The sequence below is a fragment of the Zea mays genome, chromosome 4 (assembly GCF_902167145.1).
Source record: "Zea mays cultivar B73 chromosome 4, Zm-B73-REFERENCE-NAM-5.0, whole genome shotgun sequence".
Classification (NCBI taxonomy): Eukaryota; Viridiplantae; Streptophyta; class Magnoliopsida; order Poales; family Poaceae; genus Zea; species Zea mays.
In genome coordinates this window covers 18,971,193-19,043,281 of record NC_050099.1, presented here as the reverse complement: position 1 = coordinate 19,043,281, position 72,089 = coordinate 18,971,193, and the positions used below count along the sequence as shown (strand labels likewise).

The 72,089-nt window shown below is 43.9% G+C and overlaps 3 protein-coding genes across 3 annotated transcripts; 1 reads left to right on the top strand and 2 right to left on the bottom strand.

Moving 5' to 3' along the window:
• The first annotated feature begins 15,215 nt into the window (after positions 1–15,215).
• Positions 15,216–22,424, top strand: LOC100273792 (cis-2,3-dihydrobiphenyl-2,3-diol dehydrogenase). Its single transcript, XM_023302335.2, has 6 exons — positions 15,216–15,676; positions 16,563–16,755; positions 20,509–20,594; positions 21,030–21,161; positions 21,463–21,627; positions 21,739–22,424. The coding sequence occupies exons 1-6, from the start codon at positions 15,479–15,481 to the stop codon at positions 22,036–22,038; spliced, it is 1,074 nt and encodes a 357-aa protein (XP_023158103.1). The 5' UTR covers positions 15,216–15,478; the 3' UTR covers positions 22,039–22,424.
• Positions 22,425–23,270: 846 nt separating this feature from the next.
• On the bottom strand, positions 23,271–27,628 carry LOC541716 (sigma factor SIG2A). Its single transcript, NM_001111453.1, is given in 6 exon segments — positions 23,271–23,733; positions 23,825–24,022; positions 24,288–24,428; positions 24,520–24,750; positions 26,018–26,575; positions 27,328–27,628. Coding segments are annotated over 6 exon segments (1,620 nt in total). The 5' UTR covers positions 27,526–27,628; the 3' UTR covers positions 23,271–23,439.
• A 28,071-nt stretch (positions 27,629–55,699) lies between these two features.
• LOC103652907 (receptor protein kinase TMK1) lies at positions 55,700–67,485 on the bottom strand. Its single transcript, XM_008679900.3, has 2 exons — positions 64,981–67,485; positions 55,700–56,700 (listed from the first exon to the last, which is right to left on the bottom strand). Exons 1-2 carry the CDS (start codon positions 67,253–67,255, stop codon positions 56,231–56,233), a joined length of 2,745 nt encoding a protein of 914 aa, XP_008678122.1. The 5' UTR covers positions 67,256–67,485; the 3' UTR covers positions 55,700–56,230.
• Between the last annotated feature and the right edge of the window lie 4,604 nt (positions 67,486–72,089).

Sequence of the window (72,089 nt, the reverse complement as noted above, 5' to 3'; positions counted from 1 at the left end):
CTCATGTGAAATCTTGAGGGTGTCCCAGATCTGCTTGGTGTTATCCAAGCCGCTCACTTTGTGGTATTCATCCCTGCACAATGAAGCTAGAAGAACAGTAGTAGCTTGTGCATTCTTATGAATTTGCTCATTAATGAACATGGGACTATCTGAACTATCAAAGTGCATTCCACTCTCTACAATCTCCCATATACTAGGATGGAGAGAGAACAAGTGACTACGCATTTTGTGACTCCAAAATTCGTAGTCCTCTCCATCAAAATGAGGAGGTTTACCAAGTGGAATAGATAATAAATGAGCATTTGTACTTTGAGGAATACGAGAGTAATCAAAAGAAAAGTTCGAATTGACTGGTTTCCTTCTCTCGTAGTCGTTGTGGTCGTCGTCTTTTTGGGAAGAAGTAGACTCATCGCTGTCGTCGTAGTAGACAATTTCCTTGATGTGCCTTGTCTTCTTCTTCTTCCCATCTCTCCGTCTATGGCCCGAGCCGGAGTCGGTAGGTTTGTCATCCTTCAGCTCGTTGACGAAGGATTCCTTCTCTTTGTCGTTGATCACGATTCCCTTCCCCTTAGGATCCATCTCTTCGGGCGGTTAGTCCCTTTGTGAAGAGAACTGCTTTGATACCAATTGAGAGCACCTAGAGGGGGTGAATAGGTGATCCTGTAACACTTAAAACTTAGGCCACAAAAACTTGGTTAAGTGTTAGCACAATAACCGCCAAGTGGCTAGAGAGGAATCTTCAACAAAACACAATAACCAACAAGATCAATCACAGAGATGGCACGGTGGTTATCCCGTGGTTCGGCCAAGACCAACGCTTGCCTACTCCACGTTGTGGCGTCCCAACGGACGAGGGTTGCAATCAACCCCTCTCAAGCGGTCCAAAGACCAACTTGAATACCACGGTGTTTTGCTTGCTTTTCTCAATCCCGTTTGCGAGGAATCTCCACAACTTGGAGCCTCTCGCCCTTACACTTGAAATTCACAAAGAAGCACGGAGCAAGGGAGGGATTAGCAACACACTCAAGACAAGAAATCACAGCAACACCACGCACACAAGTCGCAACGAGAGCTCACAACACAACTCAATGAGTTCACTACTCAACTAGAGCTCTAATTGCTATCGCAAAGAATCAAAGGCGCGGAATTGATGTCTTGGTGCTTAGGAATGTTGTAGGAATGCTTGGTGTGCTCCTCCATGCGCCTAGGGGTCCCTTTTATAGCCCCAAGGTAGCTAGGAGCCGTTGAGAGCAATCTAGGAAGGCTGATCTTGCCTTCTGTCGACTGGCGCACCGGACAGTCCGGTGCACACCGGACATTGTCCGGTGCCTGATTTCTTTCCAAAAATGGCGCAGGCGACCGTTGGCAGCCTGAGAGCCGTTGGCGCACCGGACATGTCCGGTGCACATCGGACAGTCTGGTGCCCCCTTCTAGCCGTTGGCTCGGCCACGTGTCCCGCGCAGATTGTGCGGCCGACCGTTGGCCCGGCCGACCGTTGGCTCACCGGACAGTCCGGTGAATTATAGCCGTACGTCGCCGGTGAATTCCCGAGAGCGGCCACTTCGCTCGACCCAGCCTGGCGCACCGGACACTGTCCGGTGCACCACCGGACACTGTCCGGTGCACCCAGACTGAGTATACTTTGGTTGCTCGGGCCAAGGCATTTTCAATTGGATTTTTCCTGTTTCCAGCACTTAGACACAATACATTAGTCCATAAAACAATGTACTAAGTCTGAGAAACATACCTTTATTCTTGATTTGTACTTTGTCCACCATTTTACACTTAGGCACTTGTGTTGGTCACTAAATCACCAAAATACTTAGAAATGGCCCAAGGGCACATTTCTCTTTCACTACCTACTACAGCTGTGGATGTGGGCACACATACCCGTCGGGCGACCCAGAGAGTTAGCTCCTCGTGAGTGGTTCGTGGTAGCCGGACATCGGCTTAAGCCCACGGCTGCTTACCGCTGGGACCAGGTCGAGGAGCCATTTGCACGACACCAGCGTGCTTACGTGGAGTACTCAAACGAGATCGACGCACTTACTCCTTCGATGGTGAGTTGTCTACTTTTATCTTTTTCCATAAACAGTTGGTAAAATGACTTAGATGTGCTTTCTAAAACTTTTCTAGGTGACCTGGCAACCGTATCTTGATCCATATTTCGCTAGCATACAGTTGAGCAGCATGTGCTCAATAGACGAGGACATCTACCTAATGAGGTGTCCCCTCATCTGTTTTTATGCTGTTGAGTACCACTTGCCCCACAGAGTTGCTCGACAGTTCGGATTGCGACAGGAGTTTCCGGTGGAGCCCTTCTCGACTTCAATAGAACTTCATAAGTGAGTGACTACATGCACTTGTTATTCTAACTAATAATTCAAATATTGAATGAGTTACTAATATATGTTTCTAACTTTTGCAGGTTCGACAGACAGACACAGAAGAAGGTCACGGACTTCGAGACCCACCACCGTGATTACATTGATGAATGGGAACAGCAGGGGGATCTTAACTATGACAACGAACAGGCGCACACAAACTACCACTTCCGGAGGTATTTGATTTGGTATGCTGGTGTGAGTAGGTGCAAGCTTAAGGGACAGTGGACAGCTGTAGACTATGCCGAGCAAGAATCGTCAGGCGACGAAGACACTGCTTTCGACATAGCTGCTCGGCACGGGTCCCAAATTGAGGCTGCTCCAATCCTTGACAGAGTGGTAACTATTTCTTTACTAAAATTAGAGATTTCAATTCAATGCTTTATGTCTAGTTTTGAGCATCCTAATGTTTTAACTTGTGAATAGGGAAACTCTATGCTCGTATCTGTTGTTGAACTTGAGCGTATCTCACAGAGAACTTCAGATAGTACTACGCTTTCGTTACTATCAGTGAGTATCAATGTTTAAAAGAAAACTTGTTTATTTGTATGTTGTAACATATATCTGTAACTAATATTTCGATTATAGAGGGTATCACGTCGTCTTCGTCGTGCAGCGGCTCATTGTGGATGCCGGTCTCTAGTGAGCGTTGACGTGCAGCTGCCTGTGCCTCCTATGCAGCAGGACGTTCAACCTCCCATTTGTGCAGTTGGACCATCTACAGCTGGACTGAGCTCCTCGCGATCGACGCGGGACACATTTGAGGACGTGGCCCATGATGACGAGGACGAGGACGACGACGACGACACTGGCGCTGGCGCCGCAGGTCAGGAGGAGATTGGGCCATCACAGTTGCAGGATGCTCCTACAACTCAGCCATCACAGCTGACACCACGTAGAAGGCGTCCACGTGACTCTTACACTCCAGGCACCGACGCTCTTGGGGCCAAGGGAAAGGGTAAGACTAGGAGGAAATGAATACTTTGTGATGTTGGTCTTATGCTGAAAACTTTGTGATTTGGACTCATGCTGGAGACGTTGTAATGTGAACTATGTTATGTGTTTTGGACTATGTTTTGTGGACATTGTATTTTGACTTTGTTTGTGGACATTGTATGAAGAACTATGTTATGTGGATGTTTTTATATTCGATGTTATTTTGTGATGTATTATATGTTGAAATGTGGTCATGTCTTATAATATGTGATTATTTGAACTGTGGTTGTTAATAAAACAAGGGGAACTCTTGCAATTTTTTTTGTGAATTGTAAAAAACATGACAAGTAATAAGTAACGCATCTTTAGAGTTCTAAACTATTTTAGATATTCAAGTAGAGTTCTAAATTATTTTGGATACGAAAATACTACATAACAGGCTACAAGTTTCTTCAATCCGAATCACAATCTATAAGTAACTCATCTTCGGAGTCATCCGTCGCGCAATCCTCAACGACAACCTCATTCTACTTGCTGCATTGTCCTACATCACACTTGTCAACAGTTCTCTTGTAATAATTGGCTTCTGCTTCATCTGCAGCTTGGGAGAATAGCTCATCCTCAGCCTCAGCCTCATCAGATTTCTTCTTGTAATAAGCCGCCTCTACCTCTTTGGCGGCCTGAGACATAAACTCATCCTCTTCCTCTTGAGCACGTAATCCTGCCTCAGCTAGTGTGATGAGCTCACTCAACCTTGATGTGTCGTCCTCCTCTTCTTCATGTAATCCTGCCTCTGCGAGAGCGATAAGCTCACTCAATCTAGATGTGTCATCCTCCTCCTCCTCCATCAGCTCAACCGTCGCCATTTTATCCTGAACATATCTTGCATGCGCCTCATCGGCCAAATAGTTTACGCCACATCCAATCTCTGCAAATATAATGAGCAAAATAAGTTAGCAAAGTCAAGATAAATAAATTGTACTAACATAATTATAGTATCATTTTTCTCACTCACTTCCCTTGAGGCGATCAGCAAGATTATCCAACATCTGTTTCTCGGCTTGAGCCGCTTCCCATTCCCTTGCATTCTGTGCTCTCTTCTCATCTGCCGCCTTCAACCTCCTATACTCTGCACGTTTCGGGCTATCATAAAAGGCAGATTTTGCGTCCCTACGCATGTCGCGTATACAATCGTTAATGTACGAATCGACGAGCTGAGATCCACAACGCATCTTCTGTCCCATTAGTCTCTTGGACTCTATTGTGCGCATCACCTCTCCTTTGTCGTCGTAACTCTCCCAACTGCATTTCCTCGTCTCCTACAAAAAAATAGTAAGTACCGCTATAACATTATAGCTGGTGCAAAAAAATAAATAAATACCAACCTCATCGTAATCGACCATATGTCCACAAAAATATCCAACACCAAGCTCGGAAGGAACTAATCCATACTTAGCTTCAATACCACATTTGCAGAGTACTGGATCAAATTTCAACTCTTCCGCCCACTGATTTTTTTTCTTTTCCTTTACCTCTGGCTCTGGCCAATGGGACAAAGGACCATACAACCACTCTCTGAAACGACACTTACGCCACCCGTATGGCTGCAGGAGAAAAAATTAGTAATTTATTGTAAAAAATAACTAGTTCATACATTTAGTTTATCGATATTTAGCGTATCGATGGGCTCACATAATCAATGTTCGGACAACAGAACTGCTTCTCATGGTCTTCGTCGATGACAACACGGTCTCCACAATCGCATCGAGGCGGTGAGTCCATCCGTCTTTCTGTTGCTACCTCCTTCTCCACATCCATCATTGGTGGAGGATTCGAATGAGGAGGTACCCAACGCTTAAAACGCTCATGACTAGTCCTTCCACTCAACCAATTAACGAAAAGAAGATATCGAGGGTCAAATTTATCAGGACCGTCGATCCACTGGAAAAAGAAACACCTCTGGTGCCCCAAAAACAATGGAACGAAGCACTATTACACATCTACAAAATAATAAATGCGAACAAAATTAAGTGACAAGTCATAAGCTACGTACGTCAAAACCGCCACAAAGGTAGAAGCAGCGAGCAGTCGTGTCTGGATGTTGGGATTGACATACCCAAGCCAGTCTGCCACAGTCACAGTTAGGCACGGGGAGTTCAGGAGGAACAGGAGCATCCTTACTAGATACGTCCGGATATAACTCCCGAGGATGACCTCTCTTCTGCCACAACGCCTCTCGGTACATGTCTTTCATCTAATAAACTATTATAATTATCACTTGTATCTAATATGCTTTATAACAGGTTTACACAAACTATCAAATAAAATATACTCATCATATTAATGATACTATATATATTATGAGCAACTATGAAACTAATAATCAAAATAATAATATAATAGGTTTACACAAACTATCAAACTATGAGCAACTATGAAACTAACAACCCAATATACAAAACAAATCAGTTGAGCACCATACCTTGGTCTACGAAGTGAACCAACTCAAATCTTTGAATCCAACAAATTTTGACGAAGTTTTGAAATGAGAGGAAATGTGCTGCTCTCGGCCAGCAGCGTGACTGTTTTTATAGGCCTCCGTAGCTTGGAGCCAAGATCTGTGGCGCCGAGCTACGAGGCCGCATCGACGCCGCGTCAATGCCATGTCAGCCCTAGGTGCAGGTAGCCGTTGCTACTACGTCATACCTCAGCGCCATAGGCTGTGTGGCGCCGAGCTATGTTACCTCGGCGCCACAGCCTATGACGCCGAGTATCGGGTCCAAACTTGCATATAAAATTTCTGGAGGTCCAAACGTAAATATTTTTCAAAAGTAGGGCTGAAAAAGAAAAAATTCGGCTGCCGCGCGCTCTCCCGTACGTGGAGTGGAGGCGTGGACTGTGTGTGGTATCACTACCGGAATCCGAGGCTTTGCCGAGTGTTGTATTCTTTGCCGAGTGCCTTTTGTCGGGCACTCGGCAAAGAAGGCTTTGCCGAATGCTGCACTCGGTAAAGTTAGGATCTCGGCAAAGAGCCCCTTTACCGAGTGCTGAACACTCGGCACAGGACGGCACTCGGCAAAGACAAGTTTGCCGAGTGTCAAACACTCGGCAAAGGGGGCTCTCGGCAAAGGGCCGTCAACGGCCATCCCAAAGCTGACGGCCGTCAGTCTTTGCCGAGAGCCAACGGTTGGCACTCGGCAAAGAGGCTTCTTTGCCGAGTGCCACATAGTAGGCACTCGGCAAGCCTCTTTGCCGAGTGCCACATAGTAGGCACTCGGCAAAGGAGGCTTTGCCGAGTGTCATCTCTATCGGCAAAGTATATTTTTATTTTTTTTAATTTTGTCTCAAACTTTTTGTGGTATGTTCCTACACTATGTAGACCTACATGTATCATTTGTGGATAATTATAACATAGTTTCAATCGTTAGTAGATTTAATTCGTTTATTTGAATTTCTTCGGAAAATTCAAATTTGAACTGCAGGTCACTCGAAACTTGGAAAACCGTGCATGAAAAAATGATATTCATGTTACTTAGCATAAGTTACGACCGATTGCAGAAGCATACCGGAAACTTCGAGCAACATGCTCACTAAACATGGTCGTGAACTTGGCATCCACATGTTTAAAAATTGTATAAAACACAAACAAAGTCAGAAAATCATGAAACTTGTCCACGTGTCATGATATCATATGTACAGGCTGTGATAAAAATTTTAGAATGTTTGGAAAAAGTTGTGAGACACTATGTGTAGAAACCTAAGAGATCCACATTGAAACTCTTTGATTTCATGTGTAGTCCTCTAGGTTTCTACACATAGTGTCTCACAACTTTCTCCAAACATTCTAAAAATTTTATCACAGCCTGTACATATGATATCATGACACGTGGACAAGTTTCATGATTTTCTGACTTTGTTTGTGTTTTATACAATTTTTAAACATGTGGATGCCAAGTTCACGACCATGTTTAGTGAGCATGTTGCTCGAAGTTTCCGGTACGCTTCTGCAATCGGTCGTAACTTATGCTAAGTAACATGAATACATTTTTTCATGCACGGTTTTCCAAGTTTCGAGTGACCTGCAGTTCAAATTTGAATTTTTCGAAGAAATTCAAATAAACGAACTAAATCTACTAACGATTGAAACTATGTTATAATTGTCCACAAATGATACATGTAGGTCTACATAGTGTAGGAACATACCACAAAAAGTTTGGGAGACAAAATAAAAAAAATGAAAATATACTTTGCCGAGTGTCTAGAGATGACACTCGGCAAAGAGTGCTTTGCCGAGTGTCAAAAGGATGACACTCGGTCAAGTGTAATGACAGAATCTTTGCTGAGTGTCCCCCGGATGACACTCGACAAAGACGCCTTTGCCGAGTGCCACATCTAGGGCACTCGGCAAAGTGTATTTTAAAATTAAAAAAAATCTTTGCCGAGTGCCAGATCGCGGGCACTCGGCAAAGACCGTTTACATACCGCCAGTTAACCCTTTCTTCCTCACTCTTCACTCTCTTTCACACTGTCGCCGCCGCCGCGCCCTCGCCGTCCGGTTCGCCGCCGCCGCGCCCTGCCCGGCCGCGCCACGCCGCCGAGCGCGCGCTCGTCGCCGCGCCGCCGAGCGCGCTGCTCCGGGGCCGCGCCCCTTGCCCTCGCCCTCGCCGCGCCGGGGCCGCCCGCCGCGCCCGCGCCCCTCGCCGCGCCCGCCCGGTTCGCCGCCGTCGCGCCCTCCACGCCCTCGCAAGCCCGTCGTCGCGCCTTCCACGCCGTCGTGACCTCCACGCCGTCACGCCCGTTCGCCGTCGTGCACCGTCCACGCCGAGCAACTAGGTATAAAGTCATTTTGAGATTTTAGTTGCTAAATTTTGTCAAATAAATGTTTGATTGTTGTGAAATAGAGTTAGTTTTTTTGTGTGTGATTATGTATTGTGAAATAGAGTTAGGTTTTTAGTGGTCACTTTGCTTGCATTAGGTAAGTCTTTTAATTGCACAAAAGATGTTTATGTGGTTATTTAGGCATTAATGTATATGTGTGGATATGTATATGTGTGGATGTCAGCCATCGTGTTGCTACTTATATTTACAGGCTTTGAAAACCTCCCCGTGCAGGGGAGGTGCTGCCGGATTTTTTTGTTGATAGGCTTTGGTTAAATATGTTATAGGATGGAGGACCGTGAGTGGATGTACACGGGCCGTAGAGGAAGGAACGATGTCACCACTGAATGGATTAGAAAGACCGATGATTTCGTGGAACGGGCATATGGCGAAGCTGCTAAAGGAGCGAGTCTAGTCCCATGCCCGTGCAGCAAATGTGACAACCGGAAAAGAAAACCAAAGAAGATCATGGTAGAACATATTTGGAAGAATGGATTTACGTCGGGCTATACTCGGTGGATATTTCATGGTGAAGCGCATCGTACGAGAGAGGAGGTGCTGAGACAACGTGTCGAGGATTATGACACGGATGCGGGGGTAGCGGATATGTTGAACGACTATCAGGATGCACAGTACACGGGAGAATGTATGGATGACGAGCCAGAGCCGACTGCAAAGGCGTTCTACGACATGTTCGACGCGGCACAGAAGCCCCTTCACGGCCAGACAAAGGTTTCTCAACTGGATGCCATTGGGCGTGTAATGGCGTTCAAGTCGCAGTACAGCATGAGTAGAGACGCATTCGATGGCTTGTTGACGGTTATTGGGAGTCTGCTTCCGGATGATCACGTTCTGCCAAAGAGCATGTACGAGGCACAGAAACTACTTCGTGCACTCAAGATGACGTATGAGCAGATTCATGCTTGTCCGAAGGGCTGCGTGCTATTTAGGAAAGAATACGCGGAGGCAAAGTACTGTCCCAAGTGTAATTCGTCTAGGTTTATGGAGGTAGACTCTGGTGATGGACAGAAGAGGCAGCTCGACATCCCCTTGACAATCCTACGACACCTTCCGTTCATACCGAGGATCCAGCGTCTGTACATGACAGAGGAATCCGCGAAACAGATGACATGGCACAAAAATGGAAAACGATACAATCCTGACAAGATGGTGCACGCATCAGATGGTGAAGCATGGAAACACTTTGATGACATTCACCGTGAGAAAGCCGAAGAGGCTCGTAATGTACGTGTTGCGCTGGCCACAGATGGGTTCAATCCCTATGGAATGAGCGCTGCCCCGTACACATGTTGGCCCGTGTTTGTTATCCCAATCAATCTCCCCCCCTGGTGTGTGCTTTCAAAGGCAGAATATATTCGTGTCGTTGATAATTCCCGGACACCCGAGGAACAAAATGGGCGTGTACATGGAGCCTTTGATCGATGAATTGGTACGTGCCTGGGAGGAAGGGGTATGGACATATGACCGAGCTACGAAGACAAACTTCAGAATGCATGTTTGGTACCAGTACTCCATGCATGACTTACCGGCCTATGGGCTATTCTGTGCCTGGTGTGTTCACGGTAAGTTCCCATGCCCAGTTTGCAAGGAAGCTCTCAGGTTCATTTGGTTGAAAAAGGGTGGCAAATATTCGTCCTTCGATAAACATCGACAATTTCTTCCTGCTGACCATCCATTCCGCCTAGACATCAAGAACTTTACGAAAGGTGTCGTAGTGACAGACCGCCCACCTGCAACGATGACTGGTGCCGAAATTCGTCAACAGATAGATGGGCTCGTGGCCAATACAGAAGATGGTTTTGTGGGATATGGTGAGCAGCATATGTGGACACATAAGTCTGGCTTGACTCGGCTCCCCTATTATGACGACCTGCTCCTTCCACACAACATTGACGTGATGCACACTGAAAAGAATGTTGTCGAGGCACTGTGGGCAACAATTATGGACATTCCTGATAAGTCAAAGGATAATGTGAAGGCAAGAGTGGATCTGGCAGCGTTATGTGATAGACCAAAACTAGAGATGAAGTCGCCAAGTGGCGGAAAGACGTGGAGAAGGCCTAAGGCCGATTTCGTCCTAAGCAGGGCCCAGAGGAAGGAAGTATTTCAGTGGATCAAGATGTTGATGTTCCCTGATGGGTATGCATCTAACCTGAGTAGGGGGGTGAACTTATCTACTATGCGAGTCTTAGGGATGAAGAGTCATGACTTCCACATATGGATTGAACGGATTCTTCCTGCGATGGTTCGAGGCTATGTCCCTGAGCATGTCTGGCTAGCACTTTCAGAGTTGAGCTATTTCTTTCGTCAGCTTTGTGCAAAAGAGTTATCTCGGACCGTTGTTGCAGACTTGGAAAGATTGGCCCCCGTGTTACTGTGTAAGCTTGAGAAGATATTTCCACCCGGCTTCTTCAATCCAATGCAGCATTTGATTCTTCATCTCCCCTATGAGGCACGAATGGGGGGCCCCGTGCAGGGACGTTGGTGCTATCCAATCGAGAGATGTCTAAAGACTATTCGAAAGAAATGTAGAAATAAATGCAAAATCGAGGCTTCCATTGCAGAGGCATACATTCTAGAGGAGGTCTCAAACTTCACAACAACTTATTATGGTGACAAACTGTCGAGCGTGCATAATCCACCCCCTCGTTACATGATGGCGACAATGAATCGAACCTTAGCATATTTCGAGGCCAACTCGGAAGCGCAAGTGGCTCGACCACCAAGACCCTGACACATGAAGAGTGGCGGCATATCATGCTATACGTATTGACCAACCTTGAAGAGGTGACGCCATACATGGAACAATTTCTTCATGAATTCTGGCGTCGATCAAGGGATCCCACTCCATAGGAATATGACGCTCTTCTTAGAAAGGGTGCGAGAAATGGGTTGCCCGATTTCATTTCCTGGTTCAAACGTAAGGTACGTGCTTAGTTTGTAAAAGAGATACGTCTTTGAACTCAATTTAGCGTCTTTTAACTTGCGAATACTTGCAGGGCCAAAGAGATCCGTATATGAGTGCCGAGTTGAGACAAGTAGCCAACGACTTTGCTTATAGGGTCAAGAAATATTCTGGGTATGACGTCAATGGATACCGTTTTCGCACAACACACTACGACAAAAGTCGGCCCAATCGGAAAACAACGTGTTCTGGAGTCTTTACGCCGGGCCTTGACAATGTCGATTATTTTGGACGAATTGAAGAAATATATGAGCTCAATTTTTATGGTTCCAGACCTCTTACTCCAGTGATATTCAAATGTCATTGGTTTGACCCTCAAGTGACGAGACGGACACATTCTAATCTTGGGATAGTCGAAATTCGACAAGATTCCACCTTAGCAGGAGACGATGTCTATATCGTGGCCCAACAGGCCACACAAGTGTATTATCTCCCATATGCGTGTCAAACGAAAGAACATCTTAAGGGTTGGGATGTTGTGTATAAGGTATCGCCGCACGGGAGGTTACCTATTCCTAACGATGAAGATTACAACTTAGACCCGGACACATATGATGGAGAGTTCTTCCAAGAAGATGGGCTAGAAGGGCGATTTGAGATAGACTTAACTGAAGCTATCGGAATGGACGTAGATATTGAAATGGTTGTTGATGAGGAGGATGATGAGGTGCAAAATGATAATGACTTAGTAATCCTTGAAGGCAATGATGAGGTTGCGTCTTCCGATGGTGTTGAGATTGAAATGCTTCATAGTGATGATGAGAGTTATGATCCGGCTAACCCCGACACATATGAAGATTATTTTTAATCGATGTAATGCTATATGACTTTTTATTTCGCACCTGTTTTTAAATACATCTTTTTATATGTGCTTATTTGTTTACTCTTAATTGCAGGTTGTTGGACAAATATGGTGGGCGGTTTCCTGAGGAGGAGGAGGGGGAGGAGGAGTAGGACGGCGGACGATGCAGAGCAGGCAGCGCAGCAGGACGAGGCAGAGCAGGCAGCGCAGCATCAGGCGGCGCCTCAGGACGACGACGACCAGCAGCAGGACGCCTTAGGTTCAAGCGGCTCTAGTTCGAGGAGCATCTACCTGCGAGGCCCCGCGAGTCTCCCGTCGCGTCCCATACTTCGGGACAGACGGCCGCTGATTCGGCCGGAAGGGGAGAGGTATGTAACTTTATGTTCTTTATTCTTGTTCATATTATGTGTTCAAAATCATAATATAAACTAATACTTTTTATTTATCACTTGGATAGGTCTTGGATGGTTTTGGATTGTGCTGGGGGTCATCGTCGCCCCCAACAACATCCTCGGCCTGCTGTGCAGGGAACACTTCCCTGGACTTGTGGAGTACGCCGGAGTGACGGGCCCAGCCTTCACCTTCGACCACTACGTCGTTGCCCCCGATGCAGTAGACCGGGACGGCAGGGAATTCAATAACAAGGCGGAGCGGGTGAAGCAAGAGCTGTGGGTAAGTCTTAGTATAATGTAAAATATGTCGCATTCTACAAATTCTTGAAATAATGTATGGATACATCGTTTTTGTATGCAGGATTTCTTCAGATGCGATGCTGGATACAAGGCTAGGGCGGATGTGGTGGCCACCACGAGCTGTAAGAAGCTCGTCGTGGACATGCACTATGAGGCCCGCATCCAGGCCATCATCACCTACCACGGCTCCGTCCTTGGGGAGAAGGTGACCAAACCTCAAGCCCGAACCATGTCGTTGACCAGGGAGCAGTACCTGCAGGTAAAGTCATGCATGTTTGGTACCAGTACTCCATGCATGAATTTTATTTTATCTTCTGATATGCACTTTATGTGTTTACTTTGCAGGTGGTTCCACATTGGTGCGCCGCACATCCTCTGTGCTGGGAGCAGATGGTGGATAGGTGGTGTTCGGCTGAGTGGGACGAGGCGCACACAGCTAGCCAGGAACGGCGTTTGATGATGCAAGGCCCCTCCCACCACCAAGGCAGCCGGAGCCTGGGCCAATATGCCGAAGCATGGGTACGCCACCTTTTTTATTTAGATATATAGCACTAAGTTAGATATTATTTCTAACTATCTCGTTGGTTTTCGTTGCAGTCGGCGTCACATGGTGGCAGGCCTTGCTCCACCTTCTCGGCCTATGCTATGGCCCATAAGGGTAAGGTGACGTCCGACATCACCTACAACCCGGATGACGGGCCCGAGGCCTACACCAACCCCGCCGTCTACAGCCGCCTCCATGACTACACCGCCATGGCGCAGGAGGTCCATGGCCCAGACTATGTTCCGAGCACCGAGCCGATCGACCCCGATGTGCTCATGAGGGTCGAAGGAGGCAAGAGACATGGGCGGTACTAGATTGCCGACGGGGCAATTGATTCGTCCTCCACTCCCACTCTGTCTCAGGTGAGAGCAAGGAGCACGGGCTCGAGTCCAGCCATTCGACCTCGGCACGACACCTCACAACATTGCATACAACAACTCGAGGTTAGTGCTTCTGTAACTCGTCCTTCCTTGAGTTATATACCTACTCTTTGAGTTACTATAACGTTGGCTTGTAATATTACAGACCCAACTAGAAGAAGAGAGGAGGGAACGTCACGAGATGGAGGCGAGGATGATGGCGGAGCGGGAGGCAGAGCGCCGGGCAAATCATCAGAGGATGGCAGAGATGTTCCAGTACATGCAGAGCCTTGGCGCCGCACAGGGCATCGCTCCACCACCTCCATTGTTCCCTCCAGTTGACCCTGCTCTCTTCCACACTCCTGTGAGTATCAAAATTGTAGTTAGATTTTTGTAATACATCTGGTATAACACATGCAATCTCTTCTCTGTGCAGGGCCAATCTGGAGCGGCATCCAACAACCCTCCGGAAGGGTTCAGCCTAACGCAGCCCCGGTCAAACCGCCCACCTCCATGAGTGTTGTGTTTTCATTGTTTTAGACTTCAGAACTTATGTATAATACTTATGTCTGTGTTTGATACTTATGTGAGACCTTGCGACGTTTGAGACTTATGTTTGTGTTTGATACTTGTGTTGAACACTTATGTTTGTGATGGATATTTATGTTTGTGGTGACAGTTTTATGTTTGTGTTGGCTATTTATGTCTGAGATGATATCTGTGATGTATATATGTGATATATATGTGATATCTTCCGTTTGTGTGGATGGAATACAAAAAACAAATAAAAAAGGTATATACTGGTCACTTTGCCGAGTGTTACACTCGGCAAAGAGGCGCTTTGCCGAGTGTCAGGGTCATAACACTCGGCAAAGAGCACAGACCTGGGCACCGGCTTAGGTTCTTTGCCGAGTGTTATGTCGCTGGCACTCGGCAAAGCGTCTCTTTGCCGAGTGTAAAGAGCCTGACATGGGGACCCTCTCTGGCGGGCTCTTTGCCGAGTGTCCCAATTGGCACTCGGCAAAGACGACGGCTTTGCCGAGTGCTGCCTGGAAGACACTCGGCAAATATATCTTCTTTGCCGAGTGTCACCAGGGACACTCGGCAAAGCCACCGTCTCCGTCACCCGGCACCGTAACGGCCGCTTTTCTTTGCCGAGTGCTCTCTGGCACTCGGCCGAGTGCCCGAGAAAAAGCACTCGGCAAAGAAGGCTTTGCCGATGTACTGTTTGCCGAGCCTTCTTTGCCGAGTGTAACACTCGGCAAAGCCTTTGCCGAGTGTTTTTAAGGCTTCGCCGAGTGCTTCAGACACTCGGCAAAGCGATTGATTCCGGTAGTGTATCCCTGGCAATGTATGCTGCCGGTTTCGTCAGTACGTACTAGTAGTTTGCTGCTATACGTAGGGATACACTTGTAGCAGTATGTATATATATACGCGCACCATGCGATACACGCAAATATATATATAGTACACATATGATACATGCATGCATGCATCTTGGGTGACTATTTACTTGCTCTTGCTCTCATGGTAGTACAGGATCTGATGGGTTTATACAAATAATGCCGCACCCGCATGTGCAGGGAAGGGAAGGGAAGCGAAATGAATGTGACGATGATGATGGGTGGGTGGCTGGGTGTTGCTTGCTGCACCAAACCTCTCCGGGCACCCATAAATACCACGTCTCTCCCTCGTCCGTCTCCGCCGCCTCTCCGATCTACTCTGCAGCTAGCTATAGCTAGCTAGCTCTGTACGCCACCGGCCGGCCCGGTAGCAGCATTGTCGGAGGGGCTGGGCTGGTGGTGGCGCAGGCAGGCAGGCAGGTAGAAGAAGGAGATCCAACCAAGGGATCGGATAGGATAGGATAGGAGCTGGGATCGTCGTCGTCGGAACGAAGATGAGCAGCAAGGACGCTGTGTTGAACGCGTTCCTGAGCTGCTTCATGCACGTGGGCCTGGCGCTGGTGCTCCTCGTCTACCTCCCCGCCGCCTCCGTCCTCCGCCTCCTCGTCCGCCCCTTGTTGGCCAACAAGCAGGCCGAGGACCTCCGCGGCAAGGTCGTCCTCGTCACCGGCGCGTCATCCGGCATCGGCGAGGTCAGTCTGCTGCGCTGCAGTGCATGCATGCATGCATGCATATCTATGCATGTAGTACTATATGAATTAGACAAGTTAGTAGTTAAACAATATAATAATAGCACTGCTATCCGGATACGAATGGGGACGTATGTGGTGCAAAACCAGACAAACCATGCATGCAACTAAGACAAAAAAAAATAATTATAGAGGTAGATGAGAGGGTTGTTTTGAAAAAAAAAACGATATTTTTAAAAACACCAGATACGCATACTACAGTTCCTAGCTAGTACTCTGTCTCTGCATGACACGCACGATACCTAGCACAGTAAATAAATCTAATTATTATTTGCATCTGTGGCGACTGCGACGCGCACGCACACGCACCCAACTAATACTGCGGATCAAAATTAATGACGCGCCACAAGAGTACGAGTGGATGGATCCAACGCGTGTCGCTACCATCTCAGCATACGCACTAATCATGTTTTAGTTGGCTTCTCAACTCGTGATTCATCCGTGTTTGCATACTCTTTATTTATTTATTTTTAAAAAACCCACATTATTATCGTCCGCGCGCCTCGTATAGTTTTCTAGGCAAAGAATTGGAGATAGCACAGGCTCCTCCGATATATTAATTTCTTGCGGTTCCTCCGATATATTAATCCCCGGAAACCGATCGACGTCTCGAAACATACACTATTTCAGTACTGTACGTAGCTGGGATCCGCCTCCGACGCTTGAAAATTCTGCTCCTGTCCATTCACACATGTACACCAACTCATACTGTGTACTCATCCAAAATGGTTGCCTCAATTGATCGACTCCTATATCTTCGATAGATCTCCAGAAATAAAGTAAAGGCTACTAGCTGCTAGGGTTCACGATTGCCTCCTGTCCATTTCAGCACCTGGTGTACGAGTACGCGAGGAACGGCGCGTGCGTGGCGCTGGTGGCGCGGACGGAGGTGGCGCTGCGCGCCGTGGCCAAGGCGGCGCGCGACCTCGGCTCCCCCGACGTGCTGGTCGTGCCGGCCGACGTCACCAAGGTGGACGACGCCAAGCGCGCCGTCGACGAGACCCTCGCGCACTTCGGCAAACGTCGGTACACCGTACACATATATATAGAGCTCTACCATGCATATAATAATATATACCATGCAATATATACGCTTCTTTTTTATTTTTATTTGTAACCCAACAACTTCTAATCTAGATTTCAATGCTTATGATCTCTTATCATCGGAGTGATATTTCTCTTAGGATACTGTTTTATTCTCTTTTGGTCTTTTCTCTTTATTCATGTGTCACATCAACTTTTCTATCCTATATGATCTCTTAAGGTATTTAATTCCGATCCTTTTGATCTCCGATTCTAGTATAACCGAACATGCATTAAAGCTAGTATTTAGAAGCAAAATAAATAGTAAGAGCACCTCAGCATCTTCTCCAAACACGCCGTTTAGGGCTAGTTTCGAAGCCACAAATCCCGAAGGGATTGGAGAGATAGAATCCTCTTCTTATTCAATTTTGAATAAGAAGAGAATTTTAGTCACTCTCGGATTTGTGATTTCCAAACTAGCCCATACGTAAACAGTAATATATACGCGCTGGCCCGGAAGCATCGCGCCTGCGCTTTATTGCTGGCAGACCTGTTCGGCAGTATTTTATATGTGAGACAAGAAACAGCAGCTGCGCCTTTTCTCTACTGATAGTTTACTGTACAAAAACCGGCTTGTGGACATCCTCATACATTCTGTTGTTTTTTAAAGTAAACGATTGGTTCACTATTAGGGTGCTTGGTTTCAGGATGATTTCCTCCATTATCTATCTATTCCTTTGTAAAATATAATAGATTAATATATTGTAACCATCTTCCTCACACGCTTAATAGTTATTACTGCATACCCGCTGCAAGGAATATAATTATTCCATTAAATTTGAGAAATAAACTTATGAACCTCAGCTAGGATGGAGTGATTCCTTGACTCCAAACACACATCGATCCTAAATTATTGAGTTGAACAGAAGCAGCAGGAGACACTAGATGAAGCCTTATGCTACTAATATTATTGGCCGCACGCGTACGTCCATAATTACTTAAATCAATCAATCAATTGTTTTTTTTAAAGGAGGGACAAAAGACTTGCCGCTCCAACATATATTAGATTGGAGACGAATCAAAGGGAGAATACAAGACCTTAGCAACTGGTAAGAAGAAGAAAAGAAAAATAATAATAAAAACCACTAGCCAAGGCTAGACAAGACCTCAGCAACTAGCAAGATCCTTGACTGCAACAACAACTTGATCTACATTTCTATGCTGGCTTTGAAAAATTCTGTTATTTCTTTCCAACCATAAATTCCACCAAAATTGAATTAACAGACCGTCGAAACATCTTCTTGACTGTCTGCTGCAAAGGCTACGCAGATCCGTCCACCAATCATACAGAGATGTGGCACTATGAATCCCACTCAGGAAAGTAAGGTTGGCCCAAGACAAAACTTTGCTCCACACCTCTCTACTAAAGGGGCAATCCTTGCATAAGTGAAGAATTGTTTCTGGTGCTGAGTTGCAGAGACAACATATTGGATTGCAAGGCCAACCCCTTTTTTGAAGGTTATCGGCAGTCAGAATTCTCTTATGTAGCAGTGTCCAAGCGAAAAAATGGCATTTCGGTTCCGCTTTAGCTTTCCAAATGGGACAGAGTTTCATTTTACAATAGTTGGATGAGAATTGGATTTTGTAGGCACTGCTTGCACTGTACTGCCCATCTGTCGTCCATCTCCATGAAATGGTGTCCTCCAAACCGTTGAGCTCCTGCATGTTACCGATGGCCTGCCAAAGAGAGACGAACTCTCCTTGTTGATGCAACATATCTTAGGGTCTATTTATTAGAGCTGCAATTTTTATGCAGTCTATTTATTAGAGCTACAATTTTTATGCTTTTAACTCCAAAGCTGGCTTTTCTACTTGTGGTTTTTAGTTGTTGTTGGCTTTTGTTATTGACTTTTACAAAAAAAATAGCTTCTTAGCATATTAAAACCTAGAAAAGCTCATCAAAACATATTGTTTAGCTTTTAATTTATTTCCTTAGGAACCTCCTCTTTAAAAGTAAGCTCAACAATTAGTTTCTTTAATTCATTTTAGCTTTTGTCTTATGGCCAATAGAATCAAACAAAAAGCTAGAACAAACGGACCCTTGGTCGTAGACTCACAATATGGGTGTTTGTTTCAATTTAAAATTGGATTTTGTCCATCAGAATCAGCTTCTAGCAGCCAAACGTTTCGCTTCTCAACCCGTTTTATGAAAATCACTTTGATAAAAATCGTCTAAATCAACGTGAACACAGAATCCGCCGAGTCATCGCGATGGAAGAAATTTGTCACTTTCTAGATTCTAAACCCTATGGATCACATCATCTTCCTTCGCACGTAAGACCCATAATATTCATATTCTCCTCACGTTCTAGATGCTTGAGGAATCCATATTCTTAGAAAATCTCATTACAAAAAAACTAAACCAAATAGACTCAATATGTTGTCTCTTTTAATTTCCTTGTCCTTCTTTATCTGTAGTAGTGCCAAAGTCATACCTCATATATTTGGTGTGTCTTCAACACTACTACACGTAAGAAAGAAGATGTTAGTTTGGAATATCAAGTTGTGCCTATAAACGATATATTCGGTATTTAGGATCAGTGATACGAGCCTATGAGAGACAAGGATGTCGAACACGATCTTAGTCGTAGAATCAAAAGAAAATGGATGAAGTGGCATCAAACATCTGGATTTCTATATGACAAAAGAAGACTTGAGAAGATACAGTAAAGGAAACTTAAAAGTATGAATATATCTAAAGATTTAGCTTTAATTAGAAGTGAATGAAAAATAGATATCCATATAACTTATTGTAGCCTATCCTAACTTGTTAATACTGATTTTGCCGTCGTTGTTGCTCCTCACGAGAAGCTTGAAAGTTTAATTAGAACGAAGCCGGAGGTCATGCAATATGTATGGTACATAATTATTCGGTAACAAATTTAAACAGAGCTAGATTAATTTGTTCGACAACAAATTTAAACAGATCTAGATTAATTTTGCAAAGCTGTGAAATCTAATCGATAACGATAAGTATTGGGCGGTGGCTAACTATTATATAGCTAATTTTGCTAAAATTAGCTAATAGCTGAATTATTAGCTAAACTGTTTGGATGTCTTCGTTTAATTTTAGTAGGTAATTATTAGTGCATTCAAACACCCTTAAGCTAATCCATAAAATTTCCCGCACTCATATATACCAAACCTTAATGCATATACACGGTCTGTGTCACTGCTCGAGATGAGAGTAGGAGTAGCTGGTCCATGACCATGTGACAGCAAATGGCTTTCAGGTATATAGTGCATTGAATCAATATCATAGCAGCCAGTTTAATTAGAGCTACTTATTATTACAGATGGCAAGTCATGACTAGATAGCTCCTGTAGTTTAAAAGATTATTAACTATCAGCAAAAACAGCAGAACTAATAGGTGTAAATTAAATACTCTTGTCGTTGACCACCTACCCGTGGACTGTCCTTTGTCAGTCTAGTGGACACAAATGGACAAAACTCGTCATGAATACACTACAGTTAGCAAACATAATTGGCTAGTATATGTAGCTAGTTGCAACTATGTTTGATGGTGACGAAACAAAGCTGCCAAATCATGTCTCGCTATCAGCTTAGCTTATGACATTTATGTTTACTGTACAGTGGATTTAAAACTATCTCGATTCATACTTATGGCGATGATGCACTCAAATATATATATCAAATAGTACTGATTTCGAAGTATTTTTTTTTCGCACAGTGAATCATCTGGTGGCCAACGCGGGGATCTGGTCCAGCTGCTTTTTTGAGGAGATCACCAACATAACCGCCTTCCATAATGTGATGGTAAGATATGAACACGCGATGTAATAATCAAGAGTCCTGTTATATGTTGAAGCTTTGGCATATGAGAAAATAATAACAGATATGGCTATTTCTCCAAGAAGCCAAAAGGCAAAGAGTAGGATTTCCCCACGCTGAAAAAAGGACTGATAATATGCATGGTGCATTAATTATATTTTCATCACTTAGCCAGCATATGATATGTGTTCCCTCCAGTTAGTACGTACTGCTAATGGCCGGCCCAGTGCTTGCTTAGCTCTAGTGCCTACAACACTACAGACAGCAGCAAACAAATCAAATCAGCTAGCTCCCAAAATTCAAAAAAAAAATTAAAGCAACAATTCCCTTTTTCGTACGTGGCCACGAATAGCCGCGCGTGTACTGTTTTGATGGGCCAAACTTTTCTGCATTCTGATGAACACTCTGTTTGCGCTGCAGGACCTCAACTTCTGGGGTGCCGTGTACCCGACCTACTTCGCGCTGCCGTACCTCAAGGCCAGCCGGGGCAACATCGTCGTCACCGCCTCCGTCGCCGGCAGGGTCCCGACAGCCAGGATGAGCTTCTACAACGTAAGCTAGCAACGTACCAATTAAATCCTGTCATTTGGATATCAGGGGGTACGGTGAGCATCATAAATTCTGCTACCAATGTACATCACCAATAATTATGGATAGATAGATCATAGATATATAGATGAATCTGAAGATCTAGAACGATAATGTGATTCAGCTATAATTGTGGATATATAGATCATAGATATATAGATCATAGATATATATACATCACCAATTAATTTCTTTTGCCAGATCGACCATGCATATGGAATCCAAACTCAGATCAGATTTCGGATTTATTTAAACAATTGCGCAGGCAAGCAAAGGCGCCGTGATACGTTTCTACGAGACGCTAAGGGCCGAGCTGGGGTCGCACGTGCGCGTCACCATCCTCATGCCCGGCTACGTCGTCTCCAACCTCACCAAGGGCAGGGGCCTCCAGAAGGACGGCCGCGTCGGCGTCGACGAGGAGGCCCGCGACGTGAGCTCCATCATCTCCGTCCTTTTCTCCCCTGCATGCAGCAACGAAATGAAATGGACGTCGATCGAGGAGTGAACTAATTAACGTTTCGATCCCTGTGCGTACGTGCAGATCAACGTGGGGCCGATGCCGGTGGGCAAGACGGAGTCGCTGGCGGAGGTGGTGGTGGCGAGCGTGCGGCGCGGGGACTACTACGTGACGTGGCCCGGCTGGTACTGGCCCTTCCACATGGTCATGTGCGCCGCGCCGGAGCTGCTCGACTGGTTCTCCCGGGCCTTCTACGTCTCCAAGTCCGGCGGCCAGGACGGCGGCGCCGCGCTGAGTAAGAAGATCCTGGAGGCCGTCGGCGGGAAGAAGTTCCTCTACCCCCAGACCATCCGCTGCCAGCAGACCACCATGGGTGCCAGCTAACTACTGACTCGCTCAAGATGTTAGCCAGACATAAAGATACCACATTTTACATGTATAAACTCGCGCATGGTTGATGTGCTGTTGGATTAGCACGGCATGAGGATCAAAGGGCCGGCTGGGTGAAGTTGATGAAATGCTTTTATTCGTTTTCTTTCTTTCTTTTTTTTTCATTTTCTCTACCTTTAATTTCTCCCCTTTCCGTTTAAAAGTGATCAATGTGTGTATGATACGGATGTTTAGTCGTAGTTGGTTTGTACGCCCGTCATATTGGGGGCGTGTGCCAATTGCAAAATGGATGTATGTAAAAGACAGCATTTATTTGCTGATTTCAAACAGAACATTATATCACCTGGATGCCATGAAAATGGGCGTCCAAAAATTTCATATTCTTCTACTTGACTGACAAAGTATAGAAATTGAGAGTTTGACATATGATGACAATACTCGAATGTACTGTTTCGGTCTGATAGTCTGATGAGTGAAGCGCACTAGCAGAGAGATCAGAGAATGGAAAGGGACCACCTGGGCCAGGCAGCCTGCAGTAAACAGGCCCTGGAGCTCAAGCTTGTTGCCCTAGCCTAGACGCTCGTGTTGGGCCCCAATACGGAGCCCAACGACCGGCAGCCTTCATTTCTAAAACGTCTAAATTACTTCTCTTGCCTTACCTATGAATGATATCCATGTACCCCTTTAGTACTTCCTTCATCCTAAATTATAATTTGTTTGATTTTTTATATCAAGTTGGATCAGCTCATTTTATTCATTTTTTTAATAAAAAACAAAAAAACAAAGTCATACTTAAAGTATATTATATGCTAAACAATAATTATGAAATTTTTTAAATAAGACGAGTCGGTCCAACTTAGCATAAAAAGTCAAACAAATTGTAAATTAGAACGGATGGAGTATTTTTTTAAGTTTATTTTACATTTCCACCTATTTGAGCTAGTTCAATTTACTCCCTAACAAAAATTTATCTTTTTTTTATTTCTTTATGTATGAACTAAGTTTGTTCTTTTGTTGGTTAGTAGCTAAACACATAACTTAGCCAAGAAAAATAAATTATATATTTTTTTAGAATTGTTTTAGTAGGTGGTACAAAACTAGATGAGTTCTTTTAGGCTTAGGGTAGATCCCATCTTAAGATGGCGAAGCGCCTCTAAAGTTTTCATGCATTACACAGTTTTGTCCAAACATATTTCATTTCTAAGAGATAACCAGCAGCTAAGAAATTGTGAATTTTACTTCATTTCCCACGGAACTAAACTACTCTTTCCTCTTGTGATGCAAGTATTCTGATAGCGTGTTTTACATGAGGACCCACGTAAAATGGTACAAGTACAGAATCCTCAAAAAAAAAAAGAGGAACCAAAAGGAAAACAAATTCTGCAAACAAACGGTTCACCAATTGCCTACTGGCACCAGATAATCCTTCAAAGCCTTCACCTTCTTCTTGCTCCTTAGTTTCCGGAACGCGCCAGACTCGATCTGCCGGATTCTCTCCCTGCTCACACCCATGATGTTACCGATCTCCTGCAGGGTTCTTATCCGACCATCCTCGAGCCCAAACCTCAGAACAACAACTTGCTTCTCGCGAGTGGTGAGAGTATCTAGTGCCATGTGTACGTCCTTCTTCATGGACATTCTGTTGAGCATCTCTTCAGCTGTCTCAGCACTGGGATCAGCTGTGACCTCCTGAAAACCGAAGCCGGGTGCTACCTGAGCTCTCAGCTCTATGGGTAAATAAGAATCACAGTATGAGGTACAAGCATAGAATGGTCCATACCTGATATGTCATGTCGGTGGAACCAATTTTGCTATCAAGGGACACACTATATTTTGGGAGGTTTACTGCTGCCTCAACTCGTTTAATTGGAATACCAGTGTCCACTGCAATTTCTTCATTGGTGGGTCGTCTTCTAAGCTTACGGCGAAGTCGTTTTGTACACTCCTTTACACGGTAGCTTGCTTCAACCATGTGAGCCTAGTTACCAGAATTAATTAGTTTGGTTAACATATAGTATTCGAGATAACTGGTTCTGATGGATATAATATAGAAAAATATTTCATCCGTTGGAAACATAAATCCTAGTTGAGCATCAATAATCTATTCTTTCAAATTTTCTAACCTAGATATGGGTCACTTATGCATGACCAACCATGATCTACAGTTGGGGAGACAAAAGAGTGCAATAGTGCATCAAAACATTGATATCGGGAAAAGAACAGGATTTGGGTGGTGGGCATACAGGCAAGCGAAATATTTGGGATTGCTCTGAGACAGATTTACGCATTGCTTGTTTGATCCACCAGTGAGAATACGTAGAGAACCTAAAACCTTTTGATGAATCAAATTTTTCAGCTCCCCTTATAAGGCCCTGCATTCCTTCCTGTAACAAAAAACCTAAAAATAAAATGTCGATGCTAAATACGGCACAACACAAACCATTTTTCCAAAAAAAAACTATTAAATTGTATTACCTGAATAAGATCATAAAAGTCCATTCCAGGGCCTTCAAACTCTCTGGCAATAGAGATTACAAGTCTCACATTAGATGTTACCATTCTGTTCTTGCAATAAATACCATAATTCAAGCGCTTGCGCAAAGTTTTCTCATCAACTCCAGCTGCTGTTGCCCACTGCGAGAAGGTTGGCTGACCGCCATTGTACTCTATAAGCTCAGCTTGGATCGCCTCAAGCTTCAAAAGATCCTGCACCAGTTCAAGGTACGCAAGTTCTATAATTAACTCTGCAATACAAGATTGAAGGTACAATGTTTCCAAAATTAACTGTCAAACTGATGGTTTTATGTGTGAGTAGCAGCTTTCCAAACAACAACACCACATAAAATTCAGCTTCAGAATTGTGAAGAACTCACATTCTTTACTAATTATTTCTGGAACCTTTAAATTCCTATCATAAATTTTCAATACAACTGCAAGATCCAAAAGTCCTGGGCCATGCATGTCGAAAAACTAGGAAACAAAATCTCTTGCACATGAATAGATTTTTTTTTCCAAAATCATGTATCATGATTCTCTGTCCTCCATTTTTTGAACTCTTCATTAGAAATTGCAAACCAGAAATAAATTTTTTTTGCGTGATCAAAACAATTATCATATGCTCTTATGGATGGTTATAAAGCTTTAAATTCAGAATAATTCTGATCATAGAGCAATCAAACTAGTTTGTCCTATCATACTTCATAAACCCTCTTGTAAAAAAATGGTGGTTTTGTTCTGTACAGTCAAACTAATCAAATTAAGCGGCCCAAGATAGTATATGTAGCCAGAAATACTCGCAACATGGGAGGTCCACAAATCACAATGAATTAAGTCAATATTCTTGAGAGCTCGCGACGTAGAAGTAGCAAAAGGTAGCTGAATGTCATGGCCCAATTGGCAAGCATGGCAGAGAGTTTCACTAGCAGTAGAATGATGATTAGAAGTGATTGCAGAACTACTAGAAAGCTTAGACAAAGCGTCATGTCTAGTATGGCCAAGACATTGATGCCACAATGTAGTGGGGGCAGCAGCAACAAGGGCACAGGAGGATGAAGTAGGCACCAAAGGATGCAAGGTGTAGAGAGGTCTGAAGCTATTGCACCTGACAAGGTTACAGAAAAAACTTACAGAAGAAGCAAAGCAGAGGTACGGAAAAACAGAGTTAAGAGGATCGCAACCAGGGGAGGAACCCAGGCGACAGCCAACACTAAAGGCAGTAAACACTGGGATGCTTCCAGAATCCAGAAGGCTGATAGCAAACAGTAAATACAGCAGTAAAACATGGAGTTGAAAGATGAATAGGAAGCATTGCTAACAGTCCTGAGACCTTTTCTTTTCCATACATAGTTGTTCGGTTGTCTAGGTACTTATTGGAACACAATAAAATCTGACAAGGTAACTTCTGAGCTGAGAAGATTCATTAGTACACACACAAATTGAAAGATAATGTCGAGTTGTAATAATATAGTGTTACCTGAATACCTTCTGAGAATTCAACCTCTTCCTTGGCTGTAAGAAGTCTCCTACCGGTCATCTTCCACAACGAACCTAAAGGATTCATACTAGACGAGGAACCCTTGGACCGCTTCTTCTTTGAGGATAATGCAACCTTTTGTGAAGCATGGAGGGTTGTGCTAGCTTTTATTGCTGCTCTAGTTCTCCTAGCTTTTCTCTCAGATTGACGAGCAGATTTCACAGCTATGTTCTCAGTATACTGTGCATAAGCATCTAATTCATCTTCAGCATCCATGATACCATAAGAGTCCAGATACTCCATCAAAGGATTATTAGCATACATGTCAGGACTGCTCGATCGCATCTCTGTGCGAAGGATTTCATTTGCCAAGTAGTTGTCCACACACTTTTTTGGTCTAATTACCGGCTGATGGTTGTTTCTTTGTACTATCTGAACAACTTCTTGGGCAGCTTCGGCAGCTGCTCTGGCAAGAGCAACAGCCTCTGCGGCTGCCGCTGCTACTACCGCCTCTTCATTTAGAAGTGCTTCTGATGCCAGAGTTGCCTCAAAGTTTCTCTGACATACATTACATAGTAAAGGTGAACAAATATTGCGATGTTCTACATTATAATATGCTGTTAAGGAATTTCTCACACTACAAGCAATGCTCGAAAGGCAGCAGCCTTCAACAAGAAAAGAAAAGGGCTTATAGAAGCTATAAGGAACATGATTGTGTTTGCCTTATATAATGACTAAATATCATCCTTCCTTCTAGAAGCTTAAAACTTTTGCTTTATTTCTTTTTCTTCCAATTATGATAGAGGAATACTCTAACAATTCAATGAAGCAAAACTGAAATTGCCAATGATTGTCCCCACAGATCAAAATTCGTCCTGCTGATTTGGTAAAAAAAATGTTGTCTTCCAAGTAGGAAATCAGTAACAGACATGACTTGTACAAAGTTGCTTCTTATTCAATGTTCCTACATTTTTAACAGTGGACTTTAGCACTTGATATGCTAGATTTTTTTTACCATAAATAGCCTGCAGCTGCAATTACTAGCCGCTCCCATCAATTGGCCCTGAACTCATTTTGATGTGCCCACATGATCATAGATAGGTTCATGGCATTGTTTGGATTAATGTACTCGTATCTGTTGATCATCAACATGTCGAACAAAGGAGTGGACTAAGTCTCCCAATTTGTCACATGTTAAACTAAACGCAAAGAAAAAACACAGCATCAAAAACGGGCAAGGACAGTACAGCAAATGCAATTCGGAAGACAATCCAGCAGAGACAACAGAGCAGAGGGGGGGGGGGGGCCACCTGAATCGCCGGAGCCGCGTAAGCGAGCCTCAGCTGCGCCGCGCTGCCGTTGGTGCGGTCCTCGACGACAGCGGCGGAGGTGACGGCGCAGTGGACGCGGAGCGCGGAGCACCTGGAGTAGGACGAGGACGAGGACGAGGAAGGCATGTGGGCGGCGGCCGACGGCGCCCACTTGAACTGCGGCGCCAGGCACGCCATCGGGGAGCCAGGGCTGGCTGCTTGCTCGCCTCACCTGGGTGCCGCCTCCATTGCTGCCGGGAGGAAAGAGAGGTGGAGGTCGAGCGAGGCGACGGTGGGGATGAAATTCAGGTTTGTTCTAGCCTCTCTGGATAAGGGGAGCTCAGGCTCAGTCAGAGAGCAGAACTCAGACCTGCCTGCTCAGGCGCGACCCGGAGTGAGAGTTAGTGGGCCGAATTCTGGGCCGGGCCATGGTAGGAAAAAAAACACCCTTCAACTCTCTCTTTGTTTGGTGCCTAGAGTAAGGTGGTATTTTATTTTATAATATAAGTATGTCTGGTGGCGGCTAAAATGATCAAGAACGTAAAAATACTTTCAAAAATATTTTAGGTGATGTAACAATCGTAGAAATAACTTTGGTCATTGCACTTGAAGTTCACACGAGAAGAGGAAGGAGGCACTATCCTCATTACAGAAAGGGTACTTAGAGAGATCTGCAAACTATGTATCTCACACTAGACATATACAGTGTGGTTGGTATCGAATGCTACGAGTAATAGCTAGTTTCATAAACTAGCTATTGGAGAGGCATTGATGTATTTATTTGGTGCCAAGTATCCGCAAGGTGCGACAGAGGGGCGGCTGCCCTAGGCTCAGGAAAGCCTGTGCACGGGAGAGCCTGTCCGATCGAAATGTGTCAAAACAATATCGTGACTCGTGAACAATGATATCGTGCCTCATGGAAATAGGGCCGCGCTGACAGTAGAGGGCATGCGCCCATGCACCATTCACTCAGGCATTCTATCGGAGGGGACTTTGTGTTCAATTTTGATTACAAATAGATTTAATCTGTTTCAATCTGGGCTCCTAGCCAACCAAGCTCTCAGGGTACAGGAACCGAGGAGAGAAAAAAAGCGCAGAATTTCCATGGAAAGAGCAGGAAAAAGGGAAGAAAAAAAGGTGTGATCTTACCTTGCGTGAATGTTGTAGGAACAGGCGGGCGACAGAAACGAGCACGACGACCACAACAGCTAGATTTTGGCCCCGCTTTTCCGCGCCGCGCTTTGATGAGAAGCCGCCCGCCTACACGAACCAAAAAGCGGCCCTCAGTTCGCGTCCGCAGAAAGCCGGCCTCATTTCGCTAGGGTTTGCAACCCGCGGCGTCGCAGCTCTCCACATCGCAACTCCCGCCATCGCGGCCGCAGTTCTCCTCCCCATCGCATCTCCTACCGCCACGCTTGTCGTCCGTAGGAAGCCGCCCTCATTCACGAGCGTTCGTAACGCTCGCGGCGCCGCAGCTCCGTCTCCTCCCCCCATCGCATCTCCCGTCGCCGCGCTCGTCGTCTTCGCAGGTACGAGCTTCCTCTCCTCCATGCCGACCCTCTCTTCCGCCGCCACGGTCGTTTCGATAAGCTCCGTGACCCTTGAGTTCCCTAGGGTTTTGACCGCGGCGCCGCAACTCCATCGACAAATCCCGCAGCCATCGTCAAGCTTGGACTCCTCCCCCCATCGCATCTCGTCGTCTTCGCAGGTACCATCTTCCTCTCCTCCATCCTGACCCTGTCTTCATTATTCTCCTCTGTCGACGCGCTCGTTTCGATATGTCTCGTATCGTGCTGTTACGGATCCGTTCCTCCCCCATGTACTAATTAGGGTTTAGGTTGCATCCACGTCCGTAGTTAATCCCCCCTCTATTCACTCCTATTTCAGATTGGGTTTCAATCGATGTACTAACGATTTACGTTTCAAATGTGGCCTTCAGATTTCCGCCACTAATCGGGTTCTTCCTGTTGCGTACGAAGATCCAGTCGTAGCAAGGTGATGTTAATATGAACTTGCTGGTTACTTTAATTTTCAGTGCTTTAAGGTGTGTATGTACTCTAATTATGTATTAGTTATGACTTGATGTTAAGCTAGTGTGGTTTAAAGTGTGCAGAGATGCGGTTTTAGGATTTTTGGTCACGGTTTAGGGGAAACCATTGAAGTGTGTTTTGCACTATTATTAGTACACACTTTTATCGTTTGTTTGGTACTTCAACCCTAGTTTTGTTTGTTAGCAGGCGAGGCAATTCATGTCAATACACCTAATTTAAGTAGAGTGTCCCCATGTCTAGTATACTAATGACCTAAATCCACATCAGATGGATTCAGCAGACTCCATAGCCGACAAGGCAATTGGAAGGATGCAAGAGATTGCGGACAAGATATTTTCCGTAGCGAGGGAAACAATCCATCCTGGACGCTGGTTGACCTCATTTGATGCTACCAAACTTCATGTAGCATTGGAGGACATTGCTTGCATGATGGAGCAAGACTCTCTGGTGTTGCAAGAGTATTTGGACAAGGTCAACAACGTTAACAACCAGCCTGACACCAACTATGAACCCTCAGACTTGTCCTCACCACCCCTGGTGAAGAAGACCTAAGTCAAGACTAGGACTTTGCCGAGCACTTCGAAAAGTTTTGGGGTCTTGAATATGACTCAGATCAGATGCCTTCCTTTAGTGACAATGAGGTTTAAGGTAGTACATGGTTAACCTGTTAGGGTTAAGGGTTAAGGGTTACTTCAGTAGGAACAAACTTTTGGTTAGTGTGCAGGTGCAATCTGTTCCATGTGTTTTCTGTCCATGAACAAGTGGATTAATTTGCAGTGTCCTAGTCTATGTAATTTGCAGTCCAACCTAAATGTTAGTACTTTTGGTAGTACCTTATGGTATTATGGTACCATCATTGTGTTAATCTTATTTGCTTCTTATTTGGAGTGCACTTCGTAGTTCTATAATTGTATACTTGTTTTGCATTAGATGGAGAAGTATGGCAAAGTTATTGCAAAGTGGGACACAAGAGCAACTAAAATATACACAGAAATTTGTGTAGAAGAGGTCAATGCACGCAACAGGCCACAACACTTTCTAAATGCAGAAGGGTATGCTAACCTCATTAGGAAGTTTAAGGAACGCACTGGATGCACGTACACGAGGGATCAAATGAAGAATAGGTGGGACTCTTTAAAGAGAATGTACACGCAATGGAAAACACTTAATGAAAGGGCTACAGGTCTTGGTCGAGACCCTCATACTGGTTCAATTAGTGCACCAGATGAGTGGTGGGCTAAGCAAAATGAAGTAAGTAGACTGTTTTTTTAGATAAGGAATACTGATCGGCATATGAAAGTAGGGAATTCCATGTTAATGCAGGCAATGCCAGGGTGTATTATGTTCAAAACAGCCCCGCTAGAGAATGAGGACGACCTTAAGATTATGTTTGGACCCATTGTGTGCACCAATGAGACAACCCTTGTTCCTAGAGTTGAGGATGCTAATTCATCGTCTGATGGACACGAAGAAGAAATTGTAGGTGGCGGTGAAAACAGCACACCTGACCCCCCGCGCAATTGGGAAAGGTAAGTGTAAGGTGTTGCATGATTCTCCTAAACCTAAGAAGAAAAGGGATGTAAAGGAAGAATACATGAAACGCCTTGTCGAAGCTTATGAGTCCAGGTCCTTGTTCTCAAACATGTCCATAACTTCATTTGAGAACAAACCCATTCGTAAAGAGGTTGCTGCTCAATTGCAACAAGTAATTGAAGATGGTGCACCAGAAGGAAGCGACTTACATTTCTTTGCGACTCATTTGTTGATGGAAAAGCATTACAGAGATGTATTTGCAACCCTAAAGACCAAAGAAGGAAGGAATGCTTGGCTACGCCGTGCATACAAGAAGAATGAGAAATCCAGTTAGGTGGTCAGGAAGACAACTGTTGGTCCGAAAAAAGTTGCTGCTGCTCGTTGCTGGTGGTCTGAAAACAGTTGCTGGTGGTCTGAAAACTGTTGCTTGTCCTATTATTGTTTGAAACAGTCTATCATATGAGTTTTTTTGTCCTGTAGTCTTGTTACAAACTTATGTCGTATCAGTGTTTTTTTCCATCGGAGAAGTTTGTCAATTATTCGAGTTGAACTTGAGTTTGCAATAATAACAGTTGTATGTCTGTGAACAATGTCATTGTGTGAAACATATTGGAGGTCAACAAGTATGTCCATGAGTTTGTTTGTATGGTAAAGTTCTTATTCTAGGAATCTGGTTATTGTTTGTATGTTTGCAGATGTCTGAGCCTAATACAGATTCATATGATGATGAGAGGGATGGAGAATTGCTAGTTGCACTGTTTGCTGTTGACATATGGGGGAGCTCTCCAAGTGGGGTTTCCAGAAGAACCATGGTTGAAACAGGTATCCAATGGGTTGAGCGAACATTGGAGAGTAGTGACGATTGCTTCGACATGTTTCGCATGCATCGAACAGTGTTTCATCGTTTGCATGATACATTGGTGCAAAATTATGGTCTGGTACCAAGTTGTGGTGTCAGTACAATGGAAGCAACTGCTATTTTCTTGTGGGCATGCGGGGGTCCACAATCATTTAGGCGGATTAGGAATAAATTTGGTCACTCATTGGAAACTATAAGCCGCAAATTTAGTGAAGAACTTAATGCAATATATAGGATGTCTTCTGACATAATCAAGCCGAAGGACACAAATTTCATAGAGATTCACCCTCGATTACGAGAGAGTAGATTCTGGCCGCATTTCAAGGATTGCATAGGAGCCATTGATGGAAGCCACTTCCCCACGTCTGTCCCGGCCACAGAGCAAGCAAAGTATATTGGTTGTCACGGATACGCATCACAGAATGTCATGGTTGTTTGTGACTTTGATACGAGGTTCACATTTGTTGTCACGGGTTGGCCAGGTTCAGTGCATGACACTAGAGTCTTACAAGATACTTTGATAACGTATGCGGATAGGTTCCCGCATCCACCGGAAGGTATAACTATTTTTTTACTTTTGTATCATTCTTTATTTATTTGTGTCATATGTATTCAAGTCCAGATTTATGTTTATGCAGGTAAATACTATCTTGTGGATTTTGGTTATCCGAATAGAAAGAGATACCTTGCACCTTATAAGGGTCAGAAGTACCACATTTCAGAATGGCAAAATGCGAGGCAACCTATTGGTAGCAAAGAAGTTTTCAACTTTGCACACTCGTCCCTACGTAATGTTATAGAGCGATCATTTGGGGTGCTTAAAATGAAGTGGAGAATTCTTCTAAGTCTACCTTCATTTTCGCTTAGGAAACAATCGAAGATAATTATTGCTTGTATGGCATTGCATAACTTCATTCGAGACAGTGCTCTACACGATCGAGACTTTGACCAACTTGTACCTACTAGCCTTGCTCATGATGTACCCGTAGGTGAGAGTAGTAGTAGCACATCTGATGAGTTAGACATGAGTGCATTTCGAGATGCAATTGCTAATGCATTGGTGTCGTAGTTTAATATGTCAATGAAACGATAGTTATGTTGTAATGAATTGTACTGCTTTTAATGTAATGACCATGTTGTTGGTTCGGTGTTTGAATCTATTTCCTTTTTTGAATCAGAATCTACAATCTCAGAATCTACGTATCTAAACACCCAAATTCTAACCACCAACTTTTCTCCACAGCAGGCGAACCAAACACCCAGATTCTAACCACTAGCTTCTCTTCATAGCCAGCTTTTCCCCATAGCCAGCTTTTCAGAAAAGCTCTTCAGAAAAAAGCTGAACCAAACAGGCCCATGATCGTCCGAAAGTTTCAGGCTGCAAATTTGTAGTGGATGTGGATCGCAACCGCATGGTTTATCGTGCCTGAAACTGACTCTGCACGTAACGGGGAAACATGGTTAAGAGCGTAGATATTATAGACGGGGCCACATGTCAGAGACACACGGTTGACCAGCTGTTGGCTGCGACTAGCACTAGAAAAGAAGGCCAACCAAGTAAGAAAAAGAGTAGGAAAAATACATAACTATATATATATATATAGGACATATTGGAAGCACTGGGTTTCCAAATATTAGATAAAGCCCTAGCCGACCACCTCCTACATGGCTGGATCGCACCAGCGCGTGCCTGTTGGTCCTTGTTCTCGTATGCTATACATCAAGAACAAAGCAACACAACTGTTAATGATTAAAGACCTTCGTTCTTCGAAACATTATCTCCTTTCGGGTATAATGATCTTCGGACAAAGCTCATGAAGAACATACCTACATCATCTCGGTAAACAAATACAAATGAAGGTACATGAAACACAAAAGAATGTAAATAATGATGATATATCAATAAATTACTTACATTCTTATTTCATAAACATGAATAAATATTCACAGTATTTATATTTCATTGATACCTTCGGCTTGTCAGAAGGTGAAAATGCGAGTGACGCGAGAGCGATTACGATGCAGCGTGAACAGTACAGTGCTACTGTTCATCTATTTATAGGCATGGGATACAACCCGGGTGAAATTACATTCATATCCTTGGCATTTACAGCTAATCATAAGGCGAGCTATCAAGGACCGAGTAGTCTTTTCCCTTTTAGGTCGGTTTCATCTTCCACCTTCATCATCATGCTAAGCCGAAGCACCTTCCGCCACAGCTTCAACGCTCGTTCATCCTTCCTTCAGGTTGTATCTTCATATCACGCATACCTTCGTTTCAAACCGAAGCCTCCTGTAACAATCTGTGTTATACTGAAAATTATGTTAGTCACGTTTTTTAGGACCTTCGAAAGAGGAAGGCCCCAACAGTAGCCCCTCGTAGTATTAATTTGTTTCTATATTAACAAATTCAGACTGCGACATGAACGAAGACCTTTAGCCGAAGGTCCGAAAAACACATTCCCTTCATTAGAATAGCGAGAGACACTAACATATAGGGCCAACCAAGCTGTGGTGTGCTAGGCGTATAAATAGGGAGTCACATTGATAGCGTTTGATGTGCCATTTCAACAGCTTGTGCTATTTTTGAGCTTGGATTTTCTTACTCTCCTAGATTTTGATTGATTTGAGAGCTTTGGCATTTGCACAAATGCTGACTAAATGGCTGAGGAGAAGAAGGTTGTTGACCCTTCACTAGCTGGGTTTTACGAGGCTATGGAGAAGACGAACATAGAGAAGATCACCATTGAAATGTTGGCTAGGTTGTCTGAAGATTCTGACGATAGCGAGAGTTTTGATTTGGAAAGTGGAAACGAAGATGTCGAAGATCGACCCTGGCGGCCGAGTCATACCATCTTCGGAAAGTCTACCGTCAAGCAAAGTCAGATTGATGCCAGGAAAGGGAGATATTTCCGTGATATTTCTATTGTGAGGGCTGGAGGAGACAGCGCCGCCCCTGCGCCCGAAGTAGACGAAGTTGTTGTCTACAAGAGCTTCATGAAGGCAGGGCTTCGGTTTCCCTTGAGCAAATTTTTAGTTGAGGTTCTGAAGACTTTTGAGATTTTCCTTCATCAGATTACCCCCGAAGCTATCATCAGGATGGGGATTTTTATCTGGGTCGTGAGGAGCCAAGGATTAGAGCTGAGCGCAAATTGCTTCTGCAACATGCATGAGCTGTCCTATGAGCCGAAGGCTACTAGCAAGGAGCAACATCATAATAATTGTTACAGCTTCGTGCCTCGCTCTGATATGAGCTATCCCATTCGGACGTTTCAAAAGAGATGGCCGGGAGCCTGGATGGAAGAATGGTTTTATGTAAAGAATAACTTAGTTGAGAGAGAAGATATAAAGAAGATCATCCAACGCCCTATCTGGTCCCGCTTTGGCATCAGAAGGCCAACCATCGCTCTTAGAAATGATATCGAAGCATGCCAGAAGGCTTTCAACAGTGTATGCACTTTTATTGGCACAAGAGACTTAGTCCAAGAGCACATTGCTTATAGAGTGTGGCCTCTTGTGAATGACTAGGAGATGCCAAAGGAGACTGCTGCTGGGTCCAGTCAAGGTGGCTTGGTTTATCTGAAATACACCTTCAGATACAGAGATCAGTTTGATGAGCCGAATGATGACTGGCTGAACTGTATTGAGGCAACTAGCGACGAGCTGCTTGGGGCCTACACAAGGGCCGAAGATGATGCCATGACCTTAGCCTTCGGAGGTCGAGGCAAGAAAAGGTTAAACAGAGTTTTTGATGTAATTGGTTTCGTGTATCCCAACTTGAAAGTTGCCTAGAGGGGGGGTGAATAGGCAAGTTAAAACTTCTTCAACAAAATCTAGAAGCAAACTGGGTAAAACTGAATTGATCTCGAAATTCACCCAGTTAACTTTGGAAATGAGATGTTTTAAATGATCCACAGGGTTCAAAGTAGTAGATCTGAGAAGGGCACTTCTCAAAATCTACACACCAAAAAGATATAAACAATTCTTTCGCGGGATGGTGAGAGAACGAAGAACACCAACAAACACAATGAGCAAGAACACAAGAGACACAAGATTTATCCCGAGGTTCGGTCACACCACCAAGGTGCCCTACTTCCTCGTTGAGGCGCCCACAAAGAGCCGGGTCTCTTTCAACCCTAATCCTCCCTTTGCCGACCACAAAGGTCAAGCTCACACACTAATCTTTGCTCAAACGAGCGAGTAATACAAACTTTCTTGTGGTCTTCCACAAGATTTGGAGACTCACAAGAGACACCTAGTCGTCTAGGAGCTAGAAGCTCCAAGAGTAATGAATCCACAAAGAACTCGATGTAGTACCAAAGCTCGAATCAAGAAGAAGAGCAAGAGAGATTTAGAGATGAAGCACAAAACCGCAGTTCTCAAGCTCACTCAAAGATTTCTCTCCAAAGATTTGAAATGGGAGAGGCAAGAGATGTGAGAGAGAGAGGGAGGTGTTTCTTGGGTTAGAAATGGAGTTCAAATCATGCTCACTGCTGTGGGGAGAGAGGTAGGAGGTAGTATATATAGTGGGAGCTCAAAACTAGCCGTTGGACTAAAAAATCCGTTGAAAACCGGTTGAACCGCCCCCTAGGGCGGTTGAACCGCCCCTGGCAGACCTGGCAGCCTGTCTGCCAGTCTGACTGGCAGACTGACGCGCAGACTGACCACAGACTGGTCAAAGTTGACCAAGACCGGTTGAACCGCCCCTAAGACCGGTTCAACCGCCTGGGGCAGGCTGACAGACAGTCTACCAGTCAGACTGGCAGACTGCAAGTCAGACTGCAAAAACAGGTCCTGACACCGGTTGAACCGCCCCTAGGGCCGGTTCAACCGGTATTGACCAGTGAGGTCCGGGAAAAAAAACCCCGGCTGAACTTTTCTTGGACCCCGGTTGAACCTCTCTGGACCCCGGTTGAACTTGCCCTGGACCCCGGTTGAACCTGCCTGGACCCCAGTTGAAGTTGAAGTTCAGCTGGAGTTGAGAAAGTTCAACCCAGCTGAAGTTCAGCTCAGCTGAAAAGCTCAGCTGCAGCTGAAGAAGCTCAACTCAGCTGAAGTCAAGTTCAGCTGGAAAGCTCAGCTGCAGCTGAAGAAGCTCAACTCAGCTGAAGTCAAGTTCAGCTGGAAAGCTCAGCTGCAGTTGAAGAAGTTCAGCTGCTTTTCAACAAGAACACTCTAGGTTTCTCAAACCTAACCATGGTCAACCATAGAACGTTAAAGAGATTTTTGCTTTTCAAAAATAGCTTTTGAATAGAGAGGTTTGAGCTTTGGCAAACACCAACCTTCTTTTTGGATCCCCCTTTATAGTACGACGATTCCTATACTCAAGTTAAATAAAATATAATGAAGTAAACTCCTTGAGTCATTGGTGTCTCATGTGTGATTTCTCCATGGCATTGCTTCATAAGGATCACAAACATCTTTGTCTCACCTTTTGAAGCAAACTCAAATCAAACCCTGTGACTTGTACCATATCACCTTATATGAGTTCAAATCATGGCTTCAAGTCACCTTACTGATGCATCAACATGTTGTAACTCTTCATAGCTGATTAGTTCATCGACTTAGTGCAAGTACTCTCTTCTTCACCTTAGCCATGGTACCTCGGTCTACAAGCCGTCGCTTGACCTTCACCTTCGCTTAGTTCCTCGAAGCCCTTTCCTTGCTATCTTCACCCTATCAAGCCATTCTTGAGTCACATCAAATTGAGCATCCATTGAGAGAACCATTTCTTCAATATTGTGAACCTTGCTTGAATGTCTTCTAGATATAATTGTCAAGATCAATCAAGCTCTAGTTTGATTCTCATAGAAGCATATATGGACTGACAGTAATATGGTCAAGCCAATTCACGATTCCTCATATCTTATTCTCTTTGGCTTGACCAATCCTCTAAATCACTTTGTCCTCTATTCTGGTCATATGTATGTAGTGATTTCTCAGGTCTTGTCCATATATTCAAACCAATATAGAGATCATATTATATCCATTTGCATTGTCTCATTGGTTATTTAACCTCGTGTTGAACCTTTGTTCACTGATCATTATACACTATTCAAGTATGTTCATCATACTGAATTTCCTGTTCAACACTTAGCAAACTCGTTAGACCTTTAAATGTGTTGTTATCCAAATCACCAAAACTCACAAAAGGGATGAATGCACTTTCAATCTCCCCCTTTTTGGTGATTGATGACAACACATTTAAAGCTTACATAAGATTTGATAAATAAGATTTTAAATCCTATGATATAGTTTCCTCCCCCTAAATATGTGCATTTCAGAAAATAACACTTTTGTACTCAAATGCCAAAAGCACATATTTGGGTCAAAGTATGGAGACAACTTATATCATACTATTCATGGGGTGCAGTGTGTCATAAAATAAACATGATGCTCATGAAATAGTATGCACTCATCAACTTTCTACATCTTATGTTTTTCTTATGATTCCCCCTTTTGTTAATTATTTCTCCCCTTTTCAAAAATAAAGATAAGCTTTAATGCAAAATTTCTCCCCCTTTGTCATAAATCTCCAAAAAGGATACAAAGAATATAAAGGGTAGAAATTATGATTTAAGCAAGATGTGAACACACTATCATGAAAAGGATCCTTAGAAGACAAAAAAATAATGTAGAAGTGACATGAAGTGATGTACCTTTGTGTTTTACCTTTTCAAGGGGGTGTTCCAAACTTGTGTTGGATTTTGAATTCATTTTGCAATATCTTGTTGGCATAATTTTGACATAGGTCCAAGATATCAAATGAATATTGTCATACTAATTGAAAGATAAATCTTGATACCTGGAGTCTAGATGTCACCTAGCATTTTCTTATCATAACAAGAGGCAGCATGAAAATTGTACAAGTATGAATTATACAACTAGTGATCATGTACGAAAAATATCAATTGAAAACCACCAATTGATACAATTTGATAGATAATCAGATCACTAATTACATATTACACTAAGTTCTCCTCAAGTTTTAGTGCACACATATATATGAATTCAATTGATACCTGTTGAGAGTACTTATTTGCAACTTAAAGTACCATTGGCATAAAAGGAGTATCAATTGAACATAATCATGCAACATAAGAAACATGTGCACTATTTAATCAATTAAGTTCTAGACAGGAGAATCTATAAGCTATGCTATTTCAGATATTTGCAATCCAAAAGGATGTGATACATATTTACCAATTTTAGATGATGTTGGAGTAGTATATAAAAGAGAAACTCATTCTCTTATGAAATGTATAACATATACATTTATTGGAGCAAAGAATCTTTGATACCCATCAAATTTGCAGTGGAAGCGATTGTCTTTGCCCGAAGATTCCTTTCTAATTCGAGACTTTGTTCCATGCCATATGGTCTTCATTATAATCATGAATTTCTATCTTAGCTTTTGATAGGCTTGACATTTCAAAGAGAAACTTATCCTCTTTAAACAATCAAGAGAAACTCATTCTCTTCAAAGAACTACACAAATTCACTAAAAGAAAATGTTAGTCTTTAAGGACACAAGATATAGAATGAGCTCCCCCTAAATGTATGCATCAAGTACTTGAATTACTTGTAACATGCATTTGATTCAATTAAGATTCTTAGAGGAGTTCATCATATATCTTGGTCAAGGCATAATATATTTGAAATAATTGAATTTATGCTAGAGAACACATGTCGTTCCCCAAAAGAACTAATCCATGGGGTGACATGTGGTAATTATTTGATCATTTCTTTGGAACCACTCATCCTCATTTGATGTTCTTCTTTCACCAAGGTGTGAGACTACACAACATGAACTTGAAATAAATCATTAGTCTCACAAGATATAGGCTAAACTCTCCCTCAATTTGTGCATGTAAGAGTACACAAAGTACACTTATTCACATCAACAATACGAGGTTAAAGGAGATGTTTGCACTATATCTTGGTTGAACATGACATGCTTTACATAGATAATGAAAATTAAACCAATTGAAAGTTTAAGAACTAAAAGTATATCAATTGAAATCTTGAAGGGTAAAGCATGCTAATATGAACCTCAAACCTCATAATGAAGGATATCATATAAATATATCACTACATCTTCATTATTTGGTTGACAAAAAAATATAACTCCCTTCTTGAATCACTGTGATCTCTTTTCTCTTTACGATTTCATCCAACCAAGTTATCATGAACTTCTTTCATCTTTGCTTGGTTCGATCATACTTGATATGAGACCCATTGAAACTCAATGATTGAAAGAACCAAGTCTCTTATATTTGTAGATTTTGAATCCATCTTGAAAGCACTTGGAAGGACCTTGTTGAAACACTTAGAAAAGAGAGCATTAAAAACACATGGGAAGGTTTCACAAATGATGATCCTTATATGTGGATGAAAATGAACCATCATTCTTGAAACCCAAAAGGATAGACTAAATTCCTTTAAATTAGTGCACACATATAGTTGATGTCAAAGTTATATGCACTATTGAACATTTTATAATGCAATGAATTTAACCTATACTATGGTACATCCCACTAAGGATAGAATACTAAAACAACTGAAGGAGAGGAAGTTTTCATACCTTAGCCTCTTATCAACTTCTTCTTACTTTAGTTGAATAGTATCCTTTAAGCTTGTGATTTATCCAATTTAAAACAAGCACCATCTCTTAACATAGATTTTCTATGGATAAACTCAACACAAGAGATGGCATTAGTAGCACAAGCACTAGTTTCTTATTTAGCAACCCTTTATATGCGAAAGACAAGCGTGTTGCTAAAAATAGAGAAACCTCATAATATGGACTAAATTTCCCTTGAGCCCTTAAGCACAATATATTTTGAATGATATGGATAATATGCATGGTTATTCAATGAAGTCTAAAGGGCTAACTTAATCCATATTATGGTGAGTGTCTAATATAGAAGAATCAAATCCAAATTAACTAGAGAGAGAGTACATCACATAGTTTTGAATTTGTTGACCATATGATAATATTCATTTATCTTCCAATTGGACCTTTATTTCATAATCAATAACTGATGTATATCCTCAAGTGCTTCTTTTCCCTTAGTGGCTACACAAGTCACAAAAGAGATAAGATTTGAAAATAATATGCACTTGAGATTCAGTTGTTACCACCCTTGCTACTATCTCCAAATATGATTTATATATTCATTATCGAGCACCCAACTTGATCCATTGAAGGAGTGATCCTGCAAAACAAGTTTAAGCTTTGTATTTTGGTACCCAATTTTAATTGGGTCCTTTAAGATTAGTAGTAAGAGCCTTGGATACCCACACATTCCTTACTGTGGCCTTTCTCTTTGTATAGGCACCCACATATACTTGACAACCATCTTACATGGTTTCAAGTCAATATTTAATCACTTAGATAAAAACTAGAGTTAAGAATAGGAGCCTTTTCTCCTTTTATTAATACATCGTTGTGTTGCCTTCTTGATGATGAACCTACCTTGACTTTGGGTGCACCTAGCTTATCAAGGTTAGTCGCACAAGCATTCATATCATAAAGACAAGTTATGCATGGAATTTACAACTTAGTGATCTAATTCAATGTGAAGCATACGGATATCAATTGAAGTAGATTTCTAAAATATCAAAATATGGGTTTTCAAAATTTAGAGAGTATGGATCACTAATTATACCTTTTACAGTTTAAAAATCATATCCATGTTAGTGCATATGTATGTGATGAATATCAACAAAAAGATTCTTATGCACTTTTAGAATTAATGATAAGGGAATTTTAAACTGCATCAAGAGTAGCTATTTAGAAAACAAAGATTACAATCTATATGAATGAGATACAAATTTACCATTTTGGATTGTCTTAGTATAGCTTACTCAAGAGAAACTTATTCTCTTTAACACAAGATATATAATGTTCTCCCACTAGATATGTGCATTAAGTATTTGAATGACTTGACACATGCACTTTCAATTCAGTTAAGAGTCTCATGGGGAGTACATTACATATCATGGTCAAGGCATGACAAATTTGCAATGAATTAACTTATGCCTAAGAATACTTACCACCATATAGAACGTACCATTTGTTGTACCAATTTGAAAGATCTTACTATCGGTGGTGGTGTCACTTTAGTATTCTTCTTTTCATCATTTGTGGAGACTTCCTTCTTTGTTATCTCTTTTCCTTTTAAAACTAGTCGATAAAACACTTTGAAAAGATGTATTAGTAGTACAAGGAAGTATTTAATGAATGATGATATCTATATATGAATGGCAAACAAATTATCATTTATGAGGCATAAAGGCATAAACTAAATCCCTTTAAGTTAATGCACATGGAGGAGTGAATTAAAAATATGCACCAATTTACAAATTTAAGCCAAAAGAAATTTAACCTTTATATTGACAATTCTTTCCATAAAATAGATTATTACCAATTGAAAGAATGCCACTTGAAAGGAACTATTATTGGTCACATACCAAATGAAACAACTAGTTCCATACCTTTGCCTTGAGCATTCCTAATCTTTCTTTTAGGTGAAGATTAACCTTTAATGCTTGTGATTTTACCAAATGAAAGAGCACAATCTCTACTTATGAATTTCCATGAAATATCTTAAAAGAGATTGTATTAGTAACACAAGCAATAGTTTCCTATTTAGCAACCTCTAGTATATGAATGACAAGAAGGTTACTAAATTAAGGAAACCTCATGATATGAACTAAATTACCCTTACAGGCATCATGCATAACATCAATTGAAACAAGATAAAAGTAGCATGATTGTTTAATTAAGTTTATAGGGCAAGTTTAATTCATAACATGGTGAGTGATTAATGTAGAAGACTCAAAACCAATTTTAATGAGAATGAATACATCACATAGTATTGGTTCGATCTTCTTTGAGCGTTGAATGTCACACTCTATTTGGGAAACACATTCTCATGTTGTGAAACTACATAAATCACTTAGATAAAAACATTAGTCTCACAACTCTAGTCATATAGAGAATTCCCTTTTGGTAAGTGCTTTAAGAATTTGAATTTCTTACTTAGCACTCTATTCATTTAAGAACATGGGATAATCCTCTTTATGTCTAGGTCATGGCAATAATACGATAATCAATTTGAAATATGTCACAAGATACATACAACCAATTTAAAGCATGTAGATTGTCATAATATAAAAATATGAACTTGCAATCTACCATATAATTAGATCCTTTCCAAAGCAAGGTAAAATCTTTTAAGTTCATTTTCAAGTGCTTCATTTTTCCTATGTGGCTACAAAAGACACAAAGGAATATACCAATTAAAAACAATGTGCACTTAAGAATTAATTGTTACCATCCTTTGGATATCACTTGGTTGTAGGCCTTTTGCTTGATTCCCACAAAGGTTAATCCTTATTCCCTACAACACAAGTTCTTGCTAGAGATGAATATGAAGTTAGTGATATAACAATTCAATTCATCTTTGGGTCAATCTTAAAGGATAGACAATGTAAGATTGATAGCTTGAGATAAGAATTGAATTGAACCGCTCAAGCACCCAAAGCTTCATATCATCTCTGGGTACCTGCAAAACTTGTTAATTACACTTTGGTACCCATTTTTGGATGGGTCCACCAAGGTTAGCCAATAAGGACTTAGGCACCCAAATAGCCTTAGTCCTAGAATGTGGTGAAGTCATCACCTTTCTAGCACAAGAGTCAAATTTGGGTCTCCTAAGCATATCTGAATGTATTGTTAAGTTAAGCTTAGGATTTTTACCCTTTGGACAAACCTTGAATAGATGACCCTTTTCACGGCAATTGTAACAAATGTGGTGCTTGTCCTTGCAATGCATTTGCCCTTTGCTTTCATCCTTTTTGATGGTCATCTTTCTTGATCGTGCAAGGTTTTGGTTCTTCATGTGGGGGCATGAACCAATTTCATGACCCTTCTCCTTGCATCCATAGCACCTCCTATCGCTTCTCTTTGATCTTTCTTTGTTGAAGCACATAGGTACATTGTTAGAGCAAATAATATGAGCATTAATTTTCTCACCTTGAGTCTTGCTCATGTCCTTCTTGGAAAGCTTGATATTCTTTTGAAGGGGTTTTGTGCATGCTACGGTTGTCCCCTTCTCAAGCTTTTTCATCATATTATCACGGTTATCTTGAGAAGGTTGAGCATGACACTTTCCCTTCAAAATAGTTAAGCTCCTTCTTAGCCTTCCAACTTCTTCCTTGAACTCTTTATTTTCTTGTGTGATAGAAATATCACTAATTCCTGAAATTTCTAGCTCAATGGAAGATTGGCTTTCTTGAGAGCAACATTTGTTAGCACATGATAATATAGTTTCTACTTGAGTACATGTGCATATGTGAGGTTGGTATGATTTAAAATTAGTTAACACAACCTCATGAGCCATTTCTAACATGATATGTGAATCCATAAATTTATTATGAGAGCACACAAGCATATCATGTTTTTCTTGCAAAGCTAGATTTTCAATATTTAGCCTTTCTATCGTGTTCTTGAACATAGCATTTTTGTTTTCTAATTGAGCAATATATGATGAATGATTAACAACTTTAATTTGCTCAATTGAAATGTCTTCATACCTTTGGACCAAATCATCATGAGAGCACTTTAGCTTCTCATGCTCTTTGGTCAACTTCTCTAAGTCTTCGATTTTTCTGATGAGGAAGTCTTCTTGCTTATGAAGCATTTCTTTTTGTTCTTCTGCTCTTTTCATGAGTTTGAGCAAGCTCATCCGATGTTTCTTGCTTAGTTGAGCGAAGAATTGTTGAAGATCGTCCTCATCTTCACTATCACTTTCTTGCTCCTCCTCATCCTCACTTTCGCTTTCACTGTCACTCCCATTAGCAATAAAGCACATATGAGAAGTGGATTTGAAAGACGAACCTTGTGAAGAGGTGGATTCATCGTTTGGTCTCCATCGATCATTTTCTTCTTCAATTTTGTTCTTCGCCTTATCTTCCTTCATTTTGAGGAACATCCTTTCGGCGATTCTCATGGCAAGATCTATTGCCCTAGGATCAACATCTGCAACAAAAGATGAAGTCGAGGCAACCTCAAATTTTTCAAGCTTAGAAGCACTTTCGTTTCTTAGTCCCCCCGACATGATCTTTCCTCACGCGGTTAAGCGTTAGAACGAGGATTAGGCTCTGATACCAATTGAAAGTTGCCTAGAGGGGGGGTGAATAGGCAAGTTAAAACTTCTTCAACAAAATCTAGAAGCAAACTGGGTAAAACTGAATTGATCTCGAAATTCACCCAGTTAACTTTGGAAATGAGATGTTTTAAATGATCCACAGGGTTCAAAGTAGTAGATCTGAGAAGGGCACTTCTCAAAATCTACACACCAAAAAGATATAAACAATTCTTTCGCGGGATGGTGAGAGAACGAAGAACACCAACAAACACAATGAGCAAGAACACAAGAGACACAAGATTTATCCCGAGGTTCGGTCACACCACCAAGGTGCCCTACTTCCTCGTTGAGGCGCCCACAAAGAGCCGGGTCTCTTTCAACCCTAATCCTCCCTTTGCCGACCACAAAGGTCAAGCTCACACACTAATCTTTGCTCAAACGAGCGAGTAATACAAACTTTCTTGTGGTCTTCCACAAGATTTGGAGACTCACAAGAGACACCTAGTCGTCTAGGAGCTAGAAGCTCCAAGAGTAATGAATCCACAAAGAACTCGATGTAGTACCAAAGCTCGAATCAAGAAGAAGAGCAAGAGAGATTTAGAGATGAAGCACAAAACCGCAGTTCTCAAGCTCACTCAAAGATTTCTCTCCAAAGATTTGAAATGGGAGAGGCAAGAGATGTGAGAGAGAGAGGGAGGTGTTTCTTGGGTTAGAAATGGAGTTCAAATCATGCTCACTGCTGTGGGGAGAGAGGTAGGAGGTAGTATATATAGTGGGAGCTCAAAACTAGCCGTTGGACTAAAAAATCCGTTGAAAACCGGTTGAACCGCCCCCTAGGGCGGTTGAACCGCCCCTGGCAGACCTGGCAGCCTGTCTGCCAGTCTGACTGGCAGACTGACGCGCAGACTGACCACAGACTGGTCAAAGTTGACCAAGACCGGTTGAACCGCCCCTAAGACCGGTTCAACCGCCTGGGGCAGGCTGACAGACAGTCTACCAGTCAGACTGGCAGACTGCAAGTCAGACTGCAAAAACAGGTCCTGACACCGGTTGAACCGCCCCTAGGGCCGGTTCAACCGGTATTGACCAGTGAGGTCCGGGAAAAAAAACCCCGGCTGAACTTTTCTTGGACCCCGGTTGAACCTCTCTGGACCCCGGTTGAACTTGCCCTGGACCCCGGTTGAACCTGCCTGGACCCCAGTTGAAGTTGAAGTTCAGCTGGAGTTGAGAAAGTTCAACCCAGCTGAAGTTCAGCTCAGCTGAAAAGCTCAGCTGCAGCTGAAGAAGCTCAACTCAGCTGAAGTCAAGTTCAGCTGGAAAGCTCAGCTGCAGCTGAAGAAGCTCAACTCAGCTGAAGTCAAGTTCAGCTGGAAAGCTCAGCTGCAGTTGAAGAAGTTCAGCTGCTTTTCAACAAGAACACTCTAGGTTTCTCAAACCTAACCATGGTCAACCATAGAACGTTAAAGAGATTTTTGCTTTTCAAAAATAGCTTTTGAATAGAGAGGTTTGAGCTTTGGCAAACACCAACCTTCTTTTTGGATCCCCCTTTATAGTACGACGATTCCTATACTCAAGTTAAATAAAATATAATGAAGTAAACTCCTTGAGTCATTGGTGTCTCATGTGTGATTTCTCCATGGCATTGCTTCATAAGGATCACAAACATCTTTGTCTCACCTTTTGAAGCAAACTCAAATCAAACCCTGTGACTTGTACCATATCACCTTATATGAGTTCAAATCATGGCTTCAAGTCACCTTACTGATGCATCAACATGTTGTAACTCTTCATAGCTGATTAGTTCATCGACTTAGTGCAAGTACTCTCTTCTTCACCTTAGCCATGGTACCTCGGTCTACAAGCCGTCGCTTGACCTTCACCTTCGCTTAGTTCCTCGAAGCCCTTTCCTTGCTATCTTCACCCTATCAAGCCATTCTTGAGTCACATCAAATTGAGCATCCATTGAGAGAACCATTTCTTCAATATTGTGAACCTTGCTTGAATGTCTTCTAGATATAATTGTCAAGATCAATCAAGCTCTAGTTTGATTCTCATAGAAGCATATATGGACTGACAGTAATATGGTCAAGCCAATTCACGATTCCTCATATCTTATTCTCTTTGGCTTGACCAATCCTCTAAATCACTTTGTCCTCTATTCTGGTCATATGTATGTAGTGATTTCTCAGGTCTTGTCCATATATTCAAACCAATATAGAGATCATATTATATCCATTTGCATTGTCTCATTGGTTATTTAACCTCGTGTTGAACCTTTGTTCACTGATCATTATACACTATTCAAGTATGTTCATCATACTGAATTTCCTGTTCAACACTTAGCAAACTCGTTAGACCTTTAAATGTGTTGTTATCCAAATCACCAAAACTCACAAAAGGGATGAATGCACTTTCACAACTATTGCTATCCCTCGTGAAAGCAGGGAAAGAAAAGAAAAGCTGCTACTTTGACCATCTCTGCTACGCCGAAGGGGAAAAAGATCAAAGCTTTGACGCTTCGGCCTAGGTACATTGAAACGGCCAGGGTACCGAAGCTTGCTAAGGGGACTTCTTCCGCCACTGCGCCAGAATACCCTGGCCCTACCGGTGCCAAGGGCGAATCGGCTAAAGCGCCGAAAGCAATGGGACAGGAGAAAGCCGAATCGGTTGAAGCGCCAAAGCGTCCTGCCGAAGCCAAAGAAAAAACGATCGAGGAGCCACAACTAGAGTCGGTAGGATTGCCAAAAATCTTGAGCCCGCCACCAGAGCTAGAGTTACCGAAGGAATCCAAAGCTCCTGCGATAACTCCCAAGAAGAGGAGAATGGCTAGCATGCTGGACGCTGTCCTGGAGTCGGCAAGGGCACCAACCCCCTGCCTCTGCAAAGGAAGCCGCCGAAGCTACTACAACTCCCGAAGTCGAAGCTGGACCCTCAGTGCCCATAGAAAAAGGGTTTGTTAAAATTATTGAACAGAATACTGATCGAGGACCTTCAGAAAAAGAAAGTGCATCGAAGGTTAAATCTCCTACTCCCAAAGCGTTTACTGAGGAGCTAGACTTTATCATACGACACGCTTCGGGTAAACAGTTGTCGAAAGAGCAGGTTGCCGAAGCTAAGCACTATGCCAGAGAATTAAAGTATCCAAAAGGATCCTTGGTGTACAATGGCACCGATGAAGATGACTTTCTATACTGCCTTCCAAACAACAAGGAGTTAGTTGTTTCCTGGGAGATGGCAAGGAACATGGGTTTTCTGAAGCTCGAGCTTGGCCTCTCTGCAATGTCAAAGGATGACCTTGCAGACAGCCTCGCTTATAACAGTCTGAAGGTAAAAGTGTCCTAGCTTACAAACAGATTATTTTTGTATCTTGTATCATAGTGTTGATCCTCCTCTTTTTTGTAGGGTTTAATCTTGAGCGATGCTTTAAGGGCACAGAAGAATGCTGAAGACGAAAGATGCCAAATAGCCCTTAGGAACCTTCGGTCGGAGGTTATCAGATTGAGGAATGAAGCCGTGGAAAAGGACAAAATTCTGCTTTCCTTGGTAGACAAAGTAAAGGTTAGCGAAGCCAGTCTTGCTGCATAGTCCGAAGCTCATAGAGCCGAAATTGAAAACTTAAAGAAAAAGCTTACCGAAAAGAATGAGGATTTTGAAGTGGCTAAAGCAAAATAAGAAATAAGTGAATGGACTAGTGCAAGGTTACAAAAGAATGTAGATGAGCTTCGGGAATCAAAGGAGTGGTATTACAAGAAGTCCTTGGATTGTGCTAAGAAGTTGAAAGATAGCTTTGCAAAGGTGGGTGCATACTCATTTGAGCAAAAATTTATCAGAGGCAATCCCGAAGGAATCATCGAATGGATTGGCGAAGAAGTTGAAGCCTTCGACGAAATACTTAACGACTGTGGTGATTTCTGTGCCTTCACCGGTGCTTGGGGGGTTGCGGCGATTCTGGAGAAAAGTGGTTGTGACCATGTTAAAGCTGCAACCCAAGCAGAAACCTTCTCCACAGAGGACACGAAGGAACCTTTGGCTGAAGCTACTCTAATGGGCGGGAAATTCTATTCCAACGTTTGGATGAAGGGTGGCCGGGAAATACCCGACGAAGCTATAAAGAAAAATGAAAAAGAATCCCATGATGCCCGAGAAGAAGCTAAGCGAGCCGAAGAGGCTGCTGAGCGCGCAAGGCGTATAGGTATTTTTACTGAATTCTAGCTTCGGTATGTTTTCTGGCTTCGGATTAACAACTCACTGCTTTACTACAGCTGAACTTTCACCGCCACCCGAGCCATATGATCCTGAGGCCGATCCAGCCATGAAAGCGGCACTAGAAACAATAAGAATTGCCGAACAGGCTGTTGATGAAGCTGTCAACAAACTTTTGAACGAAGCTACCGAAAAGATCTTGAAAGAAGACTTAATTTGTGTACTTAAGATATGCAGTATTCGGGAGGTGTAATATTCGTACATGAGTTAACATTTGTATGTCTTTGTGTATATTAATGTAATATATTTTCTTTGCGATGCATGAAATTTACGTACATACCATTTTTTGAGCCTTCGGCGAAAAAACACCTTCCCTTCTTTTCATGCTTCGTAAAGAAAGAGCCCTTCTATAGCACAACTGTTGTATAGTATTGTTGTCGACGAAAATTTTCTTGGCGTGTAAGATAATAATTGTTGAAGGTATACTTTGTGCTCCAGCACATCGTTTCATTCATCGCATATTTTGAAAGAAGCAAATTTCTTTCTGCACAGTCTTGCTGCTGATGCGTCATGATGTATGATGTAATGCTATGTGAAATGATGCGATGATATGATGCAGCATGATGTTTATACCGAAGACACATACCCACACGAAAACACACCCAGACTCTACATCCCCTTAGGAATGACTTTTGAGTCTCTTCACCTTCTATTTCGGTGGCATTTAAGCTCTGCATCCCCTTAGGAACGACTTTTGAGCTTCTTCACCTTCTATTTCGATGGCATTTAAGCTCTGCATCCCCTTAGGAACGACTTTTAAGCTTCTTCACCTTCTATTTCGGTGGCATATTGGCTCTACATTCCCTCAGAAACGACTTTTGAGCTTCGGAACTTACTCTGCACTCCCTTAGGAACAACTTCGTAGTTTCGGGGCTCGATAGTGTGACCACAATATTATTACACCAAGTTGGAGAATAAACCTCTGCGAATTGTTTTTCATACGAGGAAATAAAATGAGAAACAAAACAAAAGTACATTAGATTAGGATGAGAAACAAAACGAAAGTACTTTAGATTAGGATAACCTTTTAGTAAATGTGCTTCGACTCAGGCACAGTGCTATTGACTGTACGAGCTTCAGACTCCTCCTGAAAGTCGCGCTGTTGCTGAGCGTGTCGATGCCCTTCTGGCTGCTGACTGTGAACCAGAGTAGGTGCTAGCGGTGGTGGTGGTGGCAACTGGGCCCAAGAAGCTTGAGAATGGCTTGCCGAAGCAACAGAGGTCGTAGGCTGTTGATTGCCTACATACTCTGGAACATACAGAGAGTAGCATGAAGCGGTGTGTAGAACCTGCTTCGGCTGATTCTGACGTGCTTCAGCTTCAGCAATTTCCTTCTGCTTCTGAATGGTAACATGGCATGTCCTTGTTGTGTGGCCTTTGTCCTCTCCACAAAAAAGACTGTACAGTTTCCTGGGTTGGTTGCCAAACCTTCCTCCACTGAAACTTCTTCCTCCTCTGCCCCTCGGAGCTGATGGTCTGAAAGAAGTCATGCTTGAAGACTGAGAATTTTGATGACCATGCTGAGCATTGTTGGTCCTGTCATCATTGGCATTGGAGTTGTGAATGGAGTGGACATGCCTAGGATGAAGCCTCCCTCTGAAGCCCCTGGTCATCTCGGAGAACCTATAGGCCTCCTCCCTTCTTTGGTGAAAGTCATTGTCGGCCCGAATGTACTCATCCATTTTCTGAAGTAGCTTCTCCAGAGTTTGTGGTGGCTTCCTAGCAAAATACTGAGTTGTAGGTCCTGGCCTAAGTCCCTTGATCATGGCCTTAATGACAATCTCATTGAGCACTGTGGGTGCTTGTGCTCTTAGTCGCAGGAACCTTCGGACATACGCCTGAAGGTATTCTTCTTGGTCTTGTGTGCATTGGAATGATGCCTGAGCAGTAACTGGCTTTGTCTGGAAACCTTGGAAGCTAGTGATCAGCATGTCTTTGTGCTTCTGCCATGATGTTATTATGCCTGGTCGAAGAGAGGAATACCATGTCTGGGCCACATTTCAGACTGCTATGACGAAGGATTTTGCCATGACAGCGGCGTTGCCCCCATATGAGGATATTGTTGCCTCATAACTCATTAAGAATTGCTTTGGGTCCGAGTGCCCATCGTACACGAGCAACTGTGGTGGCTTGTAGGATTGTGACCATGGAATAGCCTGCAATTCTGCTGCCAGGGGAGAAGTATCATCAAAAGTTAAGTTGCCATGATGAAAATCATCGTACCATTCGTCGTCATTGTATGAGCTCTCTTGACGAAGCTCCCTGTGCTGCGGCCTTTGGTCCTGGTCATCTTGAGTAAGATGACGCATCTCTTCAGCAGCTTCATCAATCCTCTTTTGCAGATCGGCCAGACGGGCCATCTTATCCTTCTTCCTCTGCACCTACTGATGAATGACTTCCAGGTCCCTGATCTCCTGGTCCAGCTCCTCCTCCTGAAGTGTTGGGCTAGTAGCCTTTCTCTTCTGGTTTCTGGCTTCACAGAGAGAAAGCGTTTCTTGGTTCGTGTCCAATGGCTGCAGTGCAGCCCCTGGCGCTGCTGTCTTCTTCGGCGGCATGACGAAGGTCGATGCTTGCCGAAGGTGGTCGAATGAGTTCACCGGAGGTGGGCGCCAATGTTGGTCCTTGTTCTCGGATGCTATACATCAAGAACAAAGCAACACAACTGTTAATGATTAAAGACCTTCGTCCTTCGAAACATTATCTCCTTTCGGGTATAATGATCTTCGGACAAAGGTCATGAAGAACATACCTACATCATCTCAGTAAATAAATACAAATGAAGGTACACGAAACATAAAAGAATGTAAATAATGATGATATATCAATAAATTATTTACATCCTTATTTTATAAACATGAATAAATATTCATAGTATTTATATTTCATTGATTCCTTCGGCTTATCAGAAGGTAAAAATGCGGGAGTGACGCGAGAGCGATTACGATGCAGTGTGAACAGTACGGTGCTACTGTTCTTCTATTTATAGGCACGAGATACAATCCGAGAAAAATTACATTCATATCCTTGGCATTTATAGCTAATCATAAGGGGAGCTATCAAGGACTGAGTAGTCTTTTCCCTTTTAGGTCGGTTTCATCTTCCACCTTCATCATCATGCTAAGCCGAAGCTCCTTCCGCCACAGCTTCAGCGCTCGTTCATCCTTCCTTCAGGTCGTATCTTCATGTCACGCATACCTTCGTTTCAAAACCGAATCCTCTTGTAACAATCTGTGTTATACTGAAAATTATGTTAGTCACGTTTTTTAGGACCTTCGGAAGAGGAAGACCCCCAACAGTGCCCCTACACCTCACATCAGGCTGTCAGGTGCAGTCCCCCGCCCATGCACCAGGTTAACCTCCCTCAGTGCGTTAGTCAAACTCCCGGTCTAACAACCAACCTCCCGTGTGGGACGCAAGTCATAAATCGTGGTCCGGTTTTTTTGCGCGAATAGTGTAAATAGTCCACAAAAATAGCGTAAATAGTTTACATAGATAGCATAAAAACCCTGCCCAACCACTGGACCACGTGCACATGCGTAGTGCATACATGCAGATCCTATTTTTATGGTAGATATGATAATTATGGCAGATCATGAGAGTTTTCATTACATGTACACAAATTTTGGATCACATTTTCGTTTCTATTGCATGCGCGCAAAAAATGGATGGCTCCATAAATATATGATCACTCCAACAGCCATGCAATTATGATCGTTAGAACCAGTTTATGATATTTGCTGATACTAATTATGTTACACTGTGTAGATATTTATGTAATCGGTACACTGCGTAAAAAATATGTTTTCTACTACATGCGCATAAATTTAGGATGACTGGAATGTGCGATGAATGGGAATTGATTGGCATGCATGAAAACAAAAAAATCTTATTTTAAATGATGTATTTCCTGCATAAATATAGAATCGCTCTGATAGCCATGCAACTAGGCTCGTTACAACTAGTTTATGATGTATATTGATCCTAATTATGCTACATGGTCTTGATATTTATGCAGACAGAACGCTCCGCGTGGTACACTGATAGACACATCTCCAGATTAGAGCGTAAAAACATTAAGATTTGAGCATAATACCCCTCAGTTATGTGCGTAAATACCGAGCCATATGAAAGAGGTTGATAACTCGGGTACATTGTATCCACGATCCTATTTTAATGGTAGATCCAAAAATTATGGGAGTCGAATGCATACAGTTTCTATTTTTATGCAGATCCAAAAGTTATGGCAGATCGTGGGATTTTCCATTGCATGCGCACAAATTTTGGATGATATTTTCGTTTCCACTGCACACATGCAAAAAATAGGATGCCATGATTCACGCAGAGCATAAATTCGTATACAAAGTCGCATAAATACATACGTCGTGTCGCATAATTGATAAAAAACCTAATATCGATTCAACTAATAGCCCCCATGGGAATTAGTGACAGTTTTATGGTATACGTAAAAATTGTATTCATTATCGTAAAAACATCACTGAAATGCGTAAATAGTGTAAGTAGCAGGCATAAAACATAATCATTGATGGCATAAATATGGATCGGATAGTTCGTCGTCGGAGGACGATCCCGAGGCCACCAGATCAAAGGACGCCTCAAAGGCCATCGAGTTGAAGGTGGTCGTCGTTGGAGACGACCACGCCTCACGTGGATGCCATCGCTAGAGATGACCACACCTCGCGCTATCGCCGGAGCGACCCACGTCTTTCGTGGCCACCACTGCCGCTGCCAAAGCCTATCGCGCAACCATTGTTACCACCGAGCCTGGTGTGCGTCATCACCGCTTGCCTGCCCCACCTCGGGAGTGTCACCGTCGCTCGATCATGGGTGAGCTCCGCTGCCAGTCGCCTGCCTCAGGGGGGCACCGTCACTGGCCCCCGGGATCGTCGCCGCTGACACCCGAGGGAACCACTGCCACCAGTCGGATGTCCGAGGGAACCACCGCCACCAGTCGCACGCCCGAGGGAACTGCCACCGTCACTAAAACTTAATCCCTGGCAGCCTGGGGGTGTTTTTATAGCCGCCCGAACCTGGTACGGCTGAACCGAATGGCACCGTAGGGCCAGAGCTTCATCTAGTTATTAGAAGCCCAAGGCTTTATATATATATATATATATATATATATATACACACTCTATTTATCACCTGAACCACCCTGGCGTGCCCATCCACCCGCCCAACCGCCCCTCTCACACGGCTCACGCCCGATCGGCTCCCTTTCACGCCCCACACGGTTCGACTCCCTTCGCCAATAAAACGTTAAGTCATTTTCAGGAAAACATTAAGTCGTTCTTGTTTTTAAGGGAAACATTAAGTCATTTCTAGGAAACATATGAAGTCATTTTTGTTTTTCAGACATTCTCTGTGTTCTCTCAGACATTTCTATTTTTCCAGTAATTCCAAATTCTAGGCAACATTAAGTCATTATTTGTTTTTCAATCATTTTAATGTTTTCTCAGACATTCCGTGTTTTTAGTTCAGTTATTGTAGACAACATTAAGTCATTCAATCGTTCAACCAACATTAAGTCATTAAGCATAAAGAAAACATTAAGTCATTTTGACTGTGTTAAGTCATTTGAAGAGGTGGCCCGGTTCACGGTAAATAATTGGCTTGGCTCGGCTCTTGTGTGGGACGCGGCTCGCTCGGTCAGCTGGGGACGCGAGGGCACAGGGGGCGGCTCGGTTGGGCTAAGACGTGTGTGTGTTAGGGTGGTCCAGGTGATGGACCCTGGTCTATTATCCTAGGTGATGAATAGATCTATTATATATATATAGGGTCTGGTTATTTGGAGCCTAGGGCTTTAAATAGTTACATGAAGCCCTGGTCGACTCCCTCCCCCCACGCATGTACGGCCCCACCACCCCACATCCCATGTCCAGATCAAGTGCCGCGCTATTTTAGGGATCTGTTTTTATGGCAGTTATAGATGTGATGCCAGATTTTGAGCATAAAAATCATCATGTTAAGTATAAAATAGTGTCAGACATAGTACGAAACCCTATTTCCATCACATTGCATACGGGTCCTGTTTTTATGGAAGGTACAATCATCACCCACCAGGCGTGCATGCAGTTTTCCTTGCAGACAAATGATGATCGTTTTTTTCCAATGGCACATGACGATCATGTGTTGTGCCCTAAACAACGATGATCATGAGCTGGTGTTCTAAACAATTGGAACTATGCAAGTGATTCTGAATGTTTAGTATCCAATGTTCAAATTCAATAGTGTACCTGTATTCTGATGCTCAAACAGTTTCCTGCTGGTGTTATGAATAATCGGAAGCTGCTATGCATTTGGGTGCAACAGTTGAATGTGATATGTTAGGTTACATTAAATATTCTTTGGTATCCTAAGGACATTTCTCTGATTCATCTTATCTTTTGCTTTGCAGGCTGTACAAAGCTAAAGCTTAGACATTTGTTTATTGGTTCTTGCCAGTACAAGACGTCCAGTATGAAAAAAAAAAATTGCATGCTAACGCAAAACTTGAACTTTTGGTAGCATCGTTTCGCACGTTCAGGTATTTGAAGAAAACAATCCTGACGGTTGGTTGTACAGAGCAAATACAGATACTAGATAAATAATAATGAAATCATGGTTGGTTGTACACAAAAGGCAACCCTCTACATCCTAAAAAACTAACCACCAGAACTCGCCTTCGGCGAAGCTATGGTTTCTTTCATCTCTTTTCCCTCTTCACCATTCAAGAACAAAATGTTTCTCAGTGTCCAAAGTGACCAAATTGTATAAACAGGCTAAGCTAGATACAGCACAAGTTTTCTGGTATCATGACTTCCCTCTCAAGTTTGAGCCTGGTTAGCAGACATTCAATGAATGAAGATGCTGATTATCAAGTAACCTTGTTTTCAATGCGCTAACTACAACCTGACTGGCTGGCACATTGACCTTCAAAGCTGTTCGTGATCCAGACGTGTGGGGACTGGGGAGCCTCTTGATGTGCCACACCATGGTTCCTCATTTATATGTATGTATGACAAAAAAAAGCCTCGCTAATTGTCAATGGTACTTCCTTGATGTGTTGTGTGCGCTGAATGAATCCGAATCCGATATAGTGAAATCATCGCATCTCCATATTTCTAGGTGCTGGTGAAGACCCATCTCGCTTGTCCCACCCTCCTCATCGTCATCATCAACAATGTTGGTTGGCTTCCACTGGTCCACTAGGCTGGAAAGCCTGTTCACGCAGTGACCCATGTCTGGCCGCTGGTACGGTTCCCGCGCCGTGCAATGGCGAGCAAGATCGGCCACCTCCAGCAGGCTGTTCCAAGATTCAGCGCTGAGCTCCAGGGTGGGGTCCAAAAACTTCCTGAACTTCTCTTTGTCGAGCATGTTTTTTCGGAAGCTCGTTACGAGATGCGTTTCGCCATCGGGTAATGAGTCATCAAGTACTTTCCTTCCCGTAATCATCTCCATCAGTATCACACCGTATGCATACACATCTACTTTTGTAGTGACCTTTCCTGTAGCTGTATACATACCAATGGCATGTTTGTAAATATTATGCCCCACTAAAAAACTTGACAATGCAAAAACAGGGGGGGGGGACAGTTGTTCAATACAATTCTATGCATTTCTTTCCAAAAGACTAATCCTGAAACACCGAATCTGAAGAAAATGTACAGAAAAAAGCATAAAATATGAGCACCACTGAAAAAAGGGCTGTCTGGGAAATGGCTGAAAAGACTTGCAGAATTTGTTTATGACACCCTGTGTTTTTCATCTTCATCCATCAATAAATGGATACATGACATCAGTTCCAGTCTAATTTTGTTTAAGGTGTTCTAATTGTATTCCGATGTACCAAATGGTGCAAAATCTCGTCGCTGTTTAGTTGCAATAACAGAACTAAATCAGGCTTTACTAGGTGCCGAGCATGATATGGACCATATATTACTAGTACTCATTTTTTGACATCACCAAAAAGAACAGACATGTAAACAACTTTCTGTACTTTTGAAAGAATGGACATAACCAAAGGAAAAGGTTCAGTAATTTCATTTGGAGTTGACCATTGGCTTCAACTATCAGCAATAAAATTGTACGTTTTTCTATATATCTGATTAGCAGAAGTTTGTGGGTTCATATGCCATCACCAGTGGAAAACTGAACTGTTGTGCTGCTTGCTTAGGAGTGTTCATCCTCGCAAGCATATGACTGAATGATGCATGCATATATACTATCAAACAAATGTTTGGATGCATTAACATCTTCTGTGCAGTAAAAAATGGCCAGACAAAGGACTCATGAAGCGGTTGCTATAAACCTGTCTAGAGATGAAAAGGGGCGACGATCATGTAAAGCGGTTATTAAAACCACTTATTTATAAGAAAATGTACATCACACAACACACAAGCCACTGAGGCTTTTCTATCAACCTTCCTAAGAGCGAAAGAAAACTCACACACATAAATGACACTGATAAAAACTTAAAACTAATTAAACTCACATCCATCTCAAATGATCAACAAAATGAAATGTGTACTGGCATCATATGTCATTCCAATCATGTCGTACAGTTGTTTTTTCAAGTAAAAATAGAGCGCCGATGGTCTCCAACAATCATAATAGCAACAGACAGATTATAAGCACCTGTAACTTGTCACTCTAAAAAAAGTGGAGTGATGGTAGAATTAATTGTCTAACTGGCTTTTCTGGAAAAAAAACTCAGCCAGGGAGGAAAAGACCGCTCTCCCGATATTATATTAAGAAGAGACTGAAACATGGTCCCGACCGAGAAAATCCCTGAACCCTGGCCCACCATCACTAGCAGGTCGTCACTACTCACTCTGCAACGGCCCAACCAGAGGGTGGCGCGTAGGACGTAAAGGCAGGGCACAACGAGAGGATTTTTTTTAACCAAGCCTGTAATTCGCCCCCGAGGGGGATCGAACCCGGGAGGATTGAACCCAAGACCTGGAGGTGCTACTCGGAAGCTTTAACTATTACGGTGGAGGCCTTTTCGCTAACTGGCTTTTCTGTCCAAGAGGATTTTTCTCGAACACGCAGGAAAGCTGTGTATCATTGCATTAATAGAAAAGGAGAATTAATTACAGCACACACCACACCCGAGGTTCACTTGTTACAAACGCGCCTGTTCACCTAAAGGAAGGACCACTAACCACCACCCCTGACAACCTAGGGACCCTCCTGGACATGATCAGACAGCAGCGATAAACCTCTAGCTCCAGCCATGATCCAGCTTCAAAGATCAGTCCCCATCATAACCAAAGCTGTTGGAAGATGGGGGGATTTTCCATCGAACACAGTCATTTCCATGCCTCCACAGAGTCCAAGCGCCCAAGATGATGAGGGGATTCAATCCATTTTGGATAATGCCGCTAACTGAATTGGAAACATGCCTCCACCATTCATCAAAAGATGGTAATGGGGCCTGAGGGGCTAGTGCAGGCAGCCCCATTCTTTGGAGGATGGACCAAAATTGCCTCACAAAGAAGCAATTGACCAGAAGGTGGTCAATAGTTTTGATGACCCATGAAGGAAGATCTAATGCCATGGTGTGATAGATAATAGTAGAGGTGATGATTGTTAAGCCTATTTCCTTCCATGTTTAGGAGGTTTCCTTCCCTATTAGGTGTTGGCTGATTGCCCCTAATTAGGTGATACCCATCCCTATCAGGTGTTGGCTGATTGCCCCTGATTATGTGCTAATGGGTGATTCTTTCCTATATGGTTGTTTCCTATTTAGTGTGAGATCTCCCTGATTGACTCCGTGATCATTGTTTCTATAAATCAGGTGTAGCACAATCTGGTAGAGGTCTATATATTGTAATCCTGCTACTCAGTGCAATACAACACACAATATTCCATGCTATCATGGTATCACGAGACAGTCACAATCCTATAACCTATTGCTTCCACTAAACTCTTCCCTGCCTACGCTGCCTGTCGCTGCCTGTGCTGCGCCACCATGGCCTCTGCAGAGCCTCCGCCCGTCGCCGACGCCGCACAGGTGACACCGTGACAGCTCACCAGGCCCTGGTCGCCGCCGCTGATGCAGCAGCCAAGGCAGTCGCCGCCGCCCAAGATCAGGTCGGCGCCGCTCAGGACACCCTCGCCAGGGAACGCCAGGCCACCTCCAACCTTGAGCGTGCTGCAGTCGTCGCCCACAACGCCACCTTGCCACCACCCCAAGGCGGTGTCCCGAACAACGATGCCGATGCTATTGAAGACCCCGACTACGAGGCTGCCATCATTGCCAACCTTCACGTGCAGGCGGCGAGTATCTAGAACCTACATGCCCTTGTGCATATGGTTTTGGATCCCCTTTCTTCCCACTACAATCGCTGGCGCGATCTCGTTCTGCTCGCCCTCGAGCGGTACGCCCTCACCGACCATGTCCTCTCCGACGCCTGCCCCGCCACGCCATCCTGGCGGCGCATGAATTCCATCGTGCTGTCCTAGGTGCTGGGCACACTCTCCCCCGAGCTGATGGAGTCTGCTCGCACCTCAGGTGGCACTTGGCGCCGCGTCTGGCTGGCCATCGAAGAGCAACTCCTCGGCAATTGCGAAGCTCGCACACTTCGCCTCGACGCCGAGTTTCATGTGTTCATGCAGGGCGATCTCTCCGTCGGTGACTATTGTGGCAAGATGAAGGGGATGGCCGGGGCCCTTGGTGATCTTGGTGAGGTCATCCACGACCGTACCCTCATCCTGAACGTGTTGTGTGGCCTGAATGAGAAGTTCGCCCACATGAAGGTCCACTTCAAGCGCTAGTAGTCGTTCCCCTCCTTCGCCGACGTCTATAGGTGTACATTTGGGCCGAGCCTGATGGGCCGGCCCGAAGCACGGAAAAAAAAAGCACGGCCCAGGCACGGCACGACCCGAAATATTTTAGTGTCGGGCCGGGTTTGGGCCGAGGTCACGGCCCATGGGCGGGCACGAGCACGGCCCGTTTAAGGCAGGCATGAAATAGCCCATATAGAGGCACGAAAAGGCCCATATATTTATTCAAACCACACTTTCATTCCACACTTTCATATACTTGATAAAGAACACAAAGCTAGAGATAATGCTAGTTAGATATTTTTTGTAGCTTTGAATTAGAGTATGTGATGTAATTTTACTTTTGCTATGAACATTAGACAATAAATTGAACTTACGAACTTTGTATAGAGCTGATTATACTCTTTTTCCTTCTAACAAAATGATTTGTAAATGAGATAGTCATTGCATAGCTGTGGTAACTTTAATACAAATATTAAGTTTGTTTTTGTTCAAATTTATTTGTCTTATCTTTTATTTGTTTTATTATTTTTTGAATTTAGGGCTTTGATGTGAATTTAGGGCCAAAAACTGAATTTCGGGCCAAAATTGAATTTCGGGCCCTAATGTGAATTTCGGACCAAAAAATGAATTTCGGGCTTTTATAATTTCGGGTCGCCCGAAATGGGCCCGGCACGTTTAAGCAATTACGGGCCGGGCCGTGGGCCGGGCCGGCACGGCCCGAAATTCAAACGGGTCGGGTCGGCCCGAAATTCAAATAATACGGGCCTTTTCGGGCTTTGGCCGGACCGGGCGGCCCGAATGTACACCTATACCGACGTCCGCAATGATCTCATACTCGAGGAGATAGACTCCAGCACGCCACCTCCGCCTCCGGCCACCGCTCTCGTCGCCAGTACCACTGCTTCCTCCATCGCCCCTCCCCCTGGAGGTGTCACGGCGCCCGCTGGTGGTACCAGCCAACCCACTAGCAACACCCATGGTGGGGACTCCTCTGCTAGTGGTCGTCAACGGTGTCGCCCCAACAACGGAGGAGGCAAGGCTCAGTCGCCCTGGCCTTCGTTGTACAATCCATGGACAGGGCAAATCACGATGTGGCCTAGCCCCACTGGACAGCAGCGCGGCATACGTCCGCCTGCACACTAGAGCACACCACAACAGGCGCCCCAGCAGGCACTCTTCGCTGCACCACAGCAAGTGCCCCAGCAAGCGCTCTTCGCTGCTCTGACCTAGTACACCCCTCTGTCGTGTCACTTTACCCAACCCGTCGGGCCGGTTCAGCATCAGCTCAGTCCGCCACTGCATCAGCTTAGGACTTCGTAGGCCGTAGCAACCCCTTGCGGTTCCTGCCTCTCAAACTGCGCCATGGACTCTGTAGACTGAATCCTGGGATCAGTAGTCTCTCGCCAGCAACTTCAGCACCATGACCCTCAGTCCTCCTGGCGCCACGGACTGGGTCATGGATTCTGGTGCTTCCAGTCACATGACTCCTGACAGTGGTAACATCTCTTTATTTCGTCCTCCGCGCTCCACTTCCATCATGGTTGGAAACAGATCCACTTTACCTGTCAGGCTGTCACAACTTCTGGCCACTCCATCATATCGGGTCCCTTTTATCTTAATAACATTCTTGTTGCCCCCAATATTGTTCAAAACCTCATTTCAGTTCGTCAATTTACTTCTGATAACAGTTGTTCTGTCGAATTTGATCCTCTTGGCCTTTCTATGAAGGATCTTCATTCCAGGAGCGTGATCGTCGGGTACAATAGCTCCGAGCCCCTCTACACCCTCGGTGCTCCAACATGTTCCCCGGTGTCCCGTGCCCTTATTGCCATTGTCTCCTCCACTATTTGGCATCGCCGCCTTGGCCATCCTAGACATGAGGCTCTGTCCAAACTCACTAGTACTTCTGCCATCAGTTGTAATAAAATTACTAGTGATTCCATCTATCATGCTTGTTAAGTTGGGTGTCACACTCGCCTACCTTTTGCAAACTCTACTTCGCGAGCTCTTAAGAATTTTGATTTAATCCATTGTGATCTGTGGACCTCTCCCATTTCCAGTGTTTCCGGTTATAAATATTATCTTAGTATTCTTGATGACTGCTCGCATTTTCTTTGGACGTTTCCTCTTCGTCTTAAATCCGAAACATTCAATATCTTGGCTATTTTTTCTCTTATGTGAAGGCACAGTTCGGCTACACCATCCGAAGCATTCAATTTGACAACGGTCGTGAGTTCGACAACTCTTACACTCGCACCTTCTTTCTCACTCATGGTGTTTTGCTCCGGATGTCATCCTATTGGGTCGAAGGTCTTCACACCGCTACATACCTCCTTAATCGGCTACCCACCAAAACCCTGGCCTTACTTATGGCACCCCCAATTTCGCCCTCTTCGGCTCTCACCCCGCCTATGACCACCTCCGCGTTTTTGGTTGTGCGTGTCACCCAAACATGTCCGCCACCTCTCCTCACAAGCTCCCCCCCCCCCGCTCTAGCCTTTGCGTCTTTCTTGGCTATTCCAACAATCACAAAGGCTATCGCTGTTTGGACCTTTCCACCAACAGAATTCTCACCTCGCGCCATGTAGTTTTTGATGAGGCCTCGTTTCCCCTTGCCGGCTCTCGAGCCTCGATCACTAACCTTGATTTTTTGTCTGAGCTTGAGGAGTCGATCTTGCCGATCGGGCCCTCCGCTGCAGGTACTCGCCTCACCTCGCCGACGACCTCGCTCGTCGCGGTTGCTGCACACAGTGGTACCTGCCGCTGAACAGGGCCTCGTGTTGTTGCCCCTGCCATCAGTCGCGACTGCACCACGTCCGGCTCCCGCTCGGCACTAGACATCCGTGTCTTCACCCGCGTAGCCTCGCCACTTGCACCAGCCGCAGCCCTGCCGGCTACACCCTTGAAGGTGTACCATCGACGACCACACGTGGTCTCGGAGACGCCTGTGGTTCCTATGCCCCCATCACACCGGTGGTTAACCAGCATGGGATGGCCACCCGCAGCAAGGCTGGTTTTCGAGTGCCTGCTGTGTTCAGTGCCACGACTCCCTCTCCTGTCCCAAAGACCTACCGCAGTGCCCTTGCCAATCCAAATTGGCGCCACGCGATGCAAGAAGAGTACGATGCTCTGCTCTCCAACATCACCTAGGATCTCGTTCCCTGGCCCCCTGGCACCAACATCGTCACCGACAAGTGGATTTTCCGTCATAAATTCAATGTTGATGGTTCTCTCGACAGATACAAGGCTCGTTGGGTCCTTCGTGGTTTTACTTAGCGTCCCGGCGTGGATTATGATGAGGCCTTCAGCCCAGTGGTCAAGCCGGCCACAGTCCGCACTGTTTTGTCCTTATCACTCTCTCAACACTAGCCAGTTCATCAAATTGATGTCAAGAACGCATTCTTACATGGCACTATCACTGAGATGGTCTACTGCTCTCAACCCACAGATTTTGTTGACCCCACTCAGCCTCATGCCGCCTGTCAGCTCAATAAGTATCTTTATGGTCTAAAGCAGGCGCCTCGTGCTTGGTATAGTTGCTTTGCTACTCACTCACTCTGGGGTTTGTCGAAGCCAAGTCGGATACTTTGCTGTTTATATATCATCATGGGATTGACATGGCTTACTTGCTGCTTTATGTGGATGACATTGTTCTCACTGCTTCCAGCCAAGACCTTCTACGTCGCATTATCACTGCTCTTCAGAAGGCATTCTACATGAAGGATATCAGTACTCTCCATCATTTCTTAGGTTTGGTTGTTGAGCAACATTCAGAGGGCCTCTTCCTTTCACACCAGCAATATGCTCTCGATATTCTTGAGCGTGCTGGTATGTCCGATTGTAAGCCGTGTAGTACTCCTGTCGACAGTCATGCTAAGGTCTCTGCCATGATCGGTACCATTGTCAGCGACCCCACTCAGTATCGTAGCCTGGTCGGCGCTTTGCAGTACTTGACTTTCACCCAGCCTGATATCTCCTATGTTGTTCAGCAAGTGTGTCTTCATATGCATGATCCTCGAGATGTTCACCTCTCGGCACTCAAGCGTATCCTGCGCTACCTTCGTGGGACACTTAGTCATGGTCTCCTTCGCCCATCCACGACCTCTGTTGTGCTCGTCTACACAGATGTTGATTGGGCCGGATGCCTGGATCCTCGCAGGTCTACTTCAGGGTACACTGTTTTCCTTGGAGACAACCTCATCTCCTGGTCCTCCAAGCAGCAGCCTACGGTGTCTCGCTCCAGTGCAGAGGTCAAATACAGGACAGTTGCTAACGGTGTCGCCGAAGATTCCTGGCTGCGTCAGTTACTACAGGAGCTTCATAGTCCCTTGACCAAGAGCTCCTTAGTTTATTGTGACAATGTCAGTGTTGTCTACTTGTCCACTAACCCGGTTCAGCATCAGCACACGAAGCATATCAAGATTGATCTCCACTTCATCCGTGAGCGCGTTGCCATTGGTATGTTCGTGTTCTTCATGTCCCAACGACGTCTCAGTTTGCGGACATCTTCACCAAGGGGCTGCCCACTTCTGTCTTCACCAAGGGGTTGAGATAAGTTGATCCTTCGTACACCCAACCTAGCTCGAGTGTGGCTCCCCAATACAAGACAAACTAATCTCATGCGTCATGCATTGCACGGAACCAAACACAGCCTACACCTCTGCTAGCTATTCTTGTTTCTGCTTTTCAGATACAACCTCAGAAATCTGTCAGTGTATTACCAAACAATCAAATTGAATTAAGCACAGCTCCGTGTAGTTCTACAGTGGAAAAAATCCTGCTTGTTAGGATCATGTAAAGAGTTGAGTGCCTAAGGTAATTTATAGATGATCCTAACTTGCTGACTAGTGTAAATTGAAAGCATAAAAATTGCTCAAGTAAAAAAATAAACTATAATTGAACTGAAAGCAGCCAAAGTAACAGAAGTAAGAATTACATGCAAGACAATTACTGATAGTACTTGAAGACAAAATATTTACAGAAGTAAGAAGTGAACATACTGGCATATTCAGGCGCAAGGTATCCAAATGTCCCTGCTACTCTTGTCATCATGGACTTATCTGTATCTTTCGCAAGCTTGACCAATCCAAAGTCCGAAACCTTGGCTCTTAAATCTTGATCAAGCAATATGTTGGAAGGCTTCAGATCCCTATGAATGAAAGTCTCCTGCGCCAAACCATGCAAATATTCTATCCCCCGGGCAACATCCAAAGCTATTGTCATCCTCTGTGTCCATGTAAGAGGAGTATAACCACTCTGCTGAAGATCACACAAGTGCTGGCGCAGTGTTCCTCCTGACATATATTCATAGACCAAGAGCCTCTCATTGCCATGGGTGCAGTATCCAAGCAATGCAACCAAGTGCCGATGTCTCACCTTCCTAAGAACGTCAATCTCAGCCATGAATTCTTGCAGCCCTTTAGTTCCCATAGTGCCACTGTCGCACCTCTTCACAGCAACCAGCTTGTCATTGAGAGTCCCCTTAAAAACCACCCCAAAGCCCCCTGTACCTAAGATGTAGTCCTCATCAAAGTTGTTTGTGGCCTTTAGTAGCACACTCATCGGTAATTGCATCCCATGGGACTCGAAGAGGTCAGCAATGCTTGTGTTGTCAGCACTTGAATGACTGTAAAGCTCAGTTGAGCCTACAGAACCACTTATGTTGCTATGGCCATTTGTCCCAACTACCTGAATCTTCATCACCTCAGATTCACCAGAAGGGCTCTTTGTTGAGATAGGACTGAACTTGTCCACATTCTTGTTCCTTCGATGATGTAGGAAAAGCCCAACACAAATGACAAGAAGAATGACAACTAGAAGAATTCCAACGATCATTCCCGCATTTGACTTTGAGTTATGTGAACCTGTAGGATTTGAAGATGAGGACCGAACATTGGAGCCACCCCCTCCACTATCACCACCTGATTCCCCAAACGAGTTGCCTGCAGTCATCAGCTTTATATGCTGCTTGAACTCAGGCACTTGTCCAGTAAGGCGATTATTTGAGACATCAAGATAATTGAGACTTTTCAGTGTCGTCAAAGCATCTGGTATTACCCCAGTAAGTCGATTGTTAGACAGATCCAGCCGCTGAAGTCTAGTCAAGTTCGCAAAAGCCGGTGAAATAAGCCCTGACAAGTTCCGGCGAGGCAATTTGATTTGAGTTACATCCATTTTGATGCAGGAAAGACCAGGCCATGGATCGCATGGGTTGTTGCCTGCCCACTTCTTGAGCTGCAATGGGTATCCAAACCCTGAAGCCACCCCAAGCAGAGTGGTCACCAGTGGATCGCATGGCCCAGGGTCTTCGTGACAGAACCCGTTCCCAGAATCAATATCCACAGTCTTAGCTGCGAATTTTGGTTTTGGCCCTTGAAGAAAGTTATTGGACAGCGCCACATCCTGAAGGCTTGTGATCCCTACAAGAGAGGGTGGCACCGGTCCGGTGAGGCTGTTGTCTCTGACATTGAAAGTCTCCAGCTGCGTGTTGGGATCAAACTCCGGGATCGGGCCGGTGAACGAGTTGGACTGAAGCCACAGTGTCTTCAAGCTCGGCAACTTCGCCACAACGTCAATTGGCCCTGACAGCATGCCGTTCGACCTCTGGCTGTTGAGCTGCAGCGTCTCCAGCGAGCCCAACGCCTCTAACCCCACCGGCAGGACCCCGGTAAGGTTATTGTACGACAGCCGCAGCGTCTGTAGCGACGTCAGGTTGGCAAGAACCGCCGGGAAGGGGCCAGAGACAGAGGCATTGGAGGCCGAGAAGGTCTGAAGCATCGCGCACCCCGCGATAGCGTCGGGGATGCTCCATGGCTCGAGAGGGAGGTCGTCCATACTGAGCTTGAGCAGCGAGGGGAGACCCTCGAGGAAGTCCGGCGGCAGGGTGGAGAAGGCGTTGCCGTCGAGAACGAGGGTCTCGAGGGAGCCCATCTGGGCCAGGGAGGGCAGGTCGCCCTCCAGCGCGTTGCCTTGGAGCTGCAGCGATTGGAGCGCGGTGAGATTGGCGAGGGACGAGGAAAGGGTGCCGGATAAATGCAGCTTGGCGAGGTTGATGCCGGTGACGCGGGCGGCGCCGTTGCAGGTGACGCCGCTGAAGGAGACGCCGCCGCAGACGTCGGTGCCGGTCCAGGACGGCGGCGGGTTGGTCAGCGACTTGGCGAGGTCCAAGATGACGCCCGCGTCCGGGGTCATGGCCGTCGCCGCGGAGGCGGGGCCGGGGCCGGCGAAGGCGAGGAGGAGCAGGAGGGGGAGGAAGAGAAATCCCGCCCTCCCCATGTCGGATTCGCCGTAAAGGGGGCGCAAATGCGACGGATTGTTCAGCGGAGAATTCTGATTTCTTGCCTGGACCGGGAAGATGTATTTTTGGCGTCTCCGGCCGCGCGGTGCTTCTGTTCCCTCTCTCTCTCTCCCTCTTGTTTCTCTCTCTATAGATTTTCTCTCCTGTTGCCATTTGTGTGTGTGGGAATTTTCTCTCTCCTGGATGGATCTCGTTTCATTTCGTTCATCTGCTTCGGCTGTCTGCGGCGTGGCGCGTACGTCCTCGCGAGTGTGGGCTGTCGCGGGACGTCGTGGGTTGGGCCACTCATGTCCCTTTCCATGAACACGTCCATGTACTACAAGACACTCTCTTTTTTTTTTGCGCGCGGAGAAACATCTCAAATAAGTTATAATACTCCCTCACCGTTGCAAAAATAATTGGCGTTTCACGATTTAAATTTTATCTCAAAACAATTGTTAGAGCATCTCCAAGAGCTCTCCATAAAACGACTCCTCAAAATCAGTTTTAAGGGACATCTAAATAATAAGTGGGGGTAAATTTTAATCCTTTCTCCAACAGATCCCTTAAAGCAGCAGTTTGTTTCTGGGGAGCCCAAAAAACCCCTCATTTGTAGCTACAAATGAGGGAGTTTTAAGGGCTATGAAAAAGTTGGGGACGCTTTAGGGGAACTGTTGGAGACATGTTTTTGTGTTTTTCCCCAAAAAATAGATTTAGGGGAGACTTCTGGGAAGCTTTTGGAGATGCTCTTATTCACTTTTCAATACATTTTTTCTTCTTCTAGTATATACTTTATACATTTTTTCTGTTTTTTATAAAGGATGTTAGTCTTTTGCCTTGTACTAGCTAGTGGAAGTGCACGCACGCCCGTGATAAAAAAAATACAATGGTGAAACAAGTATGAACAACAAGCAATGGTCTGACGACGGAATTAACAATATATGTATATCAACAGTAAGCAAAGAGATTTATTCAGCAAAGGAATTACAGATGCCAGTATGTCGTCTCATCATCTAGAGCACAGATATAGATAAATAGACTACAGAAGGAATTGGAGATGAGGCGACGAGAACAAAAGGAAGATGGAGATAGCTAGAGGATGACAGGTTCTTGCCCCTTGCTTTGTGTTGCTTGCAGGTGAAAGGTCCCTTCTGGGTTTTGGTGTTTTAGATAACGACACAATTAAGGACGGATAAGTGTGTTGTGTGTGTTGAACGGGTTCCTAGTGAAAAGCATGTAAGGTTCAACACACGTGGAAGATGTGATATTCCATATAGGCTATGGTGAATATGGATTATAGGTATCACAAGTGAAGAAGATGGAGGATGGACATTGATTAAGTGGAAAATCAATATACATGTCTTGGAGACAGTTGATCAAACTGACGAAGAAGGCAAGGACTTCGAGGGGCCAAGAAAATGGAGAAGGTCAAGAGGACTCAGGTACCTAAAGCCTAAGTGAAGAATATGGTCTTGCTAGAGGTCGAGGTTGATTAGGATAAGAAGAGACATGGTGCATTGAAGACAACAACATAACGATGTGACTTAAAGCCAACGAGGTAATTCATATGGTTTATGATTTAAGTCATGGAAAGGGTCATGAGGGTGTTGGAGCTCAAAGATGACTAATGAGATCAAGTTATGTTGACTTGGAGTTTTGGAGTCCAACCCCAGGCTCAAACAGGTCAAAAAGCAATATGATGAAAAAGGTTAAGTATGAGAGGTTTGATCATTTGAACATATTGCATACACCTTTTACTATATATTTGGCACTTTGATTTGCACTCTAACGTCGTTCGAAGTGAAAGTGCCATTTTGGTCCCTATTTGATAGGAAACAGAGAAGCAATGGAGAAAAGGAGAAAGTGGTGAGTCCATGTGACTTAGTCAATTAGATAACACTCTAATTATATTTATCTAAGTCATAGGAAGGTGCCCAAGAAAGTCCAAGTTGATTGGAAGAAGAACCAAAGAAAAAGGACTTAGAATCAGTAGTTTGGGTGCACCTGGCCCTCTACAGGACTCGGTCCTATGTGCACCGGACCCTCTACAGTGAACTGGCTGGTCTCGGGATTTTGACTAAAAACCATCGGACCTTCTATAGGAATCGGTCCTATGTGCACCGGACCTCCTACAGGAACTGGTCATGTGTGCACCGAACCACCAATAATGAACTTCGCAGTCTCGGGAATTTGGCTAAAATTCACCGGACCATCTACAATACTCGGTCCTGTGTGCACCGGACCCTCTATAGGACTCAGTCCTGTGTGCTTTGGACCCGCTATAGGACTTGGTTCGGTACACCGGACCACCTGGGTCCAATGGTTAGCCTTGGTAGAGAAGGAAACAACCAATCATAATCTTGCAAAGGTAGGCGACCGTTGGAGGCCTGGTGTGCACTAGGCCAGTCCGGTGCACCTACAGATAGAATAGTTTCCATATTTATTTTGCAACGGTTATGGGAGGCTTTGGGGCTATAAATAGGCCTTCCCACGACCTACACTTGGACACCAAGGCAACAAGCAACTGTAGTGATATTGCTTAACCATCCTCTACCTCTCTCTTATGTATCTCTCTATAATCAGTGTTCGGGCGCATGTGTTAGCCAAAAGAGATAGTCGTAGTGCTGCTACGATAAAGAGCTAGTGAGCAAGGACTTGAGCATTCTTTTGTGTTGCGTTCTTCCACCGTTGAGCTATCAACCTATGATAATCGCAGTTCTACTGTACTGCAACATCGACTGAAGATAAGGGAAGACTTTGTTTATCACCTAGGTGATAAACTAGAGCAAACGGAGGAAGGAGTTGAAATAAACTTCAAGCCAGGTTGGCTAACTCCAACGTGGATGTAGGCAAGCATTTTAGGATTGGCCGAACCACGGGATAAATCTTTTGTGTCTTTTGTCTCTGTTTTGTTCATTGTCTCTTGTTTATTCGTGGTTGCACGTATTCTAATCTTATCTTTTGTATAAGCTGTTCTTGGAGTGCAGGTCCTTTGTGCGACAAAGAACTTCATTCCGCTGCAACTGACTCTACTTGATTGGACTCCACTGCAATCAATGTTTTAAGTAGAGTAAGAAAGTCCTTAGTTTTGGTGTAAATTTTTATTCGCCTATTCACCCCCTCTAGGCGACATCCAGATCTGTGTTCCCCTCAAAGGAAACTTTCAGCAGAAAGCAGGAGGCCCTGCTGTTGTGTTGTGTGTCATATGTGTTATATATATATTGGCCGGCAGCAGTAGTCAAGCCGATAGTGCTTCATGTCTAGTTCAATTAGCCAGCTGCTAGCTAATCAGACAATGTGTTTCAGTTCTAAACAAACTTAAACTATGTGTAGTGGCAAAAACACCATTGAATCAGATAATTAATTTGGTTCAGTATGATTCACAAAATGAATTATGTGTACTATCTCTTAAGTCTTTTTTATAAGGGAAGTTTTATTAAATCAAGATAGTTACATCGAGGTATAAAAACCTTGAGATTTTCCCGACCTCTGCCCACTTAAGGAACACCCAACCTTTAGGGCTAGTTTGGGAACACTAATTTTTCATGGGATTTTCATTTTCCCAAAGGAAAATGAACTAATTTCCCTTAGGAAAATGAAAATCCCATGAGAAATTAGTGTTCCCAAACTTGCCCTTAAATAGAAAAAAGGAAAAAAACACTCACACTATAAGATTTTGAATCATGAGACTAGACTACCACCCATGTGCGCGGATAAAATATTCCTTGGCCACCTGTGCTAGTCGCTAATAAGCCGCTGCAACTAAATCCTGAATAGCAGGCTTCTGCAGAATAGCCCAAGTATAAAGCCAATGTATAACTGAATATATAACTTGTAGAGGAGAAGCAAATATTCTTTTTTTTCAAAAACCAAGTCATTCCTGCATAACCACATAGACCAACAAAAAGATGCGGAGAAAAACAAGTCTAAGATTATTAGTAATTCCCCAACCAAGATCCAAACATATGGGCAACATTGTTGGGAGGTTTTATACCAGATGAAGCAAATATAATTAACCATGCTGCTCTCACAAAATGACAATAAAAAATGATTAATTGTCTCGACTTTATGACAAAAACAACATTGTCTACCGCCTTGCCAAATCCGTTTAGCTAGATCATATTTCATTAAAATAACACCTTTACATAGGTACCATAAAAAGATCTTAAGGGGAGTTCTCATTTTCCATATTTTCTTATTTATATTAAATACGTCACTATTAAGGCCAAATAGTGAGATTTCACAGAGAACTGTCCATTCGGATGTAAAGCCCAGGGAAATTCATCCTCTCCTTGTTCCTGCACAACATTAGAAATACATGGTAATAAGCTATTCCAAGCATCTAATTTGTGACCAATTAAATCTCTTCACCAGGTTATTTTTGTTGGAATGGCTTGTAGTACATCTACTGCAGTGCACACCTTATTCCTAGCGATATTATATAAGGACAGATACTGTTTATGCAGGGACGCATTTCCCAACCATTTGTCTTCCCAAAAATCTAATTTTTGATCCATCTTTGATTATAAGAGCCGAAATGAAGGAAATCATGTTTGGCATTCATTAGACTTGCCCAAATATGAGAGACCCCGATTTTTCACTATACTTTGGGAGAGTGGTTTCGATCCTAAATACTTGACTTGTTACGTAGGATCTGTTGCCATGTTCCATCTAAGGTTATTAGTTTATACAACCATTTACTTAGTAAATCCGTGTTTTTTTATCTCAAGATTATGGATTCCAAGACCTCATTCTTGCTCTTTCGGTTGGCACATGATATCCCATTTGGCCAAGCGATATTTATGTTTTTGCTCGTCGCTTTGCTAAAAGAAT

Excerpts from the sequence above, each read along its gene's own strand:
- LOC103652907 (XM_008679900.3), bottom strand. The coding sequence starts at position 67,255 with ATGGGGAGGGCGGGATTTCTCTTCCTCCCCCTCCTGCTCCTCCTCGCC. Across the intron at positions 56,701-64,980 it reads CCTTGCGCCTGAATATGCCA|CTACAGGAAAGGTCACTACA; the intron begins GTATGTTCACTT and ends GTATGTATACAG.
- LOC100273792 (XM_023302335.2), top strand. The coding sequence starts at position 15,479 with ATGAGCAGCAAGGACGCTGTGTTGAACGCGTTCCTGAGCTGCTTCATG. Across the intron at positions 16,756-20,508 it reads CCTCGCGCACTTCGGCAAAC|TGAATCATCTGGTGGCCAAC; the intron begins GTCGGTACACCG and ends TTTTTCGCACAG. Across the intron at positions 20,595-21,029 it reads CCGCCTTCCATAATGTGATG|GACCTCAACTTCTGGGGTGC; the intron begins GTAAGATATGAA and ends TTTGCGCTGCAG.